At 43.7% G+C, this 61,579-nt stretch overlaps 2 protein-coding genes across 5 annotated transcripts; one reads left to right on the top strand and one right to left on the bottom strand.

The window, feature by feature from the left end:
* Positions 1-4,752: 4,752 nt before the first annotated feature.
* Positions 4,753-25,599, bottom strand: LOC121576760 (voltage-dependent calcium channel beta subunit-associated regulatory protein). 3 transcript variants are annotated; one of them, XM_041890191.2, is made up of 11 exons: positions 25,521-25,599; positions 21,657-21,828; positions 20,619-20,691; positions 18,425-18,561; positions 16,296-16,357; positions 15,557-15,728; positions 12,007-12,178; positions 11,477-11,647; positions 10,408-10,642; positions 7,592-7,790; positions 4,753-6,571 (listed from the first exon to the last, which is right to left on the bottom strand). In XM_041890191.2, the coding sequence occupies exons 3-11, from the start codon at positions 20,664-20,666 to the stop codon at positions 5,089-5,091; spliced, it is 2,679 nt and encodes an 892-aa protein (XP_041746125.2). In that variant the 5' UTR covers positions 20,667-20,691; positions 21,657-21,828; positions 25,521-25,599; the 3' UTR covers positions 4,753-5,088. The 3 variants fall into 3 exon arrangements, with proteins under 3 accessions (XP_041746125.2, XP_041746126.2, XP_041746127.2); XM_041890192.2 differs by having other exon boundaries at positions 21,657-21,831; positions 25,521-25,586; XM_041890193.2 differs by lacking the exon at positions 25,521-25,599 and adding an exon at positions 24,970-25,444.
* A 782-nt stretch (positions 25,600-26,381) lies between these two features.
* Positions 26,382-41,866, top strand: LOC121576762 (ATP synthase subunit delta, mitochondrial). Of its 2 annotated transcripts, none has more exons than XM_041890195.1 (5): positions 26,382-26,637; positions 27,628-27,781; positions 34,459-34,547; positions 40,411-40,554; positions 41,735-41,866. In XM_041890195.1, the coding sequence occupies exons 1-4, from the start codon at positions 26,521-26,523 to the stop codon at positions 40,531-40,533; spliced, it is 483 nt and encodes a 160-aa protein (XP_041746129.1). In that variant the 5' UTR covers positions 26,382-26,520; the 3' UTR covers positions 40,534-40,554; positions 41,735-41,866. The 2 variants fall into 2 exon arrangements, with proteins under 2 accessions (XP_041746129.1, XP_041746128.1); XM_041890194.2 differs by having other exon boundaries at positions 26,383-26,637; positions 41,731-41,866.
* Positions 41,867-61,579: the final 19,713 nt, after the last annotated feature.

Genomic DNA, 61,579 nt, shown 5'->3' on the forward strand with positions numbered 1-61,579 from the left:
TTAATGAATTCAGCTATTTTTTCTTGAATCATACAAGATGGTCTATCTACTAGAAACTCATGGACAATATAAACAGATATAATAAATGAATAGTATATATGAATGCATGTTTTAAAAGTTATTCAAGTATAAATTACCAAAGTTACCATAGATTATCTGTTAATTACCAAAATTACTGAAGATTCCGGTAACTTTGGTAAATTGCCAGTAGTTTAGCAACCCTAGTGCCATTGGTTTATTATTTATTATAGCGATAATATAACTAAGGTTATTTGAATCATTGGAGTAAAGCTATCAGGGAATCTGATTGAATGCTGTCATTTATCATTCTGTCATATTTGCTGATGTTGATGTAGGCTAGGTGATAAGGTTCTTATGGGCTGAGTATACACAGGCAGCCCAATTCTGATATTTCTTTCTTTTGACCAATCACATCAGATGTTTTCACAGATGTTTTCCAGAGCTGATCTGATTGGTCAAAAGACCAATTAGTGAAAAAAAGATCTGAATTTGATTGCCTGTGTAAACTCCGCCATGGAGGCTGAGACTGCTACCATACTTTCCCTCCGCTCTGCTATAGATTGGGAATCCTAATCACTGTTGAGTCATCATTAATTGATGTGCTTTGGCTCTGGTGTATTCAGACCCCTTGACTTTTTCCACATTTTGTTACGTTACAGCCCGATTCTAAAATTGATTAAATTGTTTCCCCCCCCCCCTCATCAATCTACACACAATACCCCATAATGACAAAGCAAAAACAGGTTTTTAGAAATGTTTGCAAATTTATAAAATTCAATTTTAGAATAAGGCTGTAACGTAACAAAATGTGTCAGAACCTCAACACCTGGAGGGAACAACACACTGGGGTGGGAAAGATGGGAGGTACGAGGAAAGTTTCAGTTACCTTGCCTTCCTCCTCTTCTCCTCCTCCTCCTCTTTTTCCTCTGAGTACCATCAAAAGGTTGAAATGAGACAAACCACAATCATTAATGCTTCATTCATTTATTTACAGATTGGAAAACAACCCAAAAATAACATTTTTTATTGTTTGGTCCCTCAAGGCTCAAATAGGTCTGGGTCAACAAAGGCAAAGTTGTTTATAAAGCTCTACTTTTTTAACTATTTATTTGAGAAATTGAGCAGTTATAACTAACAAGCAGGAATACAGAAATATATATTTTTTTTCTTCCATGGAAATAAATCTCACAAAATCGTAGCATATCAGTTAGCATTGCATGACTCCTAAACGAAGGTAGATTTCATAGAATACAAAACCTCTAGAAGTACCAGTGCTGATTTAAATGTCTATGTTCTGCCTCAAACAAAGTGTCGACCGACAACCATGGAATCATTTGGTACAGTGGTTCTGAGAAAACATGGAGGAATGTATTAAAACTGTTAATTATCATGCACACCTATGCACAGTAATGCATCAATGCATTGGACAGGCTACTTGTTAGTATACAAAAAGTATTTGACCAGTGTCCCCAGTTACGTCTACACCTAATAAAAGATAGACTACTCTAGCTTCTGCAACATTGTGCTTGTATCTCACGACTAAGTTAATCTTTGTACAAATGTACTAATTTGTTCGCCCCTCTAGTCTTTTTCATTAAGTTGGTGTTATCAACCCCTTTCTTCCATCAATTCAACTAAATGCCAGAAATTATGCACTATTCCCCTCACTTGTGACAAGAATCAGAGAATGCTAAGTAACCAGTAACCTCAAAGGCATCTGATCTTGTTTGTTCCTAAGGTGACTGGCTGAAGGATCTGTCTTCTTCCTTCCTTGATGATGTTCCAACACCTCCATAAAAGGCACCTGGTAATGACACAAAATGGTGCTGAAACATGTGAAGCCCCTGGGTTTCCCATGGTGACATAATGTGCACTGATGTGTGGGCTATGTGAAGGAGACAAAAAGGAAGGATAGCACTAGCCTCTCCACACTAGAAGACCAATTCAAGCCCTCTCAATACCTTTCATCTTGACCATTGTTCGTCTAATGAGGGAAGGTGCCTTCTATCTGTGAGTCCACTCTGCTATAACGGGGAGCTATCTGATCTTCATGTTAGAGGAAACAAATCTGATTCCCCAGGGCTGTGAAGTAGCACGATCACACCCAAACATAGAGAAATGACAGCTAGATAAAAAGTAGCCACCCTTTGCCTTGATGACAGCTCTGCACACTCTTGGCATTCTCTCAACCAGCTTCATGAGGAATGCTTTTCCAACAGTCTTGAAGGAGTTCCCACATATGCTGAGCACTTGTTGGCTGCTTTTCCTTCACTCTGCGGTCCAACTCATCCCAAACCATCTCAATTGGGTTGAGGTCGGGTGATTGTGGAGGCCAGGTCATCTGATGCAGCACTCCATCACTTTCGGAGGGGTTGGGATAAAGCAGAAGTCCGATTTCGGTTGGACCTTGTGTACAATTGACGAATAAAGTGATCTTAATCTTAATTGTGTTACACCCTCAGCAAGAGGCCAAGCAGAGAGGTCTACTACTAAGGGAGGGGGACTCCCCTTAGTTTTTGATTTATATTCAACACCTCTTCCTGCAGCATTTTCCTCTGAACGTAAAGCAATAACTAGCCTCTGAGGAAACTGGGGATAAAGTTTACAGTAAGGTGCTGTTAAACTAAAGTTTATTTGGAATTACGGTAACATACTGTACCTTTTATTACAGTAATTTACAGGTAACTGCTGCCAGTAAGTTACTGTAAAAACAACAGCTGCTGCTGCTGACTATAGGATGTGGGAGAAGCAGCACACTCCCAGCCACTACACAGCTAAGTGCAAAATATTTTTCAAGGTAATTCTGGAACGGGCATGACATTCCTTGCCTTCTTTTGGCCCATAAAACATAATCTGATAATGTGGTTATACTTGAATGGCAGCATTGGGTTACAAAGTCAGAGGATAAAATGTGGAATTTGCTACAAATAACGTCTTTGTTCTGGTTTGGAAGTGCAGTCCTTATAGCCCAGGGGGATGCGCTGCTGCATTGTCAACTTTCACAGGAGAAGGAGGGGGAAACAACAGAATATAAGCAAACAAAAAAAGCCTGTTCGGTGAACCCATGCACGAGAAGGCATGCCTTTCTTATAAAGAAATTCAATAAACGCAAATGTCTGCGAGAGCAACATCGGCCCCATTCAAAGCCTTAATTTAAACCATTACAGCTATAGACCTGCACTAACCAACACTGTTGGGGGAGGCCAAGGGAGCCTGCATTTGATATGTGCTCCTAACAGAGTTGTCAGTAACACTATTGAGATTCCTCTGTTTGCAGACAAGGTTTTTCTGGCACAGAAATTAGGTAAAACCTGTCATTTAGCCTCCTGAGTGGCGCAGCGATCTAAGGCACTGCATCGCACTGTTGCGGCGTCACTACAGCCTGGGGTTCGATCCAGGGGTTTGACCGGGGGGCTTTACTTGGCTCATCGCGCTCTAGTGACTCCTTGTGGCGGCCCAGGTGCCTGCAGGCTGACTTCGGTTGTCAGTTGAATGGTGTTTCCTCCGACACATTGGTGGGGCTGGCTTCCGGGTTAAGCGAGCGGGTGTTAAGAAAAGCGGTTTGGCGGTTCATGTTTCGGAGGACGCATGACTCGACCTTCGCCTCTCCCGAGCCCGTTGGGGAGTTGCAGCGATGAGAAAAGATCGTAATTGGATTGCAATTGGATATCATGAAATTCTATTTTATAAACCTGTCATTTAACTCTCACCCTGGCCTCCTATAGGCCACTTATTATTGTCACAAGCAGAGTGAAATATAAAACGAGCATAGATGCATTTAAATCAAATCTGTCAACAATAAATACAATGGCATTGAACAATATGTCCTAACAACCATCACTTTTCTGGAAAGCAGTTTTCCCCTTTAAGAACATCTTTGAATAGAAACATGAGCCCAGACATTCAGCGACAAGGACACTTGATGAAGGATAATGCTCTGATCCAGAGTGGATATGACAAGGCTGTCCTAATATATTCAGTGTCCAAATTAGGAGAGCCTCGGCCCTCGTCATATCCATTTAATGACAGTGTATGAGAAACAATTAGTATTCTCCATCAAATTCATGGTCCACTGTTTTTCTGTTCCTAGTACCATAGATTCTGATTAAATTAAATCACGATTCAACAGCAATCTGTCCGAAAACATTAAATCATACATTATTACAATTTACGGAATTGCTTCAATTAACGACCAATACGGTACTGAAGTAGTGGATTACTATATTCAGATGTCCCGAGAAACATGTTCAAACTAATATGGGGACAATGTGAAATTTGGCTTTAAAAAAATCTCAGGGATACCTACTCATTTGTAAAACAATTATGATGACTTCTTCAGGAGTCAAAATGCCACATGGAAAGAATATGATATATGTCAATGGCCAAAGACAACAGATATCCAGATCCATAGGTAACAAATGAAGTGATGAAAAGTCATGTAAAACATAGATAAACCTATTTTGATATTCAGCCAGGACTGGCCTATAGCGCCTAGGTAAACTTTGTATCCAGATCTTGAGATGACTTCAAGTCTAAAAGCACCTGGTTTCACAGTGGATAGACTAGTGCAGAGGGCATACTGGCTCTTAAAAGGAAAATCCACTGTAAAAATATTTTGTATTTTTTTCACTAATCGACTGTTGATACTGTCCCAAGAAGCAAAGTGTCACCGGCCACATCATCATGATGACACTTTGCTTCTTGAAAGGCCAATATCTTGAAAACATGACTGCTGACATGCAAAACATTTTGGGACTGTATCAACAGTGGACTAATGAAAATAATACCAAAATATAGTTTTTGAGTGGAGTTTCCCTTTAACATCGTCACTTCTCTCAGAGGAGAAAGGAATCACACCAGTCAGAGACACTACGGTACTGTAGATACTATCTAGGGGTGGATTATTCAGCTAGTCTACATGATACTGTATAGTGTAGCCTGTTTTCATGTTACGGGTCTGGAACCTGCTAATTCAGACCGATACAGAGACATTGTAGTTACCCGGCGCAGACTGAAATCAAATCAAACACAAAGATCAAGGAGGAGTGGAGGAGGACTGGAGCCATGCTACACTGGGCTATGGTCGGGGGAGGCATGAGTATCCGTCACCACACACTCAGTCACCACCGCCGTGTCCTTTATCTGTCGCAGGCCCGTGTACAGCCGCTCATCCAGGGTGGCGCTCAGCTTGTCCGTCAGCTCGGCTGTGATGGTCTGTGGGCCGTAGCCCTTGTCAGGGGGCTGGGGGGGCTCATCAGGGGGCTCAGGGGGGTGCCCCGCCAGCCTAGGGTCCTCCTGGGGGTTGGGCTGCTCCCCTAGCAGCCCCTCTCTCTCAGGGACAGGGGGAGGGGAACAGGATGCCCTCCCGTTGTCGTCTCTGATGGTCACGGTACTGCTGAGACTCTCTCTCCTCCTGTCTCCTTCCTCCACCTCGGCATCTCCTGCCCCTCCCACCACCACCGCCTCGGCCTTGGGCGTCTGGGGGGTGCTGGGGACCCCCTCGCTGGCCTCCTCATCAGGCGCACTGACGATGCGTGGAAGCGTGCTGTGGTAGCCTGTGTCCAGCGGGTAGTTGACGCTATCGCCTCGTCGGAGGGGGTTCCGCTGCCTCTCGAACGAGTGATGCTGGTAGCGAACGCCTGGGTCGCTGTACTGCTTGTGGCGCTGCCACTGCTTGCGGAGGTGGATGCGCGAGCGATGTTTCTTCGGCGTCTCCTGCTGGTCAAACTGGGGGTCGTGGCGGAGGAACTCGTGGAAGAGCGCGTCCGTCTTCTCGTCGATGCTGTAGTCGCGGCGGTGAATTGATAAGGGGGGGTGGGGGTGCGGCTGCGCCTCTTGCGGGGTGAACATCTGACCATACGGAGACCAGCCCAGGGGTGACCTGTCCGTTTCTATGGTGACGCCGCCCGTCGCACCTGCCGGCGTCTCCTCATCTGGCTCTTCCTCGAAGATGCGGGCCTCGAAGCTCTCGCCCACCGTGCCAGTGCTCCCTGCACTGGTGAAGTAGTGTCTCTTCTCCAGGGCCAACCTGTCCATACTGCCACTACTGCCAAACAGTCTCAGCTCCTCTGGTGCCCGTGATGGAGCCTCTATAGACGTATAGCCACTGTCCATCTGCATTAATTTACGGTTCCCTGACTCCCCGTCACTGCCCCTCTCTGACTCCAAACTGTCCTGCTTCCCCCCTTTCTCCTTCTCTCCCATCCCTTCATCCACGGGCAGCTCCACGTCCCCCTCGGGCTCATCCCCGTCCCCGATGTCCTGGGAGGGGTAACTAGGCAGCCCCCCCCTCTTGGTCCGCCCCCCCAGGGAGCAGACACTGTCAGCGTCGCTGCGGTTGTTGCTGATCTGGTCTGAGGAGCCGTACTGCTCCAGGGAGGACCGGAGCGTCCAGATGTCTCTGTACAGGGCCTGGTGGTCTGATGTCGAGCTCTCCTGTCTACAGTCCCCCTGGCTCGCTGCCTCGTCCTGGGGCTCCGGGGACAGGCCGATCACCTCCGGCCTCTGGCCCCTGCTGCAGCTGGGCTCCACCACCACCTCCACCTCTAACCTGTGGTGACACACACACACAAGTACGAAGACAGGCGCACGCATACACACACACACACACACAGTACAAGAGTCAGTCACAGTGCACCCTCATGACGCCCATACACACATCTGATGTCTGAAGTCTGATGTTTCCAGCCGCTGTGATTACAAGTGGTCACCATGACTTGCTATGGTAGTAGCATGTTTTCCACAAACCACTGAACTGCAATGCACCAATGTCATGTAATAATAATAATATGCCATTTAGCAGACGCTTTTATCCAAAGCGACTTACAGTCATGCGTGCATAATTTTTTTTGGTGTATGGGTGGTCCCGGGGATCGAACCCACTACCTTGGCGTTACAAGCGCCGTGCTCTACCAGCTGAGCTACAGAGGACCACATGTGCTTTGCAAATGTGTTGAATTTCCCTACATTGTGATCTTACTGGTCACAGTTAGTTAAATATCCATTAGAAGCATGACATACTGTATGGCTTGCATTATGTTAGCATAATGAAGAAACATGAATACTATCTGCTTCCAGCACTGTAGAGGAAACAAATATGGATTGGCTTTGATTATTACTTAAATGCGGTTCATATACCTGGCACCCCAATGGTGGAACCAGCTTCCCCCTGAAGCTAGGACAGCAGAGCCCCTGCCCATCTTCCGAAAACATCTGAAACCCTACCTCTTCAAAGAGTATCTTCAATAAACCCACAGCACCCCCTCAGTACCCCTCCTCCCCATCCAGCAAAAAAACAAACAAAAAAACATGCCTTTCGTAAACAAACACTTGCATCAGCGATGGAATGGGCTTGTTAAGCAGCTGTGGGTAAAAGTTGCCTGTAGGCAGATCTAGGATCAGCTTACTCTCCCCAAATGCTGACCTTAACAGGAAATGCAAAACTGACCTTCGATCAGTGTCTAGAGGCAACTGTGACTAATTCATCCGTTTAGCAGAGAGGCGCTAGCTCCCGTAGTGATGACGGAGGCAAAGCAGTGAGGTGGAAGGATGGCGAGGGAATTAAAGATACCTGCCGAGGGAGTGTGGTGGCGTGGAGGGGGAGGTGTGGGGCAGGAGGCAGGTCGAGGCGGAGACGGAGGGGCGGTAGGTGGCGTCCTGGGTGCGGGCAATGTACTGGATGAGGTCAATGTGGTGGGCGTCGCTATCCTCCTGGTCCATGCTCTCACTGGCAGCGCGCTGCCGCTGGAACTGCCTCCTCTTAGGGGACCCTGACACACAGAGACAGGAGGACCTTAGACATTAGTCTGAGGGTACAGAGGGACATGGGATGGCAAAGGACATTAGCACAAACATTCACCACAGTGAATGTTCAGCATATTGGAGTGACATCTGAGGCGTTAGCATCAAAATAGATCTGAAGGTGACATGCGTCACAATGATGTCATGAAGAGATCCCAGCAGGCTTTGAGATATTTTGGGGGTGTTAGTCCTGTGTGCTCTGTTGTTCGCTGAGTATAGGGGAAGCGTGAGAGAGAGCGGTATGTGTGTGAGGGGATCTGTGGGGAGGCTTCAGTTAGACTCACAATGCCTTGGAAGAGAAGAGCCCTGCGTCATAAAGCCATCTGTTAGAGTGTGAGCACAGTGTGAGAGCCCTGTGTACAGTGAGGGAAAAAAGTATTTGATCCCCTGCTGATTTTGTACGTTTGCCCACTGACAAAGAAATGATCAGTCTATAATTTTAATGGTAGGTTTAATTGAACAGTGAGCGACAGAATAACAACAACAAAATCCAGAAAAACGCATGTCAAAAATGTTATGAATTGATTTGGATTTTAATGAGGGAAATAAGTATTTGACCCCCTCTCAATCAGAAAGATTTCTGGCTCCCAGGTGTCTTTTATACAAGTAACGAGCTGAGATTAGGAGCACACTGAGTGCTCCTAATCTCAGCTTGTTACCTGTATAAAAGACACCTGTCCACAGAAGCAATCAATCAATCAGATTCCAAACTCTCCACCATGGCCAAGACCAAAGAGCTCTCCAAGGATGTCAGGGACAAGATTGTAGACCTACACAAGGCTGGAATGGGCTACAAGACCATCGCCAAGCAGCTTGGTGAGAAGGTGCCAACAGTTGGTGCGATTATTCGCAAATGGAAGAAACACAAAATAACTGTCAATCTCCCTCGGCCTGGGGCTCCATGCAAGATCTCACCTCGTGGAGTTGCAATGATCATGAGAACGGTGAGGAATCAGCCCAGAACTACACGGGAGGATCTTGTCAATGATCTCAAGGCAGCTGGGACCATAGTCACCAAGAAAACAATTGGTAACACACTACGCCGTGAAGGACTGAAATCCTGCAGCGCCCGCAAGGTCCCCCTGCTCAAGAAAGCACATATACAGGGCCGTCTGAAGTTTGCCAATGAACATCTGAATAATTCAGAGGAGAACTGGATGAAAGTGTTGTGGTCAGATGAGACAAAAATCGAGCTCTTTGGCATCAACTCAACTTGCCGTGTTTGGAGGAGGAGGAATGCTGCCTATGACCCCAAGAACACCATCCCCACCGTCAAACATGGAGGTGGAAACATTATGCTTTGGGGGTGTTTTTCTGCTAAGGGGACAGGACAACTTCACCGCATCAAAGGGACGATGGACGGGGCCATGTACCGTCAAATCTTGGGTGAGAACCTCCTTCCCTCAGCCAGGGCATTGAAAATGGGTCGTGGATGGTTATTCCAGCATGACAATGACCCAAAACACACAGCCAAGGCAACAAAGGAGTGGCTCAAGAAGAGGCACATTAAGGTCCTGGAGTGGCCTAGCCAGTCTCCAGACCTTAATCCCATAGAAAATCTGTGAAGGGAGCTGAAGGTTCGAGTTGCCAAACGTCAGCCTCGAAACCTTAATGACTTGGAGAAGATCTGCAAAGAGGAGTGGAACAAAATCCCTCCTGAGATGTGTGCAAACCTGGTGGCCAACTACAAGAAACGTCTGACCTCTGTGATTGCCAACAAGGGCTTTGCCACCAAGTACTAAGTCATGTTTTGCAGAGGGGTCAAATACTTATTTCCCTCATTAAAATGCAAATCAATTCATAACATTTTTGACATGCGTTTTTCTGGATTTTTTTGTTGTTATTCTGTCTCTCACTGTTCAAATAAACCTACCATTAAAATTATAGACTGATCATGTCTTTGTCAGTGGGCAAACGTACAAAATCAGCAGGGGATCAAATACTTTTTTCCCTAACTGTATGTGTTTGTGTGTTAGTGTGCTGATATGATGTGTTTCTTTGGTATTAAGGAAGTCAGGATGCAAGAATACAAATAACTCTTAGATGGAGATTTGTTACAATGTATTTAATTATACGGACCCGGATTCAACATAACAAGCTGCAAGTGAGTTGCCTCTTGCTATCAGAATGAGAGACAAAGAAATCTCTCAGTTTATATACTATAAGATAAACAAGTTTTAACCAACATCTGGCAACTTTCACTGGAAGACCATCCCAACCGAGATGGTACCAGTCGGCACCCCAGACGGGACAGTCCCTCTATAACTAATTCTAAGATAGATAACAGTGGTTCCTTCAGACTTCCTGGCTCCCAGAGTGACATGATAAAATGGATTGAACACATTCCCAAATCATGTGTAAACACCCCCTGTATATAGCCTCCCTGCTGTTATTTTATTTTACTGTTGCTCTTTAATTATTTGCTATTTTCTATTTATCTATTTTTTACTTAACACTTTTTTTTTTTTTTTCTTAAAAAACTGCATTGTTGGTTAAGGGCTTGTAAGTAAGCATTTCACTGTTGTATTCGGCGCATGTGGCAAATAACATTTTATTTCATTTGATTAAAAGCCAAGTGTCCTGTACCTCTGGTGTCCAGACTGGAGGCCCGCTGGCTGCTGTCCAGCTTCCACTTCTTGATCTTGAAGTATGGGCTTGCTCCCTCCAGGCTGGCATGGCGCCTCAGTTTGGTGAAGAACTGCAGCACGGGGCCCTGCCCCACCCCCGTGCCAGGAGATGCACCCGTCACAGACATCACCGATGCCCCTTCACTCAAAGACGGACTTCCCCCATTCCTGGAGCCAGATACCATCACCTCAATCTGGGGGGAGGGAGGGGATATAAGGGAGTTGTCCATATTGTGTGGACAATAACCTTTTAGTGATTGCAATACGACAGATACTCCAAGGACAAATGGAAGTTCATAGAAATGTGTTTTTAATCTTCCTCCCAAGGTTATGAAAAACAACAAAAATTCTATAATTTTCCATGCAACTGTTAACTTTCTCCTATCTACCACGGAGAGGGAGAGCGGGGCCAGTGAGCAGACAGGAGCGATGAGCAGATGTGGGGAGCAGCGATGTCTGTAATCTCCCCTGACGAGGCTGTTCCAGAGGCTCTCCCTTATTTACCCATCATCCTCCACCACTGTTGTCACTCAGACAGAGTGACTAGGGACACTGGATGCACACTCCTTACTTCTCTCACGGTTCAGAGGTTTCATGATAACCTCTTGGCTTCAATGTTCCCTCAAGCTTAGTGTGTGCTACTGTGTGTGTTTAACCCATTTGTATATTTGCAATCATGTCAATTATTCTCTATTTAAATTATATCTGCACATTTCAAAGCTGATCTACCCCCCCCCCCCCCCAAAAAAAAAAAAAATCAGTTAATAAAATAAAAATGATATTGTCTATTCAGACCCATCATACGTGTGATTAGTGGCTAACACTATTCCGTGGTTAAATTAATTAAAACATAAGGGTTTAAATTCAACCCAAAAATACTGTCATTCGGCCCTGTCATATGTAGGTAGACACTTTGTATGTGATGATGAATGATAAACCGAGTCCCTTAACGTAGGGTTCAAAACTGCACATAACATCAAATGTGGTTGATTGGTGGGTTGATTGACAGATAGGGGTAAGTGACTCACGCTGCTGATGCTGGGCTCCTTGGTACCGGGGGCCGGGGGATTCTCACTGAAGCTGGTGTCCACCACTGAGTTAAGGGTGTCCCCAGGGAGGGCTGAGCTGGGGCTGACACTCAGACTGGTCAATGCTGTCTGGGGCAGGGGACACTGGGGCCTTCGGGCACACAGAGCCGGCTACACACACACACACACGCAAACACATGCGCAAACACAGAATATACACCATCAGGGCACAGCCAGGAGGATACACATACCACAGACTGAATTCTACATCAGGACTGGGAGAGGTCGTTAGCCTAGTAGTTAGTGACAAATCAAGTCCAAGCAAGTTCAGCGCCAATGATTGAGAAACCTCAGATAAATGCAAAATCAATGTATTTGGCCCATTGGAATGAGCAGGCAGAATTATCCATGGGCTGCATTTGATAGGCTTGATACATGTTGTGGGCCCCACATTGATGGATGGCCTAATTGGCCCAGTCATGACTAATGATGTATCACTGCTAATAGCAGCACAGTAGACTGGCTTTCACCTGGAAGATGGAGAGGCTGGACTTGGCGGCGGGGCGGGTCGTCATGGCGATGCTGTTCTCCGATGACTCACACTCGTGGATGGTGACGATCTTGAGGGCCAGTGGCGGGATGTGGAGGTGTGTGAGCCGCGCATTCTTCAGGTGGTGGAAGTCACCCTCCGTCAAAGTGAACCTGAGGTGGAAAGGAGTTGAGAAACATGAGAAACAGCTCAGACAGTTGGAGGCTGACACAATAGAAGTGCCGCTGTCACTTTCAAGGAATGTTCTTCTATCTAGTCCTTGGGACCCGCAGGTAGTGAAGGCTTTTCTTCTCAACTATCACTACACCTGATTCCACTAATCATCAAGTGTTTCATTTGTTGGATCAAGCTTTTTAGGACCGGGCTGGAACACACTGAGGAATTCTCACTTCTCATTTGCATATCAGAATGATGTGGGGCTCATGCAAAGAATTAGATTTGTGACCTGTTGCCACAAGAAAAGGGCAACCAGTGAAGAACAAACACCATTGTAAATACAACCCATATTTATGTTTATTTATTTTCCCTTTTGTACTTTAACTATTTGCACATAATATGACATTTGAAATATATTTAGTGTAATGTTTACTGTTATTTTATTTTATTGTTTTTCACTTTTGTTTATTATCTATTTCACTTGCTTTGGCAATGTAAACATATGTTTCCCATGCCAATAAACCCCTTAAATTGAATTGAATTGAGAGAGAGAGAGTGAGAGAGAGAGCGAGCGAGAGGGAGAGAGCGCACGATGGGAGAAGGACTGACTCCTCTCAATGAAGCCATGGAAGTTCAAGGCCGACCTCGGTACTGCAGGCACTGATAGCAGAAAACAGGATCCCCCATTATAGTGAATGGAAAAATGGCAATCTTCTTTTTCTAAGATAATCATGGTACCAATAACTGCTTCTACTATACCAGTTATACACTACATATACAAAAGTATGTGGACACCCCTTCAAATTAGTGGATTCGGCTATTTCAGCCACACCCATTGCTGACAGTTGTATAAAATCGAGCACACTGCCATACAATCTCCATAGACAAACATTGTCAGTAGAATGGCCTTACTGAAGAGCTCAGTGACTTTCAACGTGTCACCGTCATAGGATGCCACCTTTCCAACAAGTCAGTTCCTCATATTTCTGCCCTGCTAAAGCTGCCCCGGTCAACTGTAAGTGCTGTTATTGTGAAATGGAAACGTCTAGGAGCAACAACGGCTCAGCCGTGAAGTGGTAGGCCACACAAGCTCACAGAACGGGACCGCCGAGTGCTGAAGCACGTAGCGCGTAAAAATCATCTATCCTCGGTTGCAGCATTCACTACCGATTTCCTAACTGCCTCTGGAAGCAACGTCAGCACAATAACTGTTAGTTGCGAGCTGAAATGAAATGGGTTTCCATTGCTGAGCAGCCGCACACAAGCCTAAGATCACCATGCGCAATGCGAAGTGTCAGCTGGAGTGGTCTAAAGCTTGCCGCCATCGGACTCTGGAGCAGGGGAAATGCGTTCTCTGGAGTGATGAATCACACTTCACCATCTGGCAGTCCGACGGACGAATCTGGGTTTGGTGGATGCCAGGAGAACGCTACCTGCCCGAATGCATAGTGCCAACTGTAAAGTTTGCAGGAGGAGGAATAATGGTATTTTGCTGTTTTTCATGGTTCGGGCTAGGCCCCTTAGTTCCAGTGAAGGGAAACCTTAACACTACAGCATACAATGACATTCTAGATGATACTGTGCTTCCAACTTTGTGCCAACAGTTTGTGGAAGACACTTTCCTGTTTAAGCATGACAATGCCCCCGTGCACAAAGTGAGATCCATACAGAAATGGTTTGTCGAGATCGGTGTGGAAGAACTTGACTGGCCTGCACAGAGCCCTGACCTCAACCCCATCGAACACCTTTGAGATGAATTGGAACGCCGACTGCAAGCCAGGCTTAATTGTTCAACATCAGTGCCCAACCTCACTAATGCTCTTGTGGCTGAATGGAAGCAAGTCCCTGCAGCAATGTTCCAACATCTAGTGGAAAGCCTTCCCAGAAGAGTGGAGGCTGTAATAGCAGCAAAGGGGGGACCATATTAATGCCTATGATTTTGGAATGAGATGTTCGACGAGCAGGTGTCCACATACTTTTGGTCATGTAGTGTATGTCCTTGAACTGATTAATTTAAAATCGCACACAGAAGAAGTAATAAGGATCATTTAGTTGCTAATTGCAGCCTGCACTACCGGTCGGCCTTCAACCTGATTTACTCAATGAGAGGGGGCAGCACTGAGCTAGCCTGCAACGTCACTTCCTGGTGTAGCTCAAACTGCACGTTATCAAAGATTGTCTATTATATTGACAAGATAGCCAAGTGACCGCTCTAACAATGGAAATACATGTCCCCAAAGATGGCAGGCACGCGGGAGGAGGCAAAATCAGGTGGGACCATTCTAACCAATGAGAGGGCAGATACGCATATGAACAGCAGGCCATAGAGCTAGAAATAGGACTCATATTTGTATCTGTGCCATTATAGCATCTGTGACAGCGCCATTGAGGCTTTCTTATTTTTCATTGGCTGATTGCTCCCAACTCATAGGAATCCCCACCCAGTTGCCTACTTTAAAATGGTGGAAGCCCTCAATGGCAATGTCCATGCTAAAACTGGTTATATCCATGATGAGTCCTCTATCCATCTCTATGACAACAGGCTCAACTCCAAATAAAGTAGTTTTTTTCCCAAAGTTGCCGAAATGCCATGTGCCTCCACTTATATCAGTGCATTCGTAACAACCTAACCATTACAAAACTTCTATATGCCTCACGTAGCAAATTAGCAATTACATTTTTTGTTGACCAAATTCGAAACTCGTTCATTGACCTCCATAAAAAAAATCCTAACTTCGTGGGCTTATTTTCCTGGACAGATTTTGGACTTAGTAAAACCTCTCGCTTCGCCTCTTCCTCTCTGATGTTATGTCTCCATGAGACGCCATCTTAACCGACTTAATTTGGCTTTAATGCGCTATTGAGGCTTCACATAGGAATGAATGGTGTCATGTGATCGATGGCTTTGTCCATTCATATATTCAGTAATTGGAGGACACAGAGCTTTGTTACCATACCATACATTATGAAGTCATTTGTGGTTAACCCTTTACAAACAGAGAACCACATCCTATTGGTAAAGTAGGCTACACTGCACAATTATGTTCTGCGAGTATGTCTGCATTTTGGAAATCCTTTATGAATAATGTGTGTATAATGCATTTTCAGAGCATCAGTCCCTATTATTACCCTATAATAAAGCATCCATAACAGCTCTTCAAACTGCCTTTATAATGTATTACACAGATGGCTCTTAGAAATGTCTCCATAATGTATTCTAATGTAACAAAGTAAGAGCATCTTTTCACCGGTTTTAAACACACAAACAGCTTGTTGCTAAGGCAGTCATTGTATTGTATTGTAGAATATGAGCATATTCAGAGTGGTCTACTGCGGGGGAGTGAGTGGGCGTCTGGCGGAGGAATCAGTCTGACCTGCGGCCTTTTTCCTGGGCCTTCTTTCCGTGGTCGAAGAGTGCCGACTCGTTGAAAGAGACGCGGCGGCCGCCCTGGGTGCCCGTGGACAGGAAGCGCTCTGTCTCCATGTCCATGTGGGAGCTGGCGGCCGATAGGCAGTCTGACTCGTCTACACGGATGGTGATCTCTCCTGGGGGGGAGAGAGAGGTCAGGGTCTGATGGAAGGTTGGTCCCAGGGAGAATCAAACCTATGATCCAGGCAAGCGCCATGCTGTGTGTGTGTGTGTGTGTATGACATTCACTTTTCAAATGGAACTTTGTTTGTTCTAATATATTCAGGACAAAGCAGATCTGATATTGTGTACTAAATGTCCCTAGCCTTAGGTAATTACCTTGTCTCGCTTAATGAATGCAAATGTATTCCTGAATTATCATACCCAGGAGAGAGCTGAGATCCTCAGATAAACCACATCGAAATGTCTGTATATACATGGCATGACTATGTACTGTAGCAGAGGAGCATGGCTTCACTTTCACAGAACCGTTTGTTCCTGGGTTAGTACAGTACATGGCAATATGGCCAATGGCCATGAGTGTTTACTTGAGACGCAAAGAAACCCTGATGGAGGCAGCTTCCTGCCAAAACATTAGTGACTTTAAATCAGTCATTTGCATTGGAGCAAGAGTGTTTTATTCGGCTGCTATACATTCTTTTTTCCAAGTGCTGACGAATGAGAAACAGGGGGTTTTGATTTACCATGGACTGGTTGAGACTCCTCCATGTAGCTGGTGTTGGTTTTCTCAGGGTCATCGCTGGCCCTGCAGCACAGAGGAGCACCGATCAATGCACAGACATCTTTACCCCTGAAGTCTACAGCTACGTCTCAAATCACATCCTATTCTGTATGTAGTGCGCAACTTCTGACCAGAGTTGCATCAAAAGTTGTGCCCTACATCGAGAATAGGGTGTCTTTTGAAATATAGCCATATGCTTAGCCCTAGACAGTAGGCGAGCTAACAGGAGCACATAGAGAGGACAAGCATACTCTCACAGCAAGGTCAATCTGACTAGTAGCAGCATAATCAATGTACATGTAAATCATGTCAGGTGACATGGAAACCTTCAGGGAAAATGGGCCTCTTGACCTCTTCAACAGAGAATGAGATGTCAGTTCTATACTATGGGTTTTCTTTCTAATACTAATACAGAGTATTATTTATACTAATAAATATTACAAGATTAGATCTCTACTAATACCTACTATGATACAAATGAAATATCTGCAGTTCTCTTCGTAATAATTTCTCTAAGGGGAGGAATTCTCCCTAATTTATTATCTGTAATTGCCCTAAATGCACTGATGCACTGTGTTTTTGACTCCCACCACAGCCTTATTCTGGAGCAGTAGAGCAGCTGAGATCTCTTCCCTGTCAGAGTGTCTGTGGTTCCTTTATGCTATATTTAAGCAATAAGGCACGAGGGGGTGTGGTATATGGCCAATATACCACAGCTAAGGGCTGTTCTTAGGCACGATGCAACAAGGATGACTTATTGCTATTATAAACTGGTTACCAATGTAATTAAAGTAGTAAAAATACATGTTTTGTCATACCCGTGGTATACGGTCTGATATACCAAGGCTGTCAGCCATTCACCATTCATGGTTCGAACCACCCAGTTCATAATATCTGTATGAGAATGACTTGAGGGATTTCTCTGGCCGCCCGGCTCTGTGCTTTCATTTCCTCTGTGCTCTCTGCCTGGCCTGTGTGTGTGTGTGTGTGTGTGTGTGTGTGTGTGTGTGTGTGTGTGTGTGTGTGTGTGTGTGTGTGTGTGTGTGTGTGTGTGTGTGTGTGTGTGTGTGTGTGTGTGTGTGTGTGTGTGTGTGTGTGTGTGTGTGTGTGTGTGTGTGTGTGTGTGTGTGTGTGTGTGTGTGTGTGTGTGTGTGTGTGTGTGTGTGTGTGTGTGTGTGTGCGTGTGTGTGTGTGTGCGTGTGTGTGTGCGTGTGTGTGTGTGCTGTAGCTAGAGTTTATGACAGTGTGAGACGCAAGATTAATCAGCGTTGATGGCTGCTATGAAATCTCATTACACTCATCATTTGTACCAGTCTGCACTACTCTACCCCGGCAGCCTGCAGCCTGCCACTGTCTGACTACCCCGGCAGCCTGCAGCCTGCCACTGTCTGACTACCCCGGCAGCCTGCAGCCTGCCACTATCTGACTCTGCTGCTGTGTACTGAAAAGAGAGGAGCATGGAAATTGAATAAACATATCATATACAAACAAAATAGAATTCTGTATCTCTCAGACATAACATCTACAGAAAATGAGCTACTTCTGAATGAAGACGATTAATAATCACTTACAAATGAATATACACATAAAATGCTGTAGTGATGTTTCCATGTTAGATCAACAGTGGTCTCTAGACAGACAACATAACTCAATAATAGCTGAATGCACTGTACAGTCATTTTTTTTTTTTTTTTTTACCATACTTACATCATGCATTGTTACATCTCTGCATGCACTCTTTATGTCAGAGGGATGGACACACATGTGCATGTAGTGTATTGTATTGTGTCCCAGTTCTAATAATGACAGGGTGTGATGGTTTGGTAAACACAGGATTTGAATGGTCTCCATCTCACTCATAGTCATGCATAGTTACATCACTAAACCATGCAGACCAGTGCAGTGGTTCCCAACCTTTTTTGATTACAGTACCACCAACTTAATTTTGCTCTGCCCGGATTACCCCCTCATGTGCATTTTACCACTAAGCCTATGTTCTCATGAGTCTTCTCAAGTACCCTGTGTGGATAGGCCAAGTACCCCCATGGGCCTAGTACCCCTGGTTGGGAACCACTGGACTAGTGGTCTGACCTGGCATGGCGGCAGTCTCCATCACAGCAGCGTCTGCAGATGATCAGCAGGACAGACAGCAGGACCAGGAAAATGGACAGGAGCACCAGCAGCAGGACGTAACCATCCTGTTGTTTACCAGGCTCAAATGAGACCCCCTGGAAAAACATGGGAGAGAGGATGAGGGAAAGCGGGAACTGTAGAGACTACAGTGAATGCTGCAGGGATGTGAAGGACTGATGGAAGAATAGAATAGAATAGAACTAATCAAGGTGGTTAAACCAGGGATAAAAAGAAAAGAACCCTTGGAACTTTAAAACATGCACCCCTTAAGACAATTACATTTCATCTCCATCTATTATTGAATCTATTGTTTTAGATTGAGGTTTGGTAGATCATACCCTGCCTGTGTGTCATGCTACTGTGGTTAGCAGTGAGTGGGCGGAAGGAGAGCGGGGAGGGTGGAGGGTGAGGGGGCACAGGTGTGCTCATTGTTCTGGGGTTGAGGTGATAAGTGCGCGGCTATAAGATCCTGAGAGGTATGGGGGTTTACTGAGAGGGAGATGGGGCGGAGAACTGAGCCACTGAGACTGTGTGTGTGTGGAGGGAAGAGAAGTGAAAAAACACAGAGCCATGCATCTTCCAGCATGAACATCAAAGCCCAGAGAGAAGCCACTTGTAGAAGGGCTTGTTGGCTAACTGTTCCCCTGGTCCCTTTGTGAGCAGGCTATTCAGGTGAGACAAGACAGCAGGAGCGCTAAATGGAAAAAAATGGCAACACTGTACTACGCTACACTTCCCTCTGCAACAGTTTTTCTTTTAATTGCTTTTACTTGTTAGAGAGCAATTATTACACTCCATACATACTTCTACCTATTGCGTAAGCCAGGGATGGTTAGACTGATCACAAAAAAAGCCACATCTCAGTCAGGTAGCGTTCAGATGTGAAAAACACACAATGCTACGAGAAAGGCCTCCCCAAACAGCCCACCTTACCAATTACAGCATGCAGCTTAAAGCCATTGATTTACCCCCACTGGTTTGTGCATCATGAATCTATAAACGCCACAGAGGTATTAATCCATTGGGGCCTGTGCTATTAACCTGTCTGCACCTAAGACAGGAAAAGGTGCTCTTAGGGGCGTGCTGGAGCTGACTAAATGCAAAAGGGAGGAGATTTTAGGGTGTCTAGCTGTCTGACTAAGACACAGTTAAAATTTTATCAAAAAGGTCAGAGTCTGAATGAGGTTGGACTCGATAGAATTATGTGTAGTCTGCCTAAAAGCTTTTGGAAAAGCCAAGGCAGAATGCCTTTTCTACTGGCCAGATAGTAAACCTTTACCTTGCCAACATCACATCAAGTCACTCTGGCTCTAGGGAAGCTGTGTGTGGCTAATTGAAAACATTTTTACATTTTAGTAGACGCTCTTATCCAGAGCGACTTACAGTTAGTGAGTGCATAAATTTTTATTTTTTATACTGGAATCGAACCCACAACCCTGGCGTTGCAAATGCCATGCTCTACCAACTGAGCTACATCCCTGCCAGCCATTCCCTCCCCTACCCTGGACCAATTGTGCGCCGCCCCATGGGTCTCCCAGTCGCAGCCGGCTACGACAGAGCCTGGATTCGAACCAGGATCTCTAGTGGCACAGCTAGCACTGCGATGCAATGCAATGCCTTAAACCACTGCGCCACTCGGGAGGACAACAGTTTAGAATAGCTGAACATTGGCAACTGCCCTGTTGATACACTACTATCGAAACAAATGCTTCGAAACTAGCTAGATCAATCCAAAACAAACTTCTGAAGCTTCTTTCATCCATTGCATTGTTAGATGCCAACCGCTCAAGAGAAGCAGCAGTACACAGCTGTTATACAGTGGTATGCTGCTCATGTAAGTCTGTTTAATACCACAGACACATAGGAACATAGTACCATACACTCAGTAATATGCATGTTACCCCAGTGTTAATGACCGCTGACACTGACGTCAGATTGTAATTTCTCTAAAAGGGGAAATTAAACTTGAGATTAGATCAGGGATATAATTATTTCAGGCCCAGACCAGGATGTTCTCTCTATTAGCCAGTCAGGCAGTATAGAAGGAGAACATAGTCAGCTCGAGCAGTTAGCAGAGCGTGCACACACAAACACACAGGCACGCACACACAGCCTCCCACAACCCCCCCAGGGGGTCTTGGCAGTGACTTACGGTGGAGTTCTCGGTGAGGTTGATCCAGACGGTAGACTCATTGCTCATGGTCCAGGCGAGCGTGAGCGTCCCCCTGAGACAACAGACAACAGGAAGTTAGGAAGCTCCTGGAACACACCACAAAACACTCCACAGAGATTTGGACACCAATTCTGTTTTCCCACTGACATCCATGCAGTCAGAACACAGGCAGCCGGGTAGAAATGTTTTTGTTTGATATATCAGATATCTACTGTAAATATTTCTGCAGATACTTGTTCCTCTTTAAAATAATTGATGAATATGCAGAAAAACTAAACAGAATAATACAGGCTAGTAACATAGTCATAGGCCAACTTTATCAACCTGTTATAAAAGTGCCTTTTAATCTGAACAAATACAGTTCAGAACATATAGCAATATATATGTACATATACTCTAACCTCAAATATTTTTCCATACATGAATGACTATAAATGTCAACATCTCCAGACATGAGAGACTATGAAAGATTGTGGCAAAAAGCAGAACCATAACTAGCTTGTGTCTGCTGAGTCGCCAGCCAGGCAGCCTAGCATCCATGCTGTAAACCATCCATCATCCATCCTCCCACAGCCCCCAGACTCCTCTCCCTCTCTCTTTCTTTCTCTCTCTCTCTCGTTCACATCAAATAGAGGCTCTGCCAGTGCCATCACATTACTGTGAGATAGCTGTGGTGCTCCAACAGCTGAGGCCTAATGCGTTCCCTCACACAGAATAGATCATAGCCATTAATGCTGCTGCAGCCTTCGGACCACACCGCATACAGTATCAATCAATGAAATGTATTTATAAAGCCCTTTTTACATCAGCAGATGTCACAAAGTGCTATACAGAAACCCTGCCTAAAACCCCAAACAGCAAGCAATGCAGATGTAGAAGCACACATACAAACACGCACACACACACACACACACACGGATGAACACACACACACACTGTTACACATGTGCGCACACACACACGCGTTTGACATGTGCTGCCCCTGCTAGAGGGGAGCTGCCTGTCGGAGTGTCTTACCCTGATGGACGGCTGTGTGCAGCAGCTCTGGATGTTGGTCTCTTCCTGCTCAGCTCTTCCTCAGCTTCCTTGCTGCATTCTCAGCCTGCCTCTGCCCACCCACCTGGCTGGCCAGCCTCCTCAGGGCTGTTGTGTCCTCTCAGCATAGGGTTGCCTCTGACCAGAAGCTCAGCTGCTTAGGACGCAAACAACAACCAGGTACCGGCAATCAGATATACTGTCGCTAGCAAAACAATACATGATGCAGTTTCATTTTATTTATTTATTTAAAGCCATGGAAACATACATGGACATTTCCCAATGTGTTGCACACAATTGAGGAAAACCTTAACATCACTCAAGCTGGCTTTTATAGGTAATCCCAAGGAATGTATACTGAACAAAAATATAAAGGCAACATGTAATGTTTTGGTCCCATGTTTCATGAGCTGAAATAAAAGATCCCAGAAATGTTCCATACGCACAAAAAGCTTATTTCTCTCCAGTTTTGTGCACACATTTGTTTATGGCCCTGTTAGTGAGCATTTCTCCTTTGCCAAGATAATCCATCCACCTGACAGGTGTGGCATATCAAGAAGCTGATCATTACACAGGTGCAACTTGTGCTAGGTACAATAAAAGGCCACTCTAAAATGTGCAGTTGTCACACAACACAATGCCACAGATGTCTCATGTTTTGAAGGAGCGTGCAATTGGCTTCCTGACTGCAGGAATGTCCACCAGAGCTGTTGCCAGATAATTTAATGTTAATTTCTCTACCATAAGCCGCCTCCAACGTTGTTTTAGAGAATTTGGCAGTATGTCCAACCGGCCTCACAACCGCAGACCATGTGTAACCACGACAGTCCAGGACCTTCACATCCGGCTTCTTCACCTGCGGGATCGTCTGAGACCAGCCACCCGGACAGCTGATGAAACTGAGGAGTATTTCTGTCTGTAATAAATCCCTTTTTAGGGGGGAAAAACTCACTCTGATTGGCTGGGCCTGGCTCCCCAGTGGGTGGGCCTGGTTCCCAAGTGGGTGGGCCTACCCATGGCTGCGCCCCTGCCCAGTCATGTGATTCATAGATTAGGGCCTAATGAATTTATTTCAATTGACTGATTTCCTTATATTTGTATTTATTAGGGATCCCCATTAGCTGCAGCCAAGGCAGCAGCTACTCTTCCTGGGGTCCAAACATATTAAAGCACTTACATTACATATACAACAAAAGATAAAACAGTACATCATATAACATTATTACACCACTACATATCTACAATACAAAATGTTTAAAACCACCATACAACAATATCACAATGTGTGCATATGCATGTACCTGTACCTTTGTGTGTGTCTCTTCACAGTCCCCTTTGTTCCATAAGGTGTATTTTTACCTGATGTGGAATAGAGTTCCATGTAGTCATGGCTCTATGAAGTACTGTGTGCCTCCCATAGTATGTTATGGACTTGTGTACTGTGAAGAGACCTCTGGTGGCATGTCTTGTGGGGTATGCATGGGTGTCCAAGCTGTGTGCTAGTATTTTAAAACAGACAGCTCGGTACATTCAGCTTGTCAACACCTCTTACAAAAACAAGTAGTGATGAAGTCAATCTCTCTTCCACTTTGAGCCATGAGAGATTGATTTGCATGTCATTAATGTTAGCTCTCCGTGTACTTTTAAGGGCCAGCCGTGCTGCCCTGTTCTGAGCCAACTGCAATTTTCCCAAGTCCCTCTTTGTGGCACCTGACCACACTACTGAACAATAGTCTAGGTGCGACAAAACTAGGGCCTGTAGGACCTGCCTTGTTGATAGTGTTGTTAAGAAGGAAGAGCAGCGCTTTATTATGGACATACTTCTCCCCATCTTAGCTACTGTTGTATCAATATGTTTTGACCATGACAGTTTACAATCCAGGGTCACTCCAAGGAGTTTAGTCACGTCAACTTGCTCAATTTCCACATTATTAATTACGAGATGTAGTTGAGGTTTAGGGCTTAGTGAATGATTTGTCCCAAATACAATGCTTTTAGTTTTGGAAATATTTAGGACTAATTTATTCCTTGCCACCCATTCTGAAACTAACTGCAGCTCTTTGTTAAGTGTTGCAGTCATTTCAGTCGCTGTAGTAGCTGGCGTGTATAGTGTTGAGTCATCCGCATACATAGACACACTGGCTTTACTCAAAGCCAGTGGCATGTCGTTAGTAAAGATGGAAAAAAGTAAGGGGCCTAAACAGCTACCCTGGGGAATTCCTGATTCTACCTGGATTATGTTTGAGAGGCTTTCATTAAAGAACACCCTCTGTGTTCTGTTAGACAAGTAACTCTTTATCCACATTATAGCAGGGGGTGTAAAGCCATAACACATACGTGTTTCCAGCAGCAGACTATGATCGAGAATGTCAAAAGCCGCACTGAAGTCTAACAAGACAGACCCCACAATCATTTTATCATCAATTTGTCTCAGCCAATCATCAGTAATTTGTGTAAGTGCTGTGCTTGTTGAGTGTCCTTCCCTGTAAGCGTGCTGAAAGTCTGTTGTCGATTTGTTTACTGTAAAATAGCATTGTATCTGGTCAAACACAATTTTTTCCAGAAGTTTACTAAGGGTTGGTAACAGGCTGATTGGTCTGCTATTTGAGCCAGTAAAGGGGGCTTTACTCTTCTTGGGTAGCAGAATGACTTTAGCTTCCCTCCAGGCCTGAGGGCAGCACACACTTTCTAGTAGGCTTCAATTGAAGATGTGGCAAATAGGAGTGGCAATATCATCTGCTATTATCCTCAGTAATTTTCCATCCAGATTGTCAGACCCCGGTGGCTTGTCGATGTAGATAGACAACAATAATTGTTTCACCTCTTCCAAACTGACTTTATGGAATTCAAAAGTACAATTCTTGTCTTTCATAATTTCGTCAGATATACTTGGATGTGTAGTGTCAGTGTTTGTTGCTGAACTGTACCTCAGTAAAATCGTAGAAATTGTTGCATGTTGCGTTTATATTTGTGTTCGTATATGTTGCCTGTATGTTAAGTAGCCTACTGTAAAACCATGCATGTAAATAAGACACTCATTATTTATAGTTCACCACCTGTCTTAATGCTGTTACATGCATAATCATCCATGATGATGAATCATGTCAATGATTCACAGTGTGACTGCTCAGTTGATTGCTTTGGTGGTAGTAAACTGAAAATGACTATTGCTAATTCTCCACTAGTCTTTTACATCTCATATCAGCCTTCTCTTCTCTCTCCCTGGATCCGCTGCATTCCTCATAAACTGCTATGGCAATAGACCTTTCAAAATACTTTGAATCACAAATGTTACCTTGTGTTGTTTGCCTTTGTTGTTATAAAGAGCACATAACATCTGAATGGATCGTCTCTTTCTGATATTTCGATATTTCCTTTGTACAGTCCATGATGTTGGGATGAATTGGCCTTGATCAACAGAAAAGTATAGCGATCGCTAATAGCGTATATTATACTGTATATTCCTATAGCAAGAACGCGTCTCGGTGCATGCCTGATCATCTACAGACTATTCTATCTCGCTAGTGTGTTTACCAGCGCATGCTCCAAATCCAACTATTTGAACTAAATGCATTTCCTTCTATTTGATTCTATTTACTCAAATAATTATAGAAAAACGGTCCTTGCGCTGCCAGCTGTTTCTATTCTTTCTATAACGACTGTCCGCAATATCATCGACTTAAACTGGTATTCAATCATAACAGGAGATTGAATTTTTTAATATTCATGCCGACAGTAATCGATTAAATAGAATACTAAAATCTCCTGATTTTAATGTGGAACCGATAGGCTAAGGTTTGATGTCCACACACACATGAATGTGCAAATAAAAAAAATGCAACTCACCTAATTACAATTCAGGTGGTCCATGTGGGTGTACTTAGGCAGAAGCCAATAGCGCCAAACCTTCGCCGAACACTTTAAATCTGATTTAAAAGCAAAAACTATTTATGAATGAAACCCTATGGCTTAAGACACACCCACCACCCCAGCCAGGGACGCACCACGTGACGTAAGTGATTGAAGAGCTGGAAGAGGCGTGCGCTGAAGATAATCAGCATCCCTCCCTTCAAAGGTAGGCTGTTTGGGAGGAGGGGGTGAGGGGGTGAGGCGTTATGAATAGGCTTCTGGTGGAACAGAATGAAAATATGTAAATTCACATTATGTTTGGAATGAAAAATTATAATAGGCCTAGAATAATGGTTGATACGTTTCTGAATGTACGCTATACCTAACATTTTTTCTTATTAATAATATTATATATAGAGTTCTAATATTGAATTATATGGGCTATACTTTATATTGAACATTATTATCTGAGCAAGAATGGTGGGTACTGTAGTATCAGGCTCTGTATTATTTTGCATCTTTTGGTAAGAGACAATCACACTGGAACTGATTTTGTTCACCTTGATGGCTCAGTTGGCACCTGATAGATCAGTGATGATCTTATCAATCAACTCATCAGTGGATCTTGTTTGACATTCTAACGGCGCCACCCCCTGGCTGTGAAATGTTGCACACTACCATGAATATGTCTTCACTTCAATAAATCTGTCTATTTACAACGGCAGATAACCAAAATATGAAATCTAACGTTTTAAAGATCACACCGAACGAGACACCTTTTCAGATTGAACACTGATGGATATGAATTTTAGAATTGAATGTGTTGACTCTAGAAAATAACTACATTTCCCATCATCCTTTGAACGCTCATAAGGCATTGTAGGTAGGTTACCAATGTCCTTGTCCTATCAGACGCACACTGTTTGACTGACTTCACGCAAGGGCTTAGGGATTCGTTTGCTTTGGTTTGAACTTGAATTATATTTATTCTAACAAAATGAGGGCAGCAGGGTTTCTCCGTCGCTCTCTCTCTGTACTGAGGCAAGCAAGATGCTACGCCGACGCGCCTTCAGGCTCTGGCCAGATGTCCTTCACATTTGCTTCCCCAACGCAGGTAAAATAGTCCGGGGAGTTGACAAGGTTTATGTTATGGGCCTATGGTAGCTTCCTAGCTATCTCTCCAATGATATAACGTCACTCTCTTATTAATAAAGACACATTATCCAACCTTACGCATGTAGCTAGCTAGCGACAAATGCCAGTGGCGTAACCACCGCTCAATGGCTAGCTAGTTTAACTTGGTAACGTTAGCAAGTTAGCTTACCTACTTCTGTATGTGGTGCACGTCTTTGTAAATTATGGATATTCTTCAAAGCAGTTTGGCATGCCTAAATTGTTCTATGCAGCAATGTGTCCCCATTCTGTGTTGCCACTTGCTAGCTAGATTGCAATAAATAACCTGCTTGTCAAAGCTAGTTACCACAATGGGTCACAGGCCCTTGCAGTTTCTTATTATTTCACCTTGGGACTAGAAAGGGATTACTGTACTATTAGGTTGTTAGCAAGCATTTCTGATTGAATGACTAAGGTTGGCAAAATTTTCAGGAGTGTGCTGATTGCACCTTTTTAGTCACCCACATAACTAGCTAGCTATTCTGTTAGTTAGTTAGCTAGCTAGGTACAAGTTAGCCTAATAGCTAGCTAGATATCGCTGAAGTGCATCAGACAGTACTAGGCTATTTGATAGATATTTGCTAGTTAGTTGGATAAACAATGTCTTACCTAGTTACATAACTCAAGTCAACATTAAAGTTGAATTGGAGAGAATTCTGTGTTTGCTTTTCAACCGATGTCAGGCAGTAATGGCATATTACATTACATAACATAACTGCGATGTACCTTACCAGAACCTCATTGACAACTAAAATGGAGTAACATAACACCTCAGTAAATATGCATGGACTTCATTCTTGAGGAAAAAATATCTAGTACTGGATGCAGATACTGTATATTTCCACAGATAATATTGAACTTCAATTATGTTAAGAAAATCAATAACAGTCAATGTCCTGTACAGTAATGTATGTGTTTCTCCTTCTCCCAGGTGTACTTCAAGGAGACCAGTGTGAAACAGGTTGACGTGCCCACGCTGACTGGTGCTTTCGGTATCCTCCCCGCCCACGTCCCCACGCTGCAGGTCCTCCGGCCCGGAGTGGTCACTGTGTTCAACGATGACGGCTCCGCAACAAAATTCTTTGGTGAGATTTTTCTTGATGGTTTAGGGATCAGTGGTCTGGTCTGATGACCTGTTAAAGTTATGATTTTAAGCATCAAACATAAAGGGCAAAGAGGAGGCGCATGCGTGTACCGATAGGACGCATGGGGTGTGAGTAGCTCTGTTTTGTACCGACAACTGTGGTTATATGTAGAAACCAGACAACAAAGTTTTAAAGCAAGCCTCTAAACTTGATAAATCAACATATCTCCAAGCAACTGGGAGAGTGTGAGCGATCAGTTTTGTACAACAGCGAACCAATCAGTTTGTAAAATAGTGCAGCAACATGAATCCAACAGACCATTGCCTTCTTCAAAGGAAAGGACAAAGGGCAACTTGGAGACGCAAACAAGAGTAATGAACAGTTAAATGATATCCAGGAAAACATACAGTGGGGAAAAAAAGTATTTAGTCAGCCACCAATTGTGCAAGTTCTCCCACTTAAAAAGATGAGAGGCCTGTAATTTTCATCATAGGTACACGTCAACTATGACAGACAAATTGAGGGGGAAAAAATCCAGAAAATCACATTGTAGGATTTTTTATGAATTTATTTGCAAATTATGGTGGAAAATAAGTATTTGGTCACCTACAAACAAGCAAGATTTCTGGCTCTCACAGACCTGTAACTTCTTCTTTAAGAGGCTCCTCTGTCCTCCACTCGTTACCTGTATTAATGGCACCTGTTTGAACTTGTTATCGGTATAAAAGACACCTGTCCACAACCTCAAACAGTCACACTCCAAACTCCACTATGACCAAGACCAAAGAGCTGTCAAAGGACACCAGAAACAAAATTGTAGACCTGCACCAGGCTGGGAAGACTGAATCTGCAATAGGTAAGCAGCTTGGTTTGAAGAAATCAACTGTGGGAGCAATTATTAGGAAATGGAAGACATACAAGACCACTGATAATCTCCCTCGATCTGGGGCTCCACGCAAGATCTCACCCCGTGGGGTCAAAATGATCACAAGAACAGTGAGCAAAAATCCCAGAACCACACAGGGGGACCTAGTGAATGACCTGCAGAGAGCTGTGACCAAAGTAACAAAGCCTACCATCAGTAACACACTACGCCGCCAGGGACTCAAATCCTGCAGTGCCAGACGTGTCCCCCTGCTTAAGCCAGTACATGTCCAGGCCCGTCTGAAGATTGCTAGAGTGCATTTGGATGATCCAGAAGAGGATTGGGAGAATGTCATATGGTCAGATGAAACCAAAATATAACTTTTTGGTAAAAACTCAACTCGTCGTGTTTGGAGGACAAAGAATGCTGAGTTGCATCCAAAGAACACCATACCTACTGTGAAGCATGGGGGTGGAAACATCATGCTTTGGGGCTGTTTTTCTGCAAAGGGACCAGGACGACTGATCCGTGTAAAGGAAAGAATTAATGGGGCCATGTATCGTGAGATTTTGAGTGAAAACCTCCTTCCATCAGCAAGGGCATTGAAGATGAAACGTGGCTGGGTCTTTCAGCATGACAATGATCACAAACACACCGCCTGGGCAACGAAGGAGTGGCTTCGTAAGAAGCATTTCAAGGTCCTGGAGTGGCCTAGCCAGTCTCCAGATCTCAACCCCATAGAAAATCTTTGGAGGGAGTTGAAAGTCCGTGTTGCCCAGCGACAGCCCCAAAACATCACTGCTCTAGAGGAGATCTGCATGGAGGAATGGGCCAAAATACCAGCAAGTGTGTGAACCTTGTGAAAACTTACAGAAAACGTTTGACCTGTGTCATTGCCAACAAAGGGTATATAACAAAGTATTGAGAAACTTTTGTTATTGACCAAATACTTATTTTCCACCATAATTTGCAAATAAATTCATAAAAAATCCTACAATGTGATTTTCTGGAAAAAAAATTCCCTCATTTTGTCTGTCATAGTTGACGTGTACCTATGATGAAAATTACAGGCCTCTCAACTTTTTAAGTGGGAGAACTTGCACAATTGGTGGCTGACTAAATACTTTTTTCCCCCACTGTATGTGTATATATATATATATATGGTTGAGAGAATGCCAAGAGTGTGCAAAGCTGTCGTCAAGGCAAAGGGTGGCTATTTGAAGAATATACAATTTGTTTTGTTTAACACTTTTTTTGGTTACATGATTCCTAATGTGTTATTTCATAGTTTTGATGTCTTCACTATTATTCTACAATGTAGAAAAAATAAAGAAACCCTTGAATGAGTAGGTGTCCAAACGTTTTACTTGTACTGAGATATATATATATATATATATCAAGTTATTTGTTAGTCATGGATATGTTTTGTGTAATTCTACAAAGTCTTCGAAAAAACGTAGGCCTATAGCTTATTTTTGTTTCCCTTTACAATAAAAACAGTGTAATCCATTTGATCAACTTTATTTGTAGATTCGATTAGTTATAAAGTCCAGTTACAGCTTCATTTGACAAAGTAGGAACGAAAAAGATGATAATTATATAAACAGCCAGGTGAAATTATTTTGTGTTCCTAAACAAAAGCACCAGTGCATGAACAATTGTAAAGGATGAAGTGCATAAATGGCATATTTTAATTTTATCGTACTAATTTTTGCTTATTAGACAGAGCAATGCTGCACGAGTGGTCATGTGCTGAATGCATGGACAGCACGGATATTCTTGGAAAAAGTGACATTTGGAAATAAAGCTACACCTCTCTTAATTATGAATTATTTCACAAAGGTAAGTGTAATAGAAACACCAGAATATGCTCTTTCTGATACTATGTAGAAATCAAAATGTTTCACCTGCATGTGACTCTGAAGGAGGATTTGATAGTGATGATCCTTTCCTGATGCACCCATCTTTTCATGTACAATTTGACAACTGATAGGCCAAATATTGTCACTCATCAGATTATTGTCAATTTAATCTAGTCTATAGGCTAACTCCTATAGTGTGAAATTTAGTTTCAGTATAGTTTAGGTGTAGTTTCGATGGGCCGGCAGGCTGACTGGCATCTTGTTTCCCGTTCATCAAGTTGGAAAGAGTCAAGGATATGTCTTGCATTATTCTAAAGGCCTACTGCAACACATAGCATGTTTTTATTTCCCTTACAATACATTTGATTAGTAATAGTTAAAGTAAATAAAACAGTCCTGTAACAGCTTTTTACAAAGTTAAATGTAAATAGAACGGAATCAACCCGCAAGGCACGCGCTGTCAAATTATTTGCTGGTGATAAATAGGCATAACTCATTACACTATTGTCTTTCTAAATTTAAATAATCCTCTTCACCCTCCTTATCATTCAGTTAGGCCTAATTTAAATTGAATTGTGAAGTAAGGTGCACAATTATCTCCTGTTCATCCATTTGTCATTCATTCAGTGAGGAGCTCGACACATTAGCGCCTAGCTGGGAACCAACAACCTACAGCACATTGTCTTGGCAGATTAAGTTAAGAATAGGTGTGAATAAACAGGGGAAAAGGCTAAAATACTTTGGTGTCAATTCTGACATAAGCAGTGTGAAATACAAACATTTACTAAAAGTCAGGAAAGGTGTACGGCAGGGTTTATTTAACGCTTTGTGAATATTTTTAATTTTTGAAAATCAGACTTCAGTGGCTGTTGGCCTATGGGGGTGTAGTGTTAAGTGGACCACAAAAAATATTAAATACTTAGGATGCTTAATAAGTGACAGCAAACAGCTAGCTAACTACACTTTATCCCATTTACTCAACAACATGAAAGCAAATCTAATTAAATGGAACAATCTTCCCATAAATCTTACAGGTTGAATAAACCTTTTTTTAGAATGGCATGGCTCCCAAAGTTTTTATCTGTTTTCGGTAATACCAATTACCCCACTGAAGACTCTTTAAATTATACTCTGCAATAAGACTTGGGCAAATAAAACTCACAGAAACCCCCCCATAACAAAATCCCCATCAATATCTGTCAGTTTAAGCTAGACTTGTTTATTTGCTTTGGATGCATCTCAATCACCGCATCCGCCAGTGTCGCACTTCCGCATCTGCGGTGAAAAGTAGCAGAGCTAGAGCGGTGTTTGTCAGACCATGACACATCCCGAAAACGTCTGAACAGTTTGACCTAAACTATTATGACCCCTCTATGGAATGATTATGCTCCCACAAACACAATGGTCCTCTACAACCCCCACAAGCATCATGGGACTTGTCTGAAGTCGGTACAGCCGATCTGCCAGACACGTCAAAACCTTGTTTCTTATGATTTATTTTGACTCCTTAATTGCATTTATGTATGTTATTCAATGTGTTTTCTATGGGCTTTAGTAGTAAAGGCCAACATCTATTTTATCAAATAATAAATAAATAAAATGTATACTTAAAGGGGTCCTAAAATTCAGAATCAAATGGCATAATGATCCATAGTAAAACATCTTAAAACGATTCCATATGTTGGCTTTCAAAGGATGGAGCTAAGAACATTAACAACTTCATAGTTATGAACACTAACAATATGGAAGAGAAATTAAACATTCTACAAAAACATCAGTACTTAAAAAACCCTATAGAACAATCCTTGGCTAGCTTTTCAGAGTTCTCTGATAAATTGGCCCACATGGAAAACTTAAAGGCATAGAAACCGTAAAAAACAGTTTTGATGTTTTCAAATACATGCAACTTAAAAGTTTTCACAGTTTCGATCTGAAATCTTTTGGACATTACATTTTAGTCATTTAGCAGACGCTCTTATCCAGAGCGACTTAGTTAGTGAGTGCATACGTTTTCATACTGGCCCCCCATGGGAATCGAATCCACAACCCTGGCGTTGCAAACGCCATGCTCTACCAACTGAGCTACACAGGACATCAGAGCAATGTTGAGGGAATTCTAGTTGAGTCAGAAAATAATACTCATATGATGGGTAAGATGTATACAAAACCTTGCAGAAAGCCTATCCAACTGAATCTTTTTAGAAAAAAATCTAAACTATTGGAACCAAGACACAAAAATAACTGATATTTGCACAAGATGGAGGGAGTGTTGTATGCTTAATCCAGTATAAACTAATGTATTATACGAGACACAATTCACAAATTATACAGCACATCAGTCATGTCTTAAGTGTAAATATGTGACTCTGATTTTAAAGCCTTCAGGTAGTGCTATAAAGTCCAGAAGTTATGGGTGGAGTTATAAAGTCGGCTGTCAGAGGTTTTACAATATAAATGTACTTTTAATCAGTCTCTGTATATTTCAAGACCTGTCATATGAGGGTGGGTTGAGATACCAAATGGGTTGGACCGTACTTTTCTCGTCAATCATTTTGAAACTTTTGCTTAACTGGAAATCAAGTGATCCTCCATCGTTGAGACGGTGGAAGAATCAAATGCCTTTATCTGAATATTGAAAGGGTGTGGGTGACAGAAGGGCAGAGTGGAGCAGTTCGAGGTCATGTGGCATAGTCTTGCAGGGGTGATGTCGTTGACGTTTGTGTGTCTGTGTGTTTATTGTGTAAAATCTAGAGCTCTATCACCACACACAAAAATCTATGATTTGAGACAGGATGCTGCTCAGGATCGCCCAATCGACAAAACCCATAGGCCCTGGGCCCTAACCTTTAGGCACTTGCATAGGCTCAAACTAAAAGGGTTAGAGTTTGATAGGTGTAGCAACATGGATTGAAATTCCACTATTTTTAATCCTTGCACATGCATTCAATGTTGAAATTCTTAAGTGATCGCAATGGTCAGTTCCATATCAATATCTGGCCACTTTAATTTGGACCATACAGCAGGGGTCAGTCCTGTCTCGAATTATGGGGAAGATGATGACCTACATCCTAGACCTGGAGAAATTAACTTTTAGCGTAACACTTTCAAATGTAGGCTACTTCCCCTGGTTTGAAATCCACTACAACAAAATGGCACATTTGTATCAGTGGCTGCACTGAACATTTTTAAAGGGTTTATATGAAACAAGGTCATGGAGAAGGAAATGGACAGTAGTGTAAAAATCAAGATCGGTATGTGGATCCATACCATATATATATATATATATATATATATCCACACTGAGGTTGGAATAATATTGTGAAAATTATAATGCCCCTTTTTTTAGTGTAAGAGCTGTTTGAAAAGACAGGCTGAAATTTCAGCCTGTTTTGGTGGGATGGAGTTTTGGCCTGTCAGGTGATATCACCTAGCGGTAAATTATTTAATAGACCAATAAGAAAGAGTCCCAAACCCCTCTGCCAATAACAGCTCGTTTTCAGTTTTCCCCTCCCCACTCAAACCACTCTGACAGCCCTAGCAAAATGATTGCTTAAGATTTGTTCTTTGCTAAGAAGCTAATTTTGTTTTTTGACCATTTTTAATTGAAGCAATCAGTAAGTTGATATTGAGAACAGCTGCATTGGACCTCTTTTAACATGGAACATCCAGCAGGGGTCAGTCCTGTCTTGAATTGTGGGGATGACTGCATATTAGACCTGGAGAAATCTAACTTTTAGAGTAACTTTCAAATTGTAGGCTACTTCTCTGGATTGAAATCAGCTAAAACAAAATTGTGACTGAACTTGAAGAGACATGCTGTTGCAGTCCGTGCATGAAGGCAGTGCATTTATTTAATTTCAATAGAGTAAGTTGTCTATATGGGGCTGTATGATGGGTGGGTGGCTGAATGGAATAGGTTGATATACTCACAGATGCTGTCTGTTTTTCAGTGAGCAGCGGGTCAATCACAGTGAACGCAGACTCCTCGGTGCAGCTGCTGGCTGAGGAGGCTTTCCCCCTGGACCAGCTTGATGTGGCTGTAAGTACCCATCACCCACTCATATAGACCTATTCATTATCTCTATGGCAATGGGTGGGCAACTCTTGTCCTGCAGGCCACATGGTGGGCAGTCTTCCAGCCCACCACATAACACCTGATTCTAGTAATCAACTAATCATAGTTGTCTAGTTGTACTGCGATTAGGTTAACCTGGGATGTATTCATTACGGGGATCGTTTACCATTTTAAGAACCAAATGGAAGAAAACGAAACTGGGAGGCACCTACCTGAATTTCTCCAATAGGAACTCTCGTTTGCATTTTCCGTTTGGAGTAAACGGTTTCTGTTACAAAAGGTTTTGCGACAGACAAAATATTTTGCTACCGCATCGACGGAATGATTACACCCCTGGGGCGTATTCATTACGCCAATTCTGTTGCAAACCTTTTCTTAAATGGAAGCAAACTAAACTGGGCGGGACCTACCTGAATTTGTCCAATATAATCTCTTGTTCCGTTTTTCAACTGGTTGGCTAATGGTTACACTCCTGGTGTGTGTGAGAGCTGGGCAGGAAGAAGGGCCGCAGAGGGATGCCTTACAACGTTTCCCATGCCAATGGGGGCAGAATGCTCTGGTTCAATGATTTTTAAGGGCAATCACTAGTTGCTCTTCATCAGAGAAATAACAATTGCATGAGCATTTCCCATCCTCTACATTAGGATGACTTTATTCTCTGAAAAGCTAGGCTAGAGAGGTGTGATTGGCAGCATCATTCAGCCCATGCACAGCCAGTCAGTCATTGATTGAAACACAACGATAGCCCTTTGCTCAATCCCAGTGCCCTTTATAAAGATGTTAACTGTGTGCAACTCTGCTCAGTCAGACCTTTGCAAAACTATATGGCTAAACGAAACCTTCCATGAAATGACCAAATCCCTTACTCAACAGAATTCCGCACTGCATTGGCTCAAATGTGTCAGTCAAAATATATTTGTGTGTGAAATGATGCTCTTTACTATTCACAGCCCCATCAGCCGACTAAACTCATTCATTGTAGAGTTGCTCTTCCTCCCTCCCTCTCTCTCTTTCTCTCTGACCCTGTCCAAGAAGGGCTCCATAGAAATATGACTTTTTCCCCTCTGTGAGATAACAATGCACAGGAGATACCTTGCTGTTAATAAGGCAGGAAAGGTCAGTCACTGTTGAGTTCTAGCAGATGTGCCAAGTCCCCACTGGGAGACCTTTAACTCCCAGCTATGTTTGGCATTTGTAAGCTGTAATCGCTAATGTGACAAATGGCCCTTTCACAGGAAAGAGGCAACGTGAATTTGCTATGCTAGTCTCTCTCTTCCAGGCCTGCCAACATGCACTTAATTTGAGGTTAAAGTACGCTGGTACGAAAAACGACCCTAAAATTGTCTTCTAGTTCGCACATTGTGGTTTTTGACCCAACCGTCTGAAGTTGGAGCTGAGCCAATTGGAGGACTTGGGCGAGGAGAAAAAATCTCTAGCTTTACGCACCTGCCGCCCCCCTAGTCTTAGTACTGTTTTGCTCCACTTTGTCCGTTGATACTACTGTGAGGAAAATAGGTAGGGAAAATATACGATGAGCCTTCTGCAAAATACATTTTCCAAATGTGGATGTTAGTCAAGCTCATAACCCCTTATTTCGTACATGGCTCCTTCGCTAAGGCGTCATTACGACGAAAGTAGTTAGTTACAGCATTAAGTCAACTAAGCGAGAACACTTTCTTGCTCGCACATGCTTTGATCTCATCAACGGTATTAGGCGCGAGCGCATTGGCGAGCAAGGAAATGTGTGGTGTTGCGATATTTCAGTGTGCGTGGATGGCAGAGAGCTGTTATGCTAATACCATCCTTCACAAAAGGTAATGTTGAACTGTTTTAAAAACTAGTAGGCCTATGTTAATTAATCCGTTCTTGATCTGTCCTCATGATATACAGTACCAGTCAAAAGTTTGGACACCTACTCATTCAAGGGTTTTTCTTTATTTTTACTATTTTCTACATTGTAGAATCATAGTGAAGACATTCAAAACTATGGAATCATGTAATAACCAAAAAACTGTTAAACAAATCACAATATATTTGAGATTCTTCAAAGTAACCACCCTTTGCGTTGATGACAGCTTTGCACACGCTTGGCATTCTCTCAACCAGCTTCACCTGGAATGCTTTTTCAATAGTCTTGAAGGAGTTCCCACATGCTTAGCACTTGTTGGCTGCTTTTCCTTCACTCTGCGGTCCAAACCATCTCAATTGGGTTGAGGTTGGGTGATTGTGGAGGTCAGGTCATCTGATGCAGCACTACATCTCTCCTTGGTCAAATAGCCCTTACACAGCCTGGAGGTGTGTTTTGGGTCGTTGTCCTGTTGAAAAACAAATGATAGTCCCACTAACCGCAAACCAGATGGGATGACGTCTCGCTGCAGAATGCTGTGGTAGCCATGCTGGTTACGTGTGCCTTGAATTCTAAATAAATCAGTGTCACCAGCAAAGTACCATCACACCACCACCTCCATGTTTCACGGTGGGAACCACACATGCGGAGATCATCCGTTCACCTACTCTGCGTCTCACAAAGACACGGCGGTTGGAACAACAAATGTCAAATTTGGACTAATCAGACCAAAGGACAGATTTCCAATGGTCTAATGTCCATTACTCGTGTTTCTTGGCCCAAGCAGGTCTCTTCTTATTATTGGTGACCTTTTAATAGTGGTTTCTTTGCAGCAATTGACCATGAAGGCCTGATTCACAGTCTCCTCTGAACAGTTGATGTTGAGATGTGTATGTTACTTGAACTCTGAAGCATTTATTTGGGCTGCAATCTGAGGTGCAGTTAACTCTAATGAATTTATCCTCTGCAGCAGAGGTAACTCTGGGTCTTCCTTTCCTGTGGCGGTCCTCATGAGAGACAGTAACAACATAGTGCTTGATGGTTTTTGCGACTGCACTTGAAGAAACTTTAAAAGTTCTTAATGTTCCGCATTGACGGACATTCATGTCTTAAAGTAATGGACTGTCGTTTCTCGTTGCTTATTTGAGCTGTTCTTGCCATAATATGGACTTGGTCTTTTACCAAATAGGGCTATCTTCTGTATACCCCCCCCCACCTTGTCACAACACAACTGATTGGCTCAAACGCATTAAGAATGAAATACATTCCACAAATTAACTTTTTAAGAAGGCACACCTGTTAATTGAAATGCATTCCAGGTGACTACCTATTGAAGCTGGTTGAGAGAATGCCAAGAGTGTGCAAAACTGTCATCAAGGCAAAGGGTGGCTATTTGAAGAATCTCCAATATAAACTATATTTTGATTTGTGTAACACTTTTTTTGGTTACTACATGATTCCATATGTGTTATTTCATAGTTTTGATGTCTTCACTATTATACAATGTAAAAAAAATAGTACAAATAAAGAAATACCCTTGAATGAGTAGGTGTTCTAAAACGTTTGACCGGTAGTGTATATATGGAGGTATTTTAATGGCTAAAATAAGGGGTTAAATACATGTCAAAATAAATAAAAATAGTGTCCTGATCTTTATCTCTCAGATATAGGACAGAAACTTAAGAACAAACTTCCTTTTTATAAATTTTTGGACTATCTGTTTATCCATGTATGAAGCTGCCCCCCCCACCCCACCCCCACCCCCTCTTTTATGCTGCATAGTCACTTTAACTCTACATGTACATATTACCTCAATTACATTTTTTTTCTTTTTTTTACATTTATATCATTTAGCTTTTTTTTGGGGGGGGGGTAGAAGGATTACTTTATCCTATCCCAGGTATTCCTTAAAGAGGTGGGGTTTCAAGGCTGAGTGGGAACTGTGCTTCCGCAGAGGTAGGGGGGCCAGCAGGCCAGAGGTGGATGAACGCAATGCCCTCGTTTGGGTGTAGGGACTGATCAGAGCCTGAAGGTACGGAGGTGCCGTTCACCTCACAGCTCCGTAGGCACGGAGGTGCCGTTCCCCTCACAGCTCCGTAGGCAAGCACCATGGTCTTGTAGCAGATGCGAGCTTCAACTGGAAGCCAGTGGAGTGTGCGGAGGAGCGGGGTGACGTGAGAGAACTTGGGAAGGTTGAACACCAGACGGGCTGCGGCATTCTGGATGAGTTGTAGGGGTTTAATGGCACAGGCAGGGAGCCCAGCCAACAGTGAGTTGCAGTAATCCAGACGGGAGATGACAAGTGCCTGGATTAGGACCTGTGCCGCTTCCTGTGTAAGTTAGGGTCGTACTCTGCGAATGTTGTAGAGCATGAACCTACAGTATCGGGTCACCGCCTTGATGTTAGCGGAGAACGACAGGGTGTTGTCCAGGGTCACGCCAAGGCTCTTTGCACTCTGGGAGGAGGACACAACGGAGTTGTCAACCGTGATGGCAAGATCATGGAACGGGCAGTCCTTCCCCGGGAGGAAGAGCAGCTCCGTCTTGCCGAGGTTCAGCTTGAGGTGGTGATCCGTCATCCACACTGATATGTCTGCCAGACATGCAGAGATGCGATTCGCCACCTGGTTATCAGAAGGGGGAAAGGAGAAGATTAGTTGTGTGTCGTCTGCGTAGCAATGATAGGAGAGGCCATGTGAGGATATGACAGAGCCAAGTGACTTGGTGTATAGCGAGAATAGGAGAGGGCCTAGAACTGAGCCCTGGGGGACACAAGTGGTGAGAGCACGTGGTGCGGAGACAGATTCTCGCCACGCCACTTGGTAGGAGCGACCGGTCAGGTAGGACGCAATCCAAGAGTGAGCCGCGCCGGAGATGCCAAGCTCGGAGAGGGTGGAGAGGAGGATCTAATGGTTCACAGTATCAAAGGCAGCAGACAGGTCTAGAAGGACAAGAGGAGAGAGAGTTAGCTTTAGCAGTGCGGAGAGCCTCCGTGACACAGAGAAGAGCAGTCTTAGTTGAATGACCAGTCTTGAAACCTGACTGGTTTGGATCAAGAAGGTCATTCTGAAAGAGATAGCAAGAGAGTTGGCTAAAGACGGCACGCTCAAGAGTTTTGGAGAGAAAAGAGAGAAGCGATACTGGTCTGTAGTTGTTGACATCAGAGGGATCGAGTGTTGGTTTTTTGAGAAGGGGTGCAACTCTCGCTCTAATGAAGACGGAAGGGACATAGCCAGCGGTCAATTACCTCGACTAACCGGTGCCCCCGCACATTGACTCTGTACCGGTACCCCCTGTATATAGCCTCCCTACTGTTATTTTATTTTACTGCTGCTCTTTAATTATTTGCTATTTTTATTTTTTACTTATCTATTTTTTTCTTAACTGCATTGTTGGTTAAGGGCTTGTAAGTAATATTTTCATTGTAAGGTCTACACCTGTTGTATTCGGCGCATGAGGCAAATTTGATTTGATTTTAATTTCATTCAGGATCAAACCCATTTGAAATGAATTGGTTTGCCTGGCAGAAGCATAAAGAACAATAGGCGGTCCTTTTTTTGTACAATGTTTTTTGCTCAAAGATCCATCCGTACAGGATTGGTTTATGCAGCTTTAGCATCGCTGAAGCAGTGTTTCCCCTGACCATGCTTACTGGGGCCTGCCGCCTAGCTCTGACCCCTGTCTAAGGCTGCGTTAACACATGCAGCCCAGTTATCTTTTGCCCAATTATTGACAAAATAGTTTAATTGATTGGTCAAAAGAGCAATGGGGGAACTACATATCATAATTGGGTTGCCTGTGTAAACGCAGCCCAAAAACTATTAGCCTTAATTGGTTATTCAGTTGAATGTAAGAAATACAGACTGTTAGTACTGTGCTAGCATATTTAGTATGCATGATGTCCAACACTTTACTTCATAGTATGGTTATTGGGAAATGGTTATTGTGTTTAAGTGTATCTGACATCTCTCTGGTTTCTAGGCTGCCAAGGCCAACTTGGAGAAGGCCCAGTCTGAAATGGCGTCTGCGTCTGACGAGGCTGTCAGGGCAGAGGTCCAGATCAACATAGATGCCAACGAGGCCATCGTCAAAGCCCTGGAGTAGGCCGCGGGACTGGTCTCTGTGGTACGTATTGCAGCCATGTACCTCTGTGAGGAGGAAGAAGTGTGTAGCATATGAGCTTCACATTCGACCTAGACGCTGTTGGAAAAGCTTTAGAATGCATCCAATCCTTGCTCATATCTTCCTTGAAGCTATCACTGTGTATTTTAAAGGCTTACACTTGCCGAGCTAATCAGCTACCAGCAATTTTTTACGAAAGGAGACAACACATTGACTTAACGGGTGATGATGAGTTCAACATTTCCCAAGTTTATGCACATTTCAGCCAATCGGCGGAGGGCAGATCTTGTTGGCATGCTTTGACATTGCTAACAGAATTGCCATCATGCATTCTGTTTAAAGGAGAGATCTCCATGACTTGATCACTGATCTTGCGCATGTGAGTTCAGAGCCTGTTTCAGCATGGGCAGTGCCATTGAGTACTTTCACCTTTTTGAAGTAGGCAACTGGGTGGGACCATAGAGAATGATAGAGGCCTCTGGTGGCCAAAAGGCTGTATTGGCATGGGTAGCACCATTGAAGGGTTCCATCCTTTTAATGTAGTCAACTGGGTTGGACTTTCAACTTCATTGGCTGATCTCTTCTGGTGACCCGGTTGGAGTCATGTCCAACCGGGTCATCAGGAGGGATCAGCCAATCGTGAAGAAGAAAATAAATTACTTAAAAATGGAGATGGCCTTAATGGCGCAGCCCATGCTGTCACAGACACTATAATGGCACAGATACAAAGATGAGTCCTCTATCTATCTCTATGGGTTGGCCTTCCTATTTGTTAAGGAAGGATCACATAATTCCGTCCAGGTCATCAGGAGGGATCAGCCAATTAATTATACTTGTGAACCAACATTCCATAACATTCCAGTAAATCGCCAACCTTGGCTTTATACCTGTACAAACAACACACTCAAGGTGGCAGTATGCACCCTTTCTGATTGTTTACCAACTCATTGATGTAGTAGAAGAAAATGTACTACTTTAAAATGGGGATGGCCTCATGGTGCTGCCCATGCTCTCACAGACTCCATAATCGGACAGATGCAATGTTGCGTCCTGTAACTCTCTGTAGTTCAGTAAGTATTCGAACAGGGTCTTTAGCACACCCCATTGTTATTTGTAAGACTGTTTTTATTTCTGGATCACTGTGTACTTACCGTAATTATATTTTCTCCTTTGTTCCAGGTAGCATGTCGTGTTGGTATAATGGAAATAAAAATTCTCCAACTCTGTTTCCTGGCCCAGTCAAGTCAGTAACCGCAAGATCTCATGCTTGCTTTGTACAGTGGAATTAAATTACCAATAAATGTATTTAGATTTACCTGCCAGTAATTTTCTGTCTTGTTCCTTTTTTGTAGGATTCAATGAGTGACATTGTGTGCTCAATCTTGTAAGGGAAAAGTGACCAAACATAGATTTATTCTGTGTACAATGTGTTTTTCCCTGTATTTTGTGGTTGCTTAATGCAGTTCTACTTTCCGCCACTCGGTGACAGTGTGTCTTCGTAAACCATGGTAGACCAGTCACAGCAAGTAGCAAACTGAGCTAAGTCTGTTCCTTTGTGGCGAGACAAGCCCTTTAACCAAGGGTAGCTATTGTATTCACATTTGTTTATTCGGCTATGTTGTGATTTCTCAAGTGTTATAGTTAATTGATTAAAGGCGCAATGTTATTTATGTTCATACTGATTTTGGTGGTATGCTAGATTCTGTGTTTGACATTTTGGCAGGAGGTGGTTAGCTTTGGTGTTACTCAATGTCCGTAACGTATGTGGGGGGCTGTTGGCCGTGTAAAGGTCTCCATCACTCCCTCTTTGTCCCATGGCGTGGGCATGTTTGTACTGTGAGTCAATATGGTGACCTCAGGTTTCTGTGGCGCTGCCCATTCAAACAGCAAGTGGTGTGAAAAAGGCTTCTGATCTCGACCATAGGTTTCATCTTAACAGGAGCACTCCAGAGCTCTAATCATGTGCTGACTCAACACTTTCAGTGCTCCAACCACAACCAGTTTTATGAATGTCAACTCTCGCCAGGCCCCATTTTTTTTACTAGTGAGCAAGCATATGTTGGTAGACAGAGGCCCCCTTGCACCTTTTATTCAACATTTAACTCTGTCATAACCACATTCGGACCAATGATGGAACTCTCACTTCATTGTTTTTAAAGTGTGCTCATTAAAATGCGTGTTAAACCCCCCTGCATTTGACCAGCACAATTACACTATCCACAGACTAGACAGTGGAAAACAGGGATTGGTTTCTGCAGGCAGGTTATACTATACTAAATAGTATTGAGTACCAAGTCCTGTGATTCACAATAGTGGAAACACCAGTTTCCATTAACATGGGATATTTGTTTAAAGCCTCCACATCCTGCACACTCCAGTGTCCTCCCCTACTCGCTCTGTCTTCTAGGCAGGGGGCCTGTCTTCCAGCTGCACAGCCCCTGGGCCTGAAAGCAGAACAGAACCACTCCGAACAGGCCAGGGCCAGACCCGGGGGAGATTAAACAACACTTCATTTATTCTAAATTTATGATCAGGATGTAGAACCCCCCCACCACTACTCCTTAAAATAATCAGAATATAATAATAATAATATGCCATTTAGCAGACGCTTTTATCCAAAGAGACTTACAGTCATGTGTGCATACATTCTTATGTATGGGTGGTCCCGGGGAGCGAACCCACTACCCTGGCGTTACAAGCGCCATGCTCTACCAATTGAGCTACAGAGTACCAAGATGCTGCACTGTATGGAACAATGCATGTTGTGAAGCTGAAGCAGAAAATGACCCTGTTTTCCATGTCAGCATGCGAGGAGTTTGTAAATCAAACTGGGCAGTGCTACTCGCAGATATTGAGCATGAGATACAAAAAAGTTGGTTGTAAGCTACTCTACATATTAGTTTCTTAATGACTCCAGTTGGTGACGCTGTGGATCGAGATGTAATCTAGAACGGGATGTCACTTTCGGAAATTCCAGTTACTGTACACATGTCAGGGAAGGGGAGGACATTTTGGGGTTTGTCCTGTGGCATTATAATGATATCTGAGGAAGCTGTAAGTGAATGCAGAGAACAGGGTACAGGGTTCTTATTGTGCAATAGCATTGCTCGACAATGTGTCATAACACGACTCCATAGGCTGGTTTAAATGCTGTCTGTCAATCCCACTTCGGTGCACCAGGCTTACCCAACTTCTATTTCATAGTCTATGCTGATATTGTGACTCATTTACTAATCTTGTTTAACCCAGAACAAAAATATTGCATAATTTGGTCATATCTACGTTACCATTTATGTTTACATAGTAGATAAGTAATCTCTCATGAACAGACCATCTTCAGCCCTAAAGCCACTCAAGTGTCTCTTGGGTATAAAGGGCTCACTGGATACTTGTTTGTAAGATCTCTTCATTGGTGTAAAACAAACAAAAATATAAAAGCAACATGTAAAGTGTTGGTCCCATATTTCATGAGCTGAAATAAAAGATCCCAGACATTGTCCATGCACAAAAAGCTTATTAGTCTCAAATTTTGTACACAAATTTGTTTACATCCTTGTTAGTGAGCCTTTCTCCTTTGCTAAGATAATCCATCCACCTGACAGATGTGGCATATCAAGAAGCTTATTAAACAGCATTATCATTACACAGGTGCACCTTGTGCTGAGAACGAAAGGCCGCACTAAAATATGCAGTTTTGTCATAGCACAATGCCACCGATGTTTCAAGTTATGAGGGAGCGTGCATTTGGCATGCTGACTGTAGGAATGTCCACCAGAGCTGTTGCCAGAGAATATTCATTTCTCTACCATAAGCCACCTCCAACATCGTTTTAGAGAATTTGGCAGTACGTCCAACCGGCCTCACAACCGCAGACCGCGTGTGGTCGAGCGGTTTGCTTATGTCAACGTTGTGGGCCTAATGAATTTATTTCAATTGACTGATTTCCTTATATCAACTGTAACTCAGTAAAATCGATGAAATTGTTGCATTTTATTTTTGTTCAGTATACTTTTAATGCTCAATGTACATATTAATATTTGTTTTGCTATCAGTGGTCCACTTGACATTTCACTATTGTTATTAATATTAATACAAGCCCATCACTAGGAAAGTAGCCAATTATGGAAAGTAACAGAACATGTAAGTAAGTTTTATAAGAGTGTAATTTGGTGAAGTATTCAGTAAGTGGTGAAAGTGTTTTGCTTGTGGCAGTTGGTCCTTTTTAAGACCGTATTGGGAAGTGCTGTATGAGAGTAAATGAAAGGCCAGAGCATTTGTTGAAGTAGAATTAGAGGTTTGGAAATTAAAAAGGATTGAGTAAAAAATAAATATTATCCACAAAATCAAAGTGCTTCCTAATTGCACACACATCCCCAACAGAGATCATCAACTGTCAATTGGATCAGTGCAGTCAGACACCAAGAAACAGAATTCAATCCATGTGTTTTTTCTGTGTGTTGCTACTAAAACCAGCAGCCTCCTGTATAGCCTGGTCAAGCACGGCCAAGTGTGCTTCACTGCTCTGCACTGAGAGGTGGCAGAGGGCTGAGCTGATTGAAGTACCTGACCTTTTGGTGGTTCTGTGTATCGAGGGGGCCTGCAGACTCTGTCAGCTGTCAGATTCTGCATCCCGGCTGGGAGTAGGAGCTGGGGCCTGAGACGTGCCCACACCACTGACCCATTTGCGTCATCTTCACAAACAGCCAGCCAGTGGGCCAGCTAGGTAACGTTTCCACAAATAAGAGTGTGGGGGCATTTTGGAGGAAGTCGCCAATCCGTGAGCAAACAACACCTGCTGATGGCTTGAGATAATCAGCTTTGTGGCTAGGAGCAAATGGCCTTGAGTGGCATGTCACGTAATCATTTGTGTGTGAGTGCGTATATTGCTGAGGAAGTGTTTTTGGAGGATTGTGTTTGAGTTACCTTGTGAACACACACAGCCTTTCTTTGTTCTATGTTGTTCAAAGCTCTTCATCCACTTTCTAGAGAAAGTCCAGGTGGGCAGCATTTACTTGCATGTCATGTCACTGCATGTTTGCATTATGCATTGAGCTCTGAACCATTGCTTTGTCTGATTTTTCTTGGCCTCTCTTCAATGAAATGTTTTAAAAAATCATTCAGTTGTGTGATCATGCCAACATCAAAACACAGCTTCCACACCTTTACTTTACAGACACTGCTTGAGTTCCACTGAACTGTCTCTCTTTCTCTCTGAGGTTGTGCAATACAAAATGGCTGAAAGGATGTCTTTCTGTCTGGGGCTAGGCGTGATTGTGTTGTGACTTGGCTGGGGTCGATGTGTAAAATATCCCTGGGGCAGCTGACAATGATTTTTGTGTCTGTGTTTCATTCCAATATGACGGGTGTCACATTCTGGAGGGATGAGGGGAGTGCCAGGGTGAGGCTGTGGGCACAGGGGTCTGTAAGTACATTAACCCCCTCCACTTACTAGCACTTGTGTGATTCACTGTGTAAGTGGGGGGAGAGATCATTGAGGCAAGCAGCATGTCATTTCATGCTCCCACTAAAATAGTAGGCCTATTTTGATTTAGTCAATAAATAGGCTGGTAGGAAATTACTTTGCAGCAGCGCTAAAAAGATCATAACGTTGCCCCAACGTTGTTAATTTGCCAAGCCATTCATGTCCATTTGGCCAATGACGTCATTATGTTGGGAGGGAGAGGGGACTTTGCGATGAGCGAACGCTTTCATGTTTTTGTATGTCCTAGTGACCTTTTCATCCTGTGATGGGTTGTCATTACTGATCACACACAGTCAATTCGACATGTTATTCACAGCGTATTGCTACCATTATACTGCATGGCGGCCTGGCCCAATGGGAGAGCCTCTTCTAGGGCGGCAGGTAGCCTAGCGGTTAGAGCATTGGGCCAGTAACTGAAAGGTAGCTGGTTCGAATACCCGAGCCGACAAGTTGAAAAATCTGTCAATGTGCCCTTGAGCAAGGCGCTAACCCTAATTTGCTCCAGGGGCGCCTTACTACTATGGCTGACCCTGTAAAACAACACATTTCACAGCACCTATCCGGTGTATGTCACAAAACATATATACACACAGTACCAGTCCAAAGTTTGGACACACCTACTCATTCCAGGGTTTTTCTATATAATAACACATGGAATCATGTAGTAACCAAAAAATTGTTAAAGAAATCTAAATATATTTTATATTTGAGATTCTTCAAAGTAGTCAAGAAACACGAGCAATGGACATTAGACCGGTGGAAATCTGTCCTGATTAGTCCAAATGTGAGATTTTCGGTTCCAACTGCCGTGTCTTTGTGAGATGCGGAGTAGGTGAAAGGATGATCTCCGCATGTGTGGTTCCCACCGTGAAGCATGGAGGAGTAGGTGTGATGGTGTGGGGGTGCTTTGCTGGTGACACTGTGATTTATTTAGAATTCAAGGCACGCTTAACCAGCATGGCTACCACAGCATTCTGCAGCGATATGCCATCCCATCTGGTTTGCGCTTAGTGGGACTGTCATTTGTTTTTCAACAGGACTATGACCCAACAAACCTCCAGGCTGTATAAGGGCTATTTGACCAAGAAGTGGAGTGCTGCATCAGATGACCTGGCTTCCGCAATCACCCAACCTCAGCCCAATTGAGATGGTTTGGGATGAGTTTGAATGCAGAGTGAAGGAAAAGCAGCCAACAAGTGCTCAGCATATGTGGGAACTCCTTCAAGACTGTTGGGAAAAAATTCCAGGTGAAGCTGGTTGAGAGAATGCCAAGCGTGTGCAAAGCTGTCATCAAGGCAAAGGGTGGCTACTTTGAAGAATCTAAAATATATTTTGATTTATTTAAGACTTTTTTTGATTACTACATGATTCCATGTGTTATTTCATAGTTTTGATGTCTTCACTATTATTCTACAATGTAGAAAATAGTACAAATAAAGAAAAACCCTTGAATGAGTAGGTGTGTCCTAACTTTTGACTGGTACTCTATATATATACACAGTGCCTTGCAAAAGTATTCATCCCCCTTGACGTTTTTCCTATTTTGTTGCATACAACCTGTAATTTAATGGATTTTTATTTGGATTTCATGTAATGGACATACACAAAATAGTCAAAATTGGTGAAGTGAAATAACTTGTTTCAAAAAAATTAACGGAAAAGTGGTGTGTGCATATGTATTCATCCCCTTTGCTATGAAGCCCCTAAATAAGATCTGGTGCAACCAATTACCTTCAGATGTCACATAATTAGTTAAAGTCCACCTGTGTGCAATCTAAGTGTCACATGATCTCAGTGTATATATACACCTGTTCTGAAAGGCCCCAGAGTCTGCAACACCACTAAGCAAGCGGCACCATGAAGACCAATGAGCTCTCCAAACAGGTCAGGGACAAAGTTGTGGAGAAGTACAGATCAGGTTGGGTTATAAAAAAATATATATCCAAAACTTTGAACATCCCACGGAGCCCCATTTAAATCCATTATAAAAAAATGGAAATAATATGGCACCACAACAAACCTGCCAAGAGAGGGCCTCCCACCAAAACTCACAGACCAGGCAAGGAGGGCATTAATCAGAGAGGCAACAAAGAGACCAAAGATAACCCTGAAGGAGCTGCAAAGCTCCACAGCGGAGATTGGAGTATGTGTCCATAGGACCACTTTAGGCCGTACACTCCACAGAGCTGGGCTTTACGGAAGAGTGGGCAGAAAAAAGCCATTGCTTAAAAGAAAAAAATAAGCAAACACCAAAAGGCATGTGGGAGACTCCCCAAACATATGGAAGAAGGTACTCTGGTCAGATGAGACTAAAATCGAGCTTTTTGGCCATCAAGGAAAATGCTATGTCTGGCGCAAACCCAATACCTCTCATCACCCCGAGAACACCATCCATGGTGGTGGCAGCATCATGCTGTGGGGATGTTTTTCATCGGCAGGGACTGGGAAACTGGTCAGAATTGAAGGAATGATGGATGGCACTAAATACAGGGAAATTCTTGAGGGAAACCTGTTTCAGTCTTCCAGAGATTTGAGACTGGGGCGGAGGTTCACCTTCCAGCAGGACAATGGCCATAAGCATACTGCTAAAGCAACACTCGAGTGGTTTAAGGGGAAACATTTAAATGTCTTGGAATGGCCTAGTCAAAGCCCAGACCTCAATCCAATTGAGAATCTGTGGTATGACTTAAAGATTGCTGTACACCAGCGGAACCCATCCAACTTGAAGGAGCTGGAGCAGTTTTGCCTTGAAGAATGGGCAAAAATCCCAGTGGCTAGATGTGCCAAGCTTAAAGAGACATACCCCAAGAGACTTGCAGCTGTAATTGCTGCAAAAGGTGGCTCTACAAGGTATTGACTTTGGGAGTGTGAATAGTTATGCACGCTCAAGTTTTCTGTATTTCTGTCTTATTTCTTATGTGTCACAAGAAAAAATATTTTGCATCTTCAAAGTGGTAGGCCTGTTGTGTAAATCAAATGATACAAACCCCCCAAAAATCAATTTTAATTCCAGGTTGTAAGGCAACAAAATAGGAAAAATGCCAAGGGGGTGAATACTTTCGCAAGCCACTGTGTATATATATATATTCTGGTGACAGCTGTGGATGCTAGCATGTGGATTCTGCTAATCCTGGCCCAGACTTTCACTTTACTCTTCTGAAACAATGGGCCAGGTCCTTTTGGCTGGCCCCGCCTGAGTTCACTGGCCTTTTGTCTTAGTAATGGATTTTGGCTGTGTGGAACTTCCCTGTCCAGTTATAACCTCCTCCTCCTCCACCTCTCCATCAGTCACTCCCATGTGAGCTGGCCATCATTTTCCTCTGTATCAAGACTACAGTACTAAGCTGTTCTGGTTGCACTCTCTCTTTCTATAACACAGAGCACCACAAAGGAATGGATTTGTTTTACACACAACCTAGCGTGCGTCACACGCACGAAGGCACACACACACAGACAACTAGGACTCTCAAGAGAGTCAAGTGATGGCTCAGACATGTCAGTGTACTTTTAATAGCCTGGTAGGTCCAGGCAAGTATGATGTGGCAATATGACTTAAAGGACATTTTTATTGGGGGGTAGTGGCAAATGGAACGGATACCAGGGGAACACCTTTTTGGGTATCTTGTTTCTCTTTTCTGCCTCATGAGTTGTTTGGAAGCTTTTGACAAGCAGTGAAGTTCAGTGGACTTTAAGACAGAATTGACCCACACTGTGTGGTATGTCACTCACGTCACCCCCTCCCTCTGGCTAGCTAGGTGACCCTCCTCTCCCTGTGTGACCTGAGTGCTCAGTGGTTTCCTAATCACATGCCTCTCTGCTGAAGCACTTGGAAAATATGCCATTGAGTTAGTTTCCACTGAGGACAACCAAGGCAGGCAAGCAGGCATAACTCCTTTAACAGGCTTAGACCAGCTCTGGCAGGGCCCAGATTCCAGCGCTGTCCTTCTCACGCCTGCATGCAACCTCCACCTGACAACTTCCAGTCCAGGGGACAGAGGGGCTGGTACCAATGTCTGCTCCGGAGGCCTGTCGGGTGGCTGTGGCCCGGTGCTAAGGGCACAGAGGAATGTGGTTATCATAGTTGTCCCCTCGGACCATGCTGATTGGCCAGTGACGCTTTGCGGGAGATGACAAAAACAACGGTGACAGGGATGCCCATGCAGGGGTTTGGCACCGTCTGAATTGATAGCAGTGAGCCTGTTTAGACTGCAGGACTCCCCATAGATAGACACGTGTAGATTAGTATAGGCTTAGAGACCACCAACAGCTTGTCCTTCAGAATGTATCCCTGTCAAAAGGGGGAATGTTCCATAGAGGATTCCCACTGATATCCATCCTGCCTCCTGCGTCAACCTCCTATTCCCTGGCTCACCACCCCCCCCCCCCCCGTCAGATATGATCCATTGCAGCTATCTGTTTGTCAGAGGACATAATGTATTTCAGTTGTTATGAGTGTGTTCAGCACCGGCCAGGGCAGTCAGGCATCCCCAAAATACCGTCATTGGTCATTGCCCCACGTGCGTTAGGAAAGCACAGAGGTCATTCCAGAACTCCCTCCAAATAGATTCTCAGGGTATTTTTCCAAAATGCTCGGAAAAGGACACACTGGAGATGTATGTTTGAAGTGGTACTTGGTACTGATCATTCAGTGACAAAGTAAATAATGTAGCGTTGCATCTATGAGAACATACTGTCAGGACAGGAGTATTACATTATCCATTATTAGGGGTCTGACTCCCTTGCCAAGTATTTTCTTAAATAATTAATTTGGCTAATATTAGCCATGCATGATAAACACATCCTTAACAACCAGTTAATGTCAGATGTCAACTGGATGGTAAAAATAGACACATCTGACTAATTAACTCTGACTGGCTGTATCGAGTAACGTCAACAGAAATAATACACCAACCTGACTAAACATAGCCAGATAGCTATCTCGCTGGACTTAGTCTGCAGTATTAACCTTAACTAGGGTGTTTTTTTCAGACTATTATAGACAGTGTGAGGATATTGTGCAACAACAGATCTGTTCATTTAAATTATTGAGAGAATAATGCAATCCTTGAAAATGTTTTTTTTTTTTATGTGTCGGGCGGAGAATTCTCCCCCCAAACGTTTGATAGCTACGGGATGCTTTTCTCTGGCAGTGGGTAGTTAAGAAGTCGAGCTTGTGAACTCAAGTCTCTCCCTTTGATCTCTCAAGTCTCCCCTACATTTGTCATATTATATAAAACTATAGATATAGACGGTCAGTTTTAAGTTGCTGCTCTGACTCACTCCTGGTTAATCTAATGTAATCTCTCCAAAGTAAATGCTTTAACTGCAGATGGATATCATTTTCAGTACTTCTCAGAAATGATGTATTGAGAACATTAAGTCATCAGTTTCTGCAATGTATTTGTAACTGGGGAAGTCAAGGGTGAGGAAAGATGGCTACATTTGATTTGCATCTATTTGTACAGTAGTACAGTCCCTTCGTGGAAGTTACTGGCATATCCTGCTAATGTTAGTGACTATTCTCGGAACACCTGACTTCCCAGTCTGCAGTCTAGAGTACAATGAACCCTCAGCTGTAGATTTACAGCCCACACTAGGCTGTTATCAGAGAGGGGGAGAGAGAAAGGAGCTGGCAGAGGGAGAGAGAGGAGCTGGGAGAGAGAGAGAGGAAAGTCAGAGGGAGGCGGGGAGAAAGAGGGGGCGCCCGGGACCGAACCAGAAGGAGACAGGAATGAATGAAGTCTCTCTCCAGCGACGATGGAGTGCTATTTTAAGCGTGTGATAGGGAGAAGGCCGCAGCCAGCGCTCTACTCTCCTGACGTCATAGATGAAATCAGGCTATCTGCTCTGCTAGCCTTGGCTGGCTGGGCAGGTGGGGCCCTGTGACTGATAATGACCTTCTGTATCAATGATTAGATTACTGCAGCCAGGAGAGAGGAGCGGATACAGGGGAAATGTCAGTGTGCTGCAGGTCTGCAGCCGGTCGCTGCAGAGCAGACCCCTGCTCTGAGAGAGAACCGAGGGAGAGGGAGCTGGAGAGAACAAGAGACAGAGAAAGAGAGAGGTGGCGAGGAGAAAGGGAGTAAATAAAGAGACTGCATAAAGAGAGCGAGAGAGAGAAAAGGGGGAGGAGGAGTGCCAGTCCAGTGCTGATTAAATTAGCCTAGCTCGTCCAACCTTAAGCCCAGGATAAACAAGGATTAGTGGCCAGGGGATTCTGCAGAGTCCAGTCATGTAGGTGTGGATGTGTTCATGCATATGTATGGGAGGAGGGTGAGTGGGTGGTTTCTCAACTTGTTTGTACCGAGAAAGGAAATAGCTGCTTCTGGTATTGATCATTGTGTACTGTACACAGTATATCTGTGCACAGTATCTGCATCAGCCCTGATACCGCCTGATTCAGCCCTGAACCTTAGTCACTGTTACCAGCCGGCTAACACCCGGTACTCTAACCTGCACCTTAGAGACTGCTGCCCTATGTACATAGTCATCAAACACTGGTCACTTTAATAATGTTTACATACTGTTCTACCCACTTTATATGTACTGTATAAACTGTATTCTAGTCAAGGATCATCCTATATAACTACTGCTGTACACACCTTTTCTATTCACATATTCTCCATACTGTCTATATTCAGGACTCTGACATTGCTCGTTCTGATATTTCTTAATCCAAAAAGTAAAAAGAAATAAATGATGTGTGTATTGCTAGGTATTACTGCACTGTTCATGCTCGAAACAACATAAGCATTTCGCTACACCTGAAAATCTGTACCTGACCAATACACTTTGATTTGATTTGACATATACAGTGGGGAGAACAAGTATTTGATACACTGCCGATTTTTCAGGTTTTCCTACTTACAAAGCATGTAGAGGTCTGTAATTTTTATCATAGGTACACTTCAACTTCAGAAAATCACATTGTATGATTTTTAAGTAATTCATTTGCATTTTATTGCATGACATAAGTATTTGATACATCAGAAAAGCAGAACTTAATATTTGGTACAGAAACCTTTGTTTGCAATTACAGAGATCATACGTTTCCTGTAGGTCTTGACCAGGTTTGCACACACTGCAGCAGGGATTTTGGCCCACTCCTCCATACAGACCTTCTCCAGATCCTTCAGGTTTTGGGGCTGTCGCTGGGCAATATGGACTTTCAGCTCCCTCCAAAGATTTTCTATTGGGTTCAGGTCTGGAGACTGGCTAGGCCACTCCAGGACCTTGAGATGCTTCTTACGGAGCCACTCCTTAGTTGCCCTGGCTGTGTGTTTCGAGTCGTTGTCATGCTGGAAGACCCAGCCACGACCCATCTTCAATGCTCTTACTGAGGGAAGGAGGTTGTTGGCCAAGATCTCGCGATACATGGCCCCATCCATCCTCCCCCTCAATACGGTGCAGTCGTCCTGTCCCCTTTGCAGAAAAGCATCCCCAAAGAATGATGTTTCCACCTCCATGCTTCACAGTTGGGATGGTGTTCTTGGGGTTGTACTCATCCTTCTTCTTCCTCCAAACACGGCGTAGTGGAGTTTAGACCAAAAGCTCTATTTTTGTCTCATCAGACCACATGACCTTCTCCCATTCCTCCTCTGGATCATCCAGATGGTCATTGGCAAACTTCAGACGGGCCTGGACATGCGCCGGCTTGAGCAGGGGGACCTTGCGTGCGCTGCAGGATATTAATCCATGACGGCGTAGTGTTTTACTAATGGTTTTCTTTGAGACTGTGGTCCCAGCTCTCTTCAGGTCATTGACCAGGTCCTGCCGTGTAGTTCTGGGCTGATCCCTCACCTTCCTCATGATCATTGATGCCCCACGAGGTGAGATCTTGCATGGAGCCCCAGACCGAGGGTGATTGACAGTCATCTTGAACTTCTTCCATTTTCGAATAATTGCGCCAACAGTTGTTGCCTTCTCACCAAGCTGCTTGCCTATTGTCCTGTAGCCCATCACAGCTTTGTGCAGGTCTACAATTTTATCCCTGATTTCCTTACACAGCTCTCTGGTCTTGGCCATTGTGGAGAGGTTGGAATCTGTTTGATTGAGTGTGTGGACAGGTGTCTTTTATACAGGTAATGAGTTCAAACAGGTGCAGTTAATACAGGTAATGAGTGGAGAACAGGAGGGCTTCTTAAAGTAAAACTAACAGGTCTGTGAGAGCCGGAATTCTTACTGGTTGGTAGGTGTTCAAATACTTATGTCATGCAATTAAATGCAAATTAATTATTTAAAAATCATACAATGTGATTTTCTGGATTTTTGTTTTAGATTCCGTCTCTCACAGTTGAAGTGCACCTATGATAAAAATTACAGACCTCTACATGCTTTGTAAGTAGGAAAACCTGCAAAATCGGCAGTGTATCAAATACTTGTTCTCCCCACTGTATGTACTTTGTTCCTTTAGAAAACACAGGAACAGGAACATGGCAGCGTCTATTATTTCAATGACAGCTGGCTGGAAAGGCGTTGTATAACTAATGGGATTCATATTCATAAGGCAAAGAAGTAACTAATATTTAACAGAAGACATTAGTGATGTACAAGAAGTTCATTCCTCAGTGCCAAGGTGCCCCATGCTCTGCTCTGCCGGAGACTTCTTCCCATTCCATGTTTAACCTTTTTCCAGTCCACACTGTGTCCCTATGACACACTGATGGCAAACAAGCTAATAAACAAATTGAGTTAACACCCTCCCGGCGTGACCAATTTCACCGCTATAAAGGTTCTTATCGTGCTCTGGATTTTCTTAGCTTATTTAGCACATTTAGGCGACTGAGGAGAGCTCCAGGGTGAGTCTTTTTGTGGTGCCTTTCAATGTGACAACACCACTGCCATAAAAGGCAGCAATTATCAGGTCCACTTTGTGAGGGTGTTAAGTTTACACCATTTGGATCTGGCTGTGCTCTGTAAGAGTAGCTGCCAGGATGCTGGGATGGAGGGGTGATGTCCGGCTGAGGAGCCAGTCAGGGTGTCTGACTGTCCGCCTCACGAACTGGGATGTGCTGTGAAATAAGATAAATTATTATGGCTCAGGACATGATCTGCCTCCCGAGTGGCGGAGTGGTCTAAGGCACTGCATCGCTGTGCTAGCTGTGCCACTAGAGATCCTGGTTCGAATCCAGGCTCTGTCGTAGCCGGCCGCGACCGGGAGACCCATGGGGCGGCGCACAATTGGCCCAGCGTTGTCCAGGGTAGGGGAGGGAATGGCCGGCGGGGATGTAGCTCAGTTGGTAGAGCATGGCGTTTGCAACGCCAGGGTTGTGGGTTCGATTCCCACGTGGGGGTATGAAAAATAATAATGTATGCACTCACTAACTGTAAGTCGCTCTGGATACGAGCGTCTGCTAAATGACTAAAATGTAAATGTAAAAAAAAATGATCTGAAAACAACTGTTTGGATACCAAAAATGACATTTAAAAAAGCCTCTCTTACCAGCCTGGTCATCAGCTTTGAGCCATTTCCTGGTGTTTGTCCAATGATGTAGCAGCAGTACAGTACATACTGTACCACATAGTTAGAATTCCAGTCAGAATTCTTAGTCATGGATGGTGAGGTAATTGATGTTTTGATAGCCATCGTTGACAGTGCTGCCTGGAGGGCCAGGCTCATAGTTCCACACTTCTCTTCCTGATTGACTCAGCCCTGCCTACAGACGCTGGTCCAGGTGTAAGAGCTAGTCATGTTACTCAACAGTTGAATGACCTATCATTGACAAATTATTTATTTGATTACACAGTAGACAATGTACATTTATCCTGCTATAACTGACACTTAGGAATGTGTTGACCAAGACTGTGATCATGTGATGACACCTCAAATGTTGTTCAACAGCAGTTGAAAGATAGAAGAGCAATGTGTCAAGATACCCTGTAACTGCCATATGTTGTATGGAGTAAATGTCAGCCTGATGGTGAAATGCTTGGACTGTATCCATAATGCCCTGGGGCCCTATTCAATCAAGAGGCTACCAGGTTTCTGGTTCAAAATTAAACAGTAGTGAGAGATTATACATGAATGGATGTTTTTGTTGTATGGATTTGTAGTGTACACATATATTTTTAAAACATGACAAATGGTGGAGATTACTTATTCTGGAAACCATGTTTGACTAATTAGTCTAACCATTTATAATGTGAACATTGAATAACCTAGTTGGCACGTTTGACAATTTTTCAATTGCATGTTCTGTGCTGTCGTCTGGAAAACCACTGATGTGTCATCAATCATCTGTGACTGTGAGCTGAGAACCACTTCAGTTCAAAGGAGCTCCTCCTGGTGCAGGTGTGGGATCAGAGCCCTGACTGTACCCCACCCCACCCCTCCAGCCCTACTACTTTCCAGGCTCTCTCTTCAAACAGGCCTGGGGATCAGATAACTGGTTGTAGTGGTGAGTGGGAGCTTTCCTATAAGTCAACTCCATGTATTCTAAGAGTTTTGATGATCTGCCATGGGATATATGATCTGAATAACAATATATGACTTACTTTAATAACTCAAGTTCTGACTCATCTCTAAACTCTCAGGTTGGTTAACTTCCCACACCGTAGATCTTTACGGCTCACTCATCTGGGTCTGTGTATCCACTTCCTGTCTTTATATACAGTGTCATTGGGCTGTGGCAGGTGTGTCCCACTGCCTTGAGATTAACAAGCCGTGAACCGCTTAAATCCGGCTTGTCTCTTTCTCCGAAGCCGAGGGCGGCCCACTGGTGACTTTGATGGACTGGAATGCTGTTCACCCACACACACATATGCCCACACAGGCCCCTCACACACACACGTTTCACTGTCACACTCTCCCACAAACAAACACACACACGCACATTCACTATCTGTCACACACATCTGATATCAAATGTGAAATGTTTACAACCCACCCACACCACTCCCATGCTCCCTTGTCAATAAACTCCTTCCTGTCCTGAAGTATGTGAGAAGTTGCCATGTGTCCTGTATATGGTAACTCTGTTAATATGCCTACACATGGTTACCCTACCACATACAGTAGTCCGTCTGTATGGCTGTTTTCTTCTGATTTTCTGATCCCTATGATAATATTTGCCCTATAACCCCCTAGAGTCTATTGACCCCTCAATCTATGTAACATAATTTAAAACATCCCCATCAAAATCTGTCAATTTAAGCTAGTTTTTTTTACATGGGCTGCGTCTCAATCCACCACATCCGCCTATGTCGCCCTTCCACATCTGCAGTGGAAAGTGGCAGAGCTACAGCGCTGTTTGTCAGACCAGGAGACATCCCGAAAATCGGTTTTCTCACGAAAACGTCTGTAGCATCCGAATGGTTTGGCCACAAGCTTCACGGGACTCGTCTAAAGTCGATAACGCTGATGTACAAACTTTTGTCTGTGGCGTCTGAACTTTTCGGGCTACAAATATGACCCCACTGTAGAAAGGGGAGACTCTCACGAACACGATGGTGCTCTCCGTTTTGCTCTACGGCCCCCACAAGTGTCACGGGACTCATCTAAAGGTAACCCATTCAAATGAATGGAAGTGTGAAGGTAGTTTTGTGCCAACAAAAATAAGGGTTTAAATATGTGTAAAGCTTTGTTATACAGTGGGGAAAAAAAGTATTTAGTCAGCCACCAATTGTGCAAGTTCTCCCACTTAAAAAGATGAGAGAGGCCTGTAATTTTCATCATAGGTACACGTCAACTATGACAGACAAATTGAGAAAAAAAAATCCAGAAAATCCCATTGCAGGATTTTTAATGAATTTATTTGCAAATTATGGTGGAAAATAAGTATTTGGTCACCTACAAACAAGCAAGATTTCTGGCTCTCACAGACCTGTAACTTCTTCTTTAAGAGGCTCCTCTGTCCTCCACTCGTTACCTGTATTAATGGCACCTGTTTGAACTTGTTATCAGTATAAAAGACACCTGTCCACAACCTCAAACAGTCACACTCCAAACTTCACAATGGCCAAGACAAAAGAGCTGTCAAAGGACACCAAAAACAAAATTGTAGACCTGCACCAGGCTGGGAAGAATGAATCTGCAATAGGTAAGCAGCTTGGTTTGAAGAAATCAACTGTGGGAGCAATTATTAGGAAATGGAAGACATACAAGACCACTGATAATCTCCCTCGATCTGGGGCTCCACGCAAGATCTCACCCGTGGGGGTCAAAATGATCACAAGAACGGTGAGCAAAAATCCCAGAACCACACGGGGGGGACCTAGTGAATGACCTGCAGAGAGCTGGGACCAAAGTAACAAAGCCAACCATCAGTAACACACTACGCCGCCAGGGACTCAAATCCTGCAGTGCGAGACGTGTCCCCCTGCTTAAGCCAGTACATGTCCAGGCCCGTCTGAAGTGCATTTGGATGATCCAGAAGAGGATTGGGAGAATGTCATATGGTCAGATGAAACCAAAATATAACTTTTTTGGTAAAAACTCAACTCGTCATGTTTGGAGGACAAAGAATGCTGAGTTGCATCCAAAGAACACCATACCTACTGTGAAGCATGGGGTTGGAAACATCATGCTTTGGGGCTGTTTTTCTGCAAAGGGACCAGGACGACTGATCCGTGTAAAGGAAAGAATGAATGGGGCCATGTATCGTGAGATTTTGAGTGAAACCCTCCTTCCATCAGCAAGGGCATTGAAGATGAAACGTGGCTGGGTCTTTCAGCATGACAATGATCCCAAACACACCGCCCGGGCAACGAAGGAGTGGCTTCGTAAGAAGCATTTCAAGGTCCTGGAGTGGCCTAGCCAGTCTCCAGATCTCAACCCCATAGAAAATCTTTGGAGGGGAGTTGAAAGTCTATGTTGCCCAGCGACAGCCCCAAAACATCACTGCTCTAGAGGAGATCTGCATGGAGGAATGGGCCAAAATACCAGCAACAGTGTGTGAAAACCTTGTGAAGACTTACAGAAAACGTTTGACCTGTGTCATTGCCAACAAAGGGTATATAACAAAGTATTGAGAAACTTTTGTTATTGGCCAAATACTTATTTTCCACCATCATATGCCAATAAATTCATTAAAAATCCTACAATGTGATTTTCTGGATTTTTTTTCCTCATTTTGTCTGTCATAGTTGACGTGTACCTATGATGAAAATTACAGGCCTCTCTCATCTTTTTAAGTGGGAGAACTTGCACAATTGGTGGCTGACTAAATACTTTTTTTCCCCACTGTATCTCCTAGATAGATATATGACAGACACTTCAAAACCTTATACCTTGTGATTTATTTTTTGACTGTTTTCCCATTTATGAATATGTTATTCAATGCGTTTTTATGGGCTATAGTAGTAAAGGCCAAATTCAATATTTTATAAAATATTTTTTCCATATTTTTTGGGGATACCTAAAGGTGTCCTAAAATTCTAGCAACGGCTTAGACTTTTAAGAAATAAGCCAAGGGTGATGGTAGAATGTGTCACTCCCTCTAAAAAAAATGCCCGCTTCTCAGCCAAGGAAGTTTTCTCCCCCCCCCCGAGGAGAACAGGCTGTTTGTCTGATTATGAAACCCTTTTTCTTGTCCTGTAAACACTGGACAACCAGCATATGTATCAGTGCCAGGAAGCTGAGTTGTGTGCGGGTGGGTGGGTGTGTGCGATCTGATCATGAGGTAGCTTAAAGCCTCAGCGCTTCAATAGGATCAGTGTTTCGCCATATTGTGTGTGTGTGTGTGTGGTGCTCAGTGCCGTAAATGTCTTCTCTCTTACACTACATATACAAAAGTATGTGGACACCCCTTCAAATTAGTGGATTCGACTATTTCAGCCATTGCTGACAGGTGTATAAAATTTAGCACACAGCCATACAATCTCCATAGACAAACATTGGCAGTAGAATGGCCTTACTGAAGTGCTCAGTGACTTTCAACGTGGCACTGTCATAGGATGCCACCTTTCCAACAAGTCAGTTCATAAAATGTCTGCCCTGCTAGAGCTTCCCCAGTTAACTGTAAGTGCTGTTATTGTGAAGTGGAAACATCTAGGAGCATCAACGGCTCAGCTGCGAAGTGGTAGGCCATACAAGCTCACAGAACGGGACATCCGAGTGCTGAAATGCGTAGCGCGTAAACATCGCCTGTACTCAGTTGCAACACTCACTACCAAGTTCCAAACTGGACAAGCAACGTCAGCACCGGAACTGTTCGTCGGGAGCTTCATGAAATGGGTTTCCATGGCCGAGCAGCCGCACACAAGCCTAAGATCACCATGCGCAATGCCAAATGTCGGCTGGAGTGGTGTAAAGCTCGCCGCCATTGACTCTAGAGCATTTGAAATGCTTTCTCTGGAGTGATGACTCAAGCTTCACCATCTGGTAGTTTGACGGATTCATCTGGGTTTGGCAGACGCCAGGAGAACGCTACCTGCCCGAATGCATAGTGTCAACTGTAAAGTTTGGTGGAGGAGGAATAAGGGTCTGGGGCTGTTATTCATGGTTCGGGCTAGGTGCCTTAATTCCAGTGAAGGGAAATCTTAACGCTACAGCATACAATGACATTCTAGATGATTCTGTGCTTCCAACTTTGTGGCAACAGTTTGAGGAAGGCCCTTTCCTGTTTCTGCATGACAATGCCCCCGTGCACAAAGTGAGGTACATACAGAAGTGGTTTGTCGAGATCGATGAGGAAGAACTTGACTGGCCTGCACATAGCCCTGACCTCAACCCCATCGAACACCTTTGGGATTAATTGAAACGCAGACTGCGAGCCAGGCCTAATCGCCCAACATCAGTGCTCGACCTCACTAATGCTCTTGTGGCTGAATGGAAGCAAGTCCCTGCAGCAATGTTCCAACATCTAGTGGAAAGCCTTCCCAGAAGAGTGGAGGCTGTAATAGCAGCAAAGGGGGGACCAACTCCTTATTAATGCCCATGATTTTGGAATGAGATGTTTTACTTTTGAGGTCTCCCCACCATCTGGTCCTGGGAGAGGCTGACTCATCATACTGTGATGTTTGAGACTGTGACTCCTTTAGAGGCATCCCTCCAGCGTCTCTGCCTGTGGGTATGGGTTTGTCGTTGAAACACTTTAGCCTCACTTGCCTCAACAAGACTGTGTCCCCTCTCTTTAAGGAAATAAGGGGCATGGGTTTATCAAATCACATAATTGTGTTTCAAACTATATTGACATCTTTGTACAGCGTGCTACCATACTGACACAACACACAAATTAATATAAGTATTTATACTGTAACTTTACTAACTACAATTTAATGTATGACATCTACTTGTGGACTTCAGGAAAGGGTTTATTGACAAGTTTGCACACAAGCTGGTAGAGTTTGCACACAAGCTGGTAGAGCACGGCGCTTGTAACGCCAAGGTAGTGGGTTCGATCCCCGGGACCACCCATACACAAAAAAAAAAATTATGCACGCATGACTGTAAGTCGCTTTGGATAAAAGCGTCTGCTAAATGGCATATTATTATTATTATTATACAATACCTAGTCTAAGCCTACCACATGAACAATGAATCACTTGTATTAATGTGTAATAAATGTGTAATAACTGTGTCAAAGTATGATTCCTGGCATAGGATTG

Source organism: Coregonus clupeaformis, chromosome 11 (assembly GCF_020615455.1).
Source record: "Coregonus clupeaformis isolate EN_2021a chromosome 11, ASM2061545v1, whole genome shotgun sequence".
Lineage (NCBI taxonomy): Eukaryota > Metazoa > Chordata > Actinopteri > Salmoniformes > Salmonidae > Coregonus > Coregonus clupeaformis.

What these genes read in the sequence shown, in the direction of transcription:
- LOC121576760 (XM_041890191.2), bottom strand. Translation starts at nt 20,666, where the DNA reads ATGAGCAATGAGTCTACCGTCTGGATCAACCTCACCGAGAACTCCACC. An exon ending in ACCTCACCGAGAACTCCACC is followed by an intron (nt 18,562 to 20,618) that starts GTAAGTCACTGC and finishes ATGTTTTTCCAG; the next exon opens with GGGGTCTCATTTGAGCCTGG. An exon ending in GGAGACTGCCGCCATGCCAG is followed by an intron (nt 16,358 to 18,424) that starts GTCAGACCACTA and finishes TCTGTGCTGCAG; the next exon opens with GGCCAGCGATGACCCTGAGA.
- LOC121576762 (XM_041890195.1), top strand. Translation starts at nt 26,521, where the DNA reads ATGAGGGCAGCAGGGTTTCTCCGTCGCTCTCTCTCTGTACTGAGGCAA. An exon ending in CATTTGCTTCCCCAACGCAG is followed by an intron (nt 26,638 to 27,627) that starts GTAAAATAGTCC and finishes TCCTTCTCCCAG; the next exon opens with GTGTACTTCAAGGAGACCAG. An exon ending in TGGACCAGCTTGATGTGGCT is followed by an intron (nt 34,548 to 40,410) that starts GTAAGTACCCAT and finishes TCTGGTTTCTAG; the next exon opens with GCTGCCAAGGCCAACTTGGA.